We start from the raw sequence: 72,089 nt of genomic DNA on the forward strand, positions 1-72,089 counted from the left end.
TCTCATCTGACCACTTAAACTTTTTCTTTCTTTCAGATGTTAAGGATTGCAAGCACCAACAACTCATCAATACCAATACCGATCCAGGATCCTCTTCCTCTTCCTGTCTCTTGGACCCCATCCCCCCACCCCCAACCACAACAGTTGCCCCTATTTACCAAAACCCTGACCATCCCTTCTCTGTGGCGCTGAATGTGCTGTACTCCATAAAAGCTTCATACGCTTATGTCCTCACCTCAATGAATTTTGGGTTCAACATATTGCTAAACTCTTCTTTGCCACCTTTGTCTCTGTGCTCGTCTTTAGGCAGGAATCCTGCACCCCTCCCTTTCACCCTAATTTCAACAGATCCTTTCACCTGCCTCCAATATTCTCCCTTCACCATGTCACATCCCTCTAGCCTCCTTCCTGCTCTTGATCTTTTTATCAAAAACTGTTGACATGTCATTGGCTGTCTCAATTTCTCTGCTCCTCTCACCCTGTCACCTTCTGAACTTGCTGTACTTTGCTCTCACAGGTCCAAACCTGACTTTCTCATCAAACTACAGCTTGGTGTGGCTTCTGCTCCGAGACTGTAGAAACTACAAAGGGTTGTGAATGTGGACCAGTCCATCATTGTTGGCAAGGATGGTGGTGTTGTTGTCTGGTATACTGACCTCTACCTCAGAAGCTAAGCGCCAACTCTCAGGTGCTTCCTCCTACCTTCTCCTGGACAATATTCCACCACCAAATATCAAGAGACTGTTCCCAGGACTGTCACTTGACTTCATCACCTCCCGAGATCCTCCCTCCACAGCTTCCAACCTACGGACTATCAACTCTGGATGGCCCACCTGTACTTTCTTCACAAAATCTCAAACAGCACTGCCCCGGTAGGCCCACTGTGTCAGCCTGGTCCTGCTCACTGAAATAATTTCTTCCTCTTGACTTAATCCTCTCTCCTCTTGTCCAGTCCAGTTCAGTTCAGTTTCTGGTCAACGTTAATGCCGAGGACCTCATCATCAGTCAACCAGTGGATAAGTGGAAAAATTCTTACAATGCTTGAAACATTCTTTAAAAGCTTCAAGAGAGCAAGATTCATTAGAACATAGAACACTACAGCACAAACAGGCCCTTCGGCCCACGAGTTGTGCCGATCACATTATTATGTCATGTGCATAACTTTTTGGCTTCTTTTAGAAACATGACTCATGCAACTCTCCAAAGAGAAAGTTGAGAATTACCTTCAGAATCTTCAGAGATAGTAGAACATCAACAACCTCAAATTGCTGTACGAAAAGTGAGGGCAAAACAATGCTCATTTCAACAAGGTGATCGAGTATTAGTGTTCAATTTGCCACAAATGAGAAACGGGTACCAGCCATAGTTTTAGCAAAAACAGTTCCAATTTCTTACACAGTTCAAATTAAAGCAAACTGCTTTGGCGATGCCATGCTGACCAATTGTTGTTTTCTCAAAACTATCTCCAGAAGTACCGACTTCATTAGTCGCTAGTGTTGTGAATATTAATATGGAAGACTTTGTTGAATATGAGGTGCCTGATGATTATGTCTTTGTTACTATACCATGTCAGAATGATGCAGAATTAGTTCCAAGAGAAGACGTGTCCATTGAAGTTCCAAATCATACTTCTAGGTTCAAGGATAACCAAATTCCAGAACATTGTATACAACCAGAGAGGAATCAACATTCATCAGATTGACTTTCCTATTGACTGTCTATAATGATTAATGGTGCATACTACTATGTCTAGAGTATTATTGATCCTATGAATAATATTGTAGTAATTTGTTGCTATGACCACAGAAGGTAAGGGGAGAGGGATGTTATATATTTAAGTGATTGCATTAAGAGTTCATTACATGATTTGATGATGTCATTCAGGTGTTTCACAGGCTGTTGCTTAATTTCTGTACAGCTCTTACCTTGTTATTGTTAACATGTGTACAAACCACATCTTTGTCTTTAAAACTCACAACCCTTAATACAGTTAGTACATTACAAAAGCACTGTTCTTTGCAGACAAAAAGAACATTATGCATGTTTCAGTTAAACAAAATAAGCGAAAGCCATTCACTGATTCATTTCCCAGGGCAAAGTCTTAACCAATCAGGATCAAGCTGCCTCATTTAATTTTCAAACAATGCTAGGCAGTTACCTGTCAGTCATCATCAATTGATGCATTCTCCATGTGGTAACACCACCATCAGATACCACTTGCCAACCAATCACCATTTTTTCTCATGCAATAATACATGTTGGTGTCCCTTTTTGTGAGTGCCCTGATGCGTGCAAGATGAAAATCAGCAATACTTATTGTGTTGCATACACCAAGACAGTTTCATCTGTCCTGTGCAAGGCAGTGAGGTTTTGATAAAAGGGTGTTTTTTAGATACATTCCACCCTAACTTCAGCCTTCTTTCAGACGCAGGTATGAATCTAGTTCTTCTTTTGTTCTCCCTTCTCCCTAACCTATCATGGTCTTCATGTGCAAGACAATTACATCAACAATGGAAAAAAGAAGTTGCTTAAAAAGGGAGGCAACTCCAAGCTGCAATTCTAATAAAGCAACATGCCTATTTCTCATAGCACCACAGCACTTTTCCAACAGCAGTTGTTAAATTCTTTGAAATGTTGCCTTTTCCTTTGAATTAGGTCTCTGATGAAGATCTTTTTTATGTTTCCTCCTTCTTAGACCATCTTCCCAGCTGGGTCAGTAAATTGCTCTCGGCTTTGGTCCCTCATTGTCAGTGATCCCTGGATTTGGTCTCTTGGTGTAAACTAATGCCTGATTCAAACTCTTGGTGTAAATTATTCCTGGATTTGGTCTCTCGATGCAAATTGTCCTGGGCTTCGTCTCTCATTGTAACTGATCTCTGAATTTGGTGTCTCATGAATTTGAGCAATTATCATTCTAAGGAACATGGAATATCTGGTGTCTGCACAATAAATGTTTTTAAAATGATGTAAATAGTCTCTGGACTTGGTCTCACGTTGTAAATGGTCTGTGCATTTGGGATCTTATGGAATTCATTGTTGAATTCCGTCTTCTGCTAAAATAAATCAGAAAATATTACAAAAACAGGAAATTATGGAAAATCTCAGCAGATTTGACAGCATCTGTGGAGAGAGAATAGAGTTGACGTTTCGAGTCTGGATGTCTCTTGGAGAGAAATTGTGACTCTGGGTTGCTCCAGAATCACATGAAAGTGTCCCTGAAAGAGAAACAAGAGGAAATTTGAAACATTATAAACAGAACAAGTCTATAAATTAAAGAGTACTGCCCGTGCATTCGGTGACAACGCAAATTGTTGGTAGCGATGTGTTCCGCTGTTTTCAATGATCACTCCGTTGTCTTTTTCTTCTCATATTCATTCAGACTTATCTTACTGCGGGTGCTACAATCGATATTCTTCATTCTGTCAAATACTAACAGGTTTTCCCTGAATTTAAATTTGTTTTTGAAACCGGCAGAGGGAACACACCCACTCTGGACCGGGGCCCGGGACGGACTAAAGAACGGGCAGCGGTTAAAGATTCAAACCTCAACGGTCACAGCGCGAGCGGCCGCGCGGGGCGGTCACAGCCCCGAGGAAGGGCAAGCACCATTGTGATTGGGGGATTGGCACGAGAAAGAGCACGTGGTACCGCGGAGGAGCAGCCAGTGAGAGGGAGCGCGAGGCTGATTGGGGATTGCGGCGCGTGCGCCTGATCGGGCAAGGGACAGAGTTTCGAACACCAGCTGCCGCAGCGCCGTGGCCGGGGGTGGGGACCCGGAGGGAGGGAGGTGTGTGAAGCGGGGACTGGAGAATCCCGAGCAGCAGCGCTGGGGATTTTGCACACATGAAATAAGATGGATCTTTTTCAAAAAGAGTAACTGATCTTTCTTTCATGAGCATCATATGGAAAATACAGTGCATAATTTGAAACTTTTAAAACTGTTTTTCCTAATATTAAACCACAGTTCCTCTACACCCACACTATAGTTAAGAAAACCCAACAACGCTTTTCCTTGCTCAGAAGGTTAAAGAAATTCAGCATGTCTGCCACGACCCTGGCCAATTTTTACAGATGTACCATAGAAAGCATCCTTTCCGGATGTATCCCAGCTTGGTATGGCTTCTGCTGTGCCCAAACCACAAAAACCTACAAAATGTGGCCCAATCAATCACGCCAACTAGCCTTCCATCCATTGACATTGTCTACGCTTCCTGCTGTCGTGGAAAAGCAGCCAGCATAATTTAAGACTCTACACCCCCTGGGCATACTGTCTTCCACCTTCCATCAGGAATTAGTAACACTATATTCTGCACCCTCTTCTCATGTACTCTACGAGTGGTATGTTTTGTCTATATAGTGCACAAGAAACAATACTTTTCACTATATAACTAACACGTGATAATAGTAAATCAAAATCAAAGTTAACTACTGTGTAATAGTCCCTTTAAGGGAAAATACATTGCATAATTTGCAACTTTTAAAACCCTCTTTCCCAATATTAAACCACAGTTCCTCCACGCCGACAGTATAGTTAAGAGAACTATAGAGTAAGGGTCACCTGGCTTGGGGGAAACCAGGTGGGCCTGAGAGTGGGATAATCACCCTGGAGGGTGGCAGGGGTGAAACCATGACCAGATAGGTGACAAGGCTAGCTCATTGTTCTTGAGGTGTGCTGATGCCTGCGATCGTGGTTTGCCCACGTTGGGGTGGAGTAAAGGATTAGGATAGCCAATGAGGTAAAACCGAGGCTTTACCTGATGCAATTTCTTCAAGCCATCTCGGCCTTTTGGCTAAGGTGAAGCATTATATCAGGCCTGTGAGGGGCAATGCCTCATCCTGTGAACTTGGATCTTGTTTGATCGAGCCCAAGATGGGATGCAGTATCTTGTGTTGTCCCTCATTTGGGGACAATGATTGGACTTAATTTGAATTGGCTTTTTTGATCACAAATAAAGTACTGAAAACAACAAATAAAAAAATTAAAACTTTTGAAATTCATCCTTGGTTCTTAGGCAGCAAACACGATCACCTGGTGTACAGGGAAGGGGCAGTGGGGTGGAGAAGGAGCAGGACCTCCTCATGAACCTGCTCCTAGGCCTGGCCAGACTCACCATCGATGTGGAGATGTCAATGTTAGACTGGGGTAAACATAGTAATAAGTCTTACAACACCAGGCTGAAGTCTAACAGGTTTATTTGGTAGCAAATAAACCTGTTGGACTTTAATCTGGTGTTGTAAAACTTCTTAGCAAACTCACCATCGACAGGTTCAGGCAGTGGGAAACCAAGAGGGTCATCCGACCTGACTCTGCCCCTCTATTGAGACTATATTAGAACGTCATAAGAACTAGTAGGCCATCTGGTCCCTCGCGCCTGCTCCATCATTCAATAAAATCATGGCTCATCTTTTTGTGGACCGAGCTCCACTTATCTGCCCGCTCACCATAACCCTTAACTCCTTGACTGTCCAAAAGTTTACCTATCCTTGCCTTAAAAACATTCAATGAGGTAGCCTCAACTCCTTCATTGGGCAGGGAATTCCACACATTCACAACCCTTTGTGTGAAGAAGTTCCCCTCAACTCAGTCCTAAATCTGCTTCCCCGTATTTTGAGGAAATGCCCCCTTGTTCTAGCTTCATCCACCGGTAGAAACAACTTCCCTGCTTTTATCTTATCTATTCCCTTCATAATCTTATATGTTTCTATAAGATCTCCCTCATTCATCTGAATTCCAATGAGTATAGCCCCAGTCTACTCAGTCTCTCCTCATAAGCCAACCCTCTCAACTCCGGAATCAGCCTAAAGAATCTCCTCTGCACCCCCTCCAGTGCCAGTATATCCTTTCTCAAGTAAGGGGACCAAAACTGTACGTAGTACTCTAGGTGTGGCTTCACCAGCACCTTATATGGCTGCACCATAATTTCGCTGTTTCTAAACTCCATCCCTCTAGCAATGAAGTGGCCAGGTATTCATTGAGAGGAAGCATGCAGTGTCAAAGACCAAAGAAAATTACAGCACAGGAACAGGCTGTTCGGCCTTCCAAGCCTGCACCAACCATGCTGCCTGACTTAACTAAAATCCCCTACCCTTCCGAGAACCATATTCCCATCCTATTCATGTACTTGTCAAGATGCCCCTTAAAAGTCACTACTGTATCCGCTTCCACTACCTCCCCCGGCAACGAGTTCCAGGCATCCACTACTCTCCGTGTAAAAAAATCTGCCTCCTACATCTCCTTTAAACCTTGCCCCTCACACCTTAAACCTATGCCCCTAGTAATTGACTCATCCACCCCGGGAAAAAGATTCTCACTATCCACTCTGTTCATGCCTCTCGTAATGTTGTAGACTTCTATCAGGTCTCCCCTCAACCTCCGTCGCTCCAATGAGAACAAACCAAGTTTCTTCAACCTCTCCTCATAGCCAGTGCCCTTCATACCAGGCAACATCCTGGTAAATCTTTTCTGTACCCTCTCCAAAGCCTTACATCTTTCTGGTAGTGTGACGACCAGAATTGAACACTATATTCCAAGTATGGCCTAACTAAGGTTCTATAAAACTGCAACATAACTTGCCAATTTTTAAACTCAATGCCACGGCCGATGAAAGCAAGCATGCCATATGCCTTCTTTACATTTTCTACCTGCATTGCCACTTTCAGTGAACTGTGTACCTGTACACCCAGATCCCTTTGCCTATCAAAACTCTTAAGGGTTCTGCCATTTACTGTATATTTTCTATCTGTATTAGACCTTCCAAAATGCATTACCTCACACTTGACCGGATTAAACTCCATCTGCCATCTCTCCGCCCAAGTCTCCAACTGATCTATATCCTGCTGTATCCTCTAATGTTCCTCATCACTATCCACAATACACCAACCTTTGTGTCATCCGCAAACTTACTAATCGATCAAGTTACATTTTCCTCCAAATAATTTATATATATTACAAACAGCAAAGGTCCCAGCACTGATCCCTGACGAACACCATTTGTCATCGACCTCCATTCAGAATCACATCCTTCCACTGCTACCCCCTGTCTTCTTTGACCGAGCCAGTTTTGTATCCACCTTGCTAGCTCACCTCTGATCCCATGCAACTTCACCTTCTGCACCAGTCTGCCATGAGGGACCTTGTCAAAGGCCGTACTGAAGTCCATGTAGACAACATGCACTGCCCTATCCTCATCAATCATCTTTGTCACTTCCTCTAAAAACTCGATCGAGTTCGTGAGACACAATCTCCCCTTCACAAAACCATGTTGCATGTGTCCATGGGCATCATTGAGGCCTTTCATGCTCATTGCACACATCAGGGACTTGAATGCTTTACCCCTTTAATAACATTTGATCTGATAACATAGAACACCTTCGGCCCACGAGTTGCACCGATCACATCAACACCTACCAATCCATAGACCTATCTATAACCCCCAATCCCATTAAATCCCATATATTCATCCAGAAGTCTTTTAAAAGACCCCAGCTGTTTTAAGTTTCGTTTATGCTTTGCTTCTGTGTCAGGTGATCACTCTTTAAGGTGTTGCACTTCTTGCTTTGTCCCTCAGTTTGTTTATTTTGGTATAATTTGCCAACATGAATGGCAGGAGGCATGATAGGAAGCCAGCAGCAGGAGTGTGGCTGCTGGTTTTAGTACAATTTTTCATATTAATAAATAAACTTTAATAGGGTGGCATGATGGCACAATGGTTAGCACTGCTGCCTCACAGCACTGGGGATCTGGGTTCAATTCCAGGCTAGGGTCACTTATGTGTGAAGTTTGCACATTCTCCCTGTGTCTGCATGGGTTTCCTCCGGGTGCTCTGGTTTCCTCCCATGTCTGACAGATGTGCTGGTTAGGTGCATTGGCCTGAACAGGCGCTGGAATGTAATGTCAAGGGGAATTTCATAGTAACTTCATTGCAGTGTTAATGTAAGCCTTACTTGTAACAAATGAATAAACTTTAACTTTATCTTTTGTGTTTACAAATGAAGTCTGTGAAAGTGCATCTGGCAACAAGGATAAAATTATCATGACACTGCCATTGACCCAACACTTGTGAGTATCTATTTTAACCAAAGTTCAAAGAGAGCCTCTTTTTGGACAAATGGAGCCATTTGTGATATTGCCAGACCCTGACTAACATAGAATCAGAAACAATGGACAGTTCCAAGCTGTGCAGGCAACAAAAACACAGAAAGACCTCTAGGTCAGAATCCACAGAAAGGGTGAATGAAATAAGAAATGTACTTCCACTCACATTGTACATACTAGAGGTGAGGTGGTCATGAGGTCAGGGACAGATTTTGTAGACCTCTTTTTAGATCTTGACGTGCTCTTGTGTTTGCTTTCAGGGTTGGTGTCCAACGCACCTTAGTTGTGTGGCCTTTCTTGCCACAGCTTCTACATTTATTCTCTATAACTCACATAGTCACATAGAGGGAGACCCACCTGAGCACATCTATGACATACTTTAATTTTGAGAGATTTCTTCCTGTCTGTTCCCATTTTGTGTATTTTGGTTCCAGCTCCAATTCTTCACACAGTGATAGAAACCCTACAGTGCAGAATGAGGCTCAGCCTATCATGTTTGCACCGACCACAATCCTACCCAGGCCCTATTCCCGTAATCCCACATAATTACTCTGCTGATCTCCTGATACTAAGGTCAATTTAGCATAGCCAATCACCAAAGCGGCACATCTTTGGACGTTTGGGAAGCTTCTTCCAAAGTCAATTCCACGTTTACTGCATCTCAATGGCAAGTTTTAGTATTAAAGAGCTATCAGAGAGCAATCATCTTTGAATTGCTTCATTCTGGAGTCGACAAACAAGCCTGTCTCACAGACTGTCTTCAAAAGTTGAGCCAAAGTTACAGTTCTTCGCTAGCCTTCTCAGCATTGCATTGAATATACTTTTGCCCTCTTGGTTCCGTTGATGAAATCACAGAATCTCTCAGCAGTTATTAGCGGTATTGGCGAGAAATTACTTTTAAGAACCTTGCTCAGTTCCTTGTAAGTTTTTTCACTAGGCTTCTTAGAATAGACAAGGCTCTGTAGCAATGTAAAGGTTTTACATCCAAATATGCTTAGGACAATGACTACGTTAAGTTCACCCGTATCTTGTTCGTAGCCAGATAACATTGAAATCTCTCTTTTTAAGCATTCTGTTGGGGAAAAAGATGCCAATAGGTGAGAGGAAATTTTTAACCATTAGGCATTTAAGACACTGACAGAACTACCAGCATTGAGTTAAACTAATAAGCTAATAAGGGAATAGTTTACATACAGGGGAATACGGTAAGAAATTTAAAATAAATGATTGCGATTTAAACATGTTTTGATATTAAATTTATTAACTGTATTTTATAAAAGTAATAGTGCACTTTAGACAAGAGCAGATTGCTGCAAGACTTGATGGTATGGGGATATTCAGACAGAACCACATTCTTAGGAAAAATAGAGGAGGAAGCATCTGGATTCCACAGATCAGTGAAATCCCATCATGTTAGAGGTAAAATGCAATTAGCTAAAAGATGTGATAGATGTTATTATTGATTTATGCGCATTGAAGATGATTGATTCAAAGTTAAAGAAAGGTGGGAGAATTTAATAAATGTATAAATCATCGATTTTAAACATTGTACGTCAGAGTTTATTGGAGATGTCAGGCTGCTCTATGTCTGGAGAGGCCTAGGACTCTTTGATAGTCTCTCCCTGTGACTCCCTGTTCAAATTAAAGATCTGTCTTTAAACTGGGACACTGGCTATCGTGAGTCTTTGTATTGGCTGAGATTTCGGTGACACACAGCAAACCCTGCTAACGCATTCCATGTTTCCACATTTTCCTCAAACACCTCTATGGTGCTGTCTTTGCCCACCATTGCAGTTACCATTTATTAAATCAAAACACTTCCTTCAACTTTTCTTCCCCTCTGTTTTTTACTTTATTAATTTGTATTATTTCTTTTCTTGTTTTGCTTTTTTTATTTGGATCTGCAGGTTAATTTTTTTTCTAACTTCTTCTTACCAGGCAATCAATCAATCTCCTTTTTACTAAACAAATAAAACTTTACTAGTAATTCTTCATTTTTTATTAAGTAGTATCTCCCTTTAATAGTGCAAAGACTCTTTCTCTCCTAGGCTTCTCCAGACACAGAGCAGCCTGACTTCTCCAATAAGCTGTGACGTACATTGCTTAAAATAGATCAATTATGCATTTCTCTTATCAAATTCTCCTGCCTTTCATTAGCCTTTGAGAATACCTGTTGCTGCAGCCTGCTACATATGAAGTCATAAGAACATAAGAACATAAGAACATAAGAAATAGGAGCAGGAGTAGGCCATCTGGCCTGTCGAGCCTGCCCCGCCATTCAATAAGATCATGGCTGATCTGACGTGGCTCAGTTCCACTTTCCCGCCCTCTCCCCATAACCCTTAATCCCCTCTCTTATCAAAAACCCATCAACCCGCTGCTTGAAAATATTTAGCGAGGCAGCCTCCACCACTTCAACGGGCAGAGAATTCCAGAGATTCACCACCCTTTGAGTGAAGAAGTTCCTCCTCAACTCCTTTCTAAACCGCCCCCCCTTTATCTTGAGGCTGTGTCCCCTAGTCCTACTGTCTTTTTTGAGCGGGAAGAGTCTCTCCACCTCTATCCTATCCATCCCATTCATCATCTTATACGTCTCAATGAGATCTCCCCTCATTCTTCTAAACTCTAACGAGTACAAGCCTAGTTTATTCAGCCTCTCCTCATAGCTCAACCTCCTCAAAGTCACCACATCTGGAAGTCTAGCCAGCTTCAAAATGATAAGTAAACATTTTCTTTCAGCCTACTCACTTTTATTTAATGCTGCTTTCTCACCTCATTGATGACTTAAGTCAATGTGTAGGATATTTTTGACGTCAGAGCTCAATTGAAAAATAAAAATCAAAAACCTATCCATTTGCCACTTTTAACTTGCATATCACTAGTTTTACCTTCTAAAACTGAGCTTTCGTTTAAGCTCTTTCTGAAAAGTCTCCATGGTCACCAGTTGTATTTAAAACTGGGCTTTTGTTGAAACTCCATCTGAAAATCCCCCCCGTCGCTAGCCTTTATCTTGTTATTATTAAATGTTATGACTGGTAGTATTAACAAGACAAATGATAATAAGGTGCCATATTGTGGATTTTGAACACATTTAAGAGAATTGTCAGATTGTCAACATGGAAGAGAGATAAAAACAGCACATCATGTGACTAATCATACAGGTGCTTTGCTTTGCAATACACAATACTTACACATTCAAGTTACAAATTCATAGAGAACAAATATATTGTAAAAGTTTTCTATTTTATACAGTAAAAAAGTATCTATGATTGATATGTACACACAATTTGCAATAAAAATATAAAAAATCAAATACAAGAAATGCAAAGGAAAATATGAAAGATTGAAAACATTTATTTTGGCACTAAATTGTAAATGGCAATCAGGGTTTAGAAGGATAATTGAAATTTTAAAAATATTTGGTGCAGTTGCAGTTCCCAGTAAATGTCAGAATATTAATGGAGCAACAAAGAAGATGCTTTTTCTAAACTACTGCCATGGAACATCACTGCTGAGTTAACTGAACTCAAAGTTGGCAGTGTGGGTTTGTGTTGGGTTAGTTGAGCTCAGGAGTAGGAGTCTAGAATTATCCCCTTCATTATTTAGTTTCTGATTTATGACTGCACAAGTGAGGTACTGAGGGCTGCTGCTGCTCTTGAATCCAAACAATATCTTAATGTCTCACTTTCGTTTTCTCCCTAAACAATATGTCCCTTCCCATCTCCTCTGCAGAGGCGCAGCCTTATCGATAATTACTTCCTGAATTATCTGTATATATTTAATAGATCATACAAAGTAGGAGCAGAATTAGACTATTCAATCCATTGATTTGGATCAACTATTCAGTGGGATTGTGACTGAACTGATATGATTATCCTCACCCCACCTTATTCCCATAACGCTTGATTCTCTTACTAATTAAATATCTGCCTATCTCAGCCTTGGACATAGTTAACCAACCCAGTCTCCACAGTCCTCTGCAGTAAAGAAATCCAAAGATTTCACCCTGAGAGAAGAAATTTCTCCTCATTACTGTCTTCGATCAGTGACCTCTTGCTCTGAGATTCTGCCCTCAGGTCCTAGACTCTCCCATGAGGAGAAACAACCTCTCAGCATCTACCTTATCAAGTCCCATGAGAAGGTCACTTCTCATTCTTCTGAACTTTTCATGTGCATTAATGAACTCTGGTGAGTACCTTGATTTACCAACTATATAAATCTAGTTGTAAACATTGTAGGGAGGACTTCCCCCCTAATTGCCACCTGAAAATGAACAACCCTGAGGTAGAGTGTTCAGGAAAGTAAATGCAAAATCTTCCATCAAATCCCCATTGAAACTGGTGACAGTTGACAGTTTCTATTGCAGGATTGTCCAAACTTTAGCCCATATTTTTAAAAAAGTTTTAAAAGTACATTAACACAGCAATGAAGTTACTGTGAAAATCCCCTAAGAGCCACACTCAGGCAGCTGTTTGGGAGAATCTAGCATGGCCAATGCACCTAACCAACACTTTCGACATGGAAGGAAACCCATGCAGACATGGGGAGAATGTGCAGGCCCCACCCAGTCATCCAAGCCAGAAATCAAACCTAGGTCCCTGGCGCTGTCAGGCGTCAGTGCTAACCACTGTGCCAACATACTGCCCCACTGCTGGTTGCAGCCCCCGAAACATTTGGTTCATTGGACTCAGCTGTTGAAATCTTCATGAATACTTTTGAAAAAGGCTGCCATCCTGATCTTCAAAAACAGGCTGGTTTCTCTGTGCCTTCGTTGATGATAGGCTCACCAGCAGCTATTGCAGGGAAGAACCAGCCTGTGATTTGATGAGCAACACACAGTCCATTAATAGTTATGTTTTAAATTTCGGTTTCAGTGTGGGGAGCAATGAGCTTCAGGTAAGTACAACATGGAGCAGCTACAGCAGACCAGGGCATGCAAATGAGCTGATGTAGTTGGACTGAATCTCATCAGGCCTTGAGGCTGACAGGAAGTCAGCAGATCGGGGTCACTCTTCAGGAAGTGAAGATGCAATGGACCCAGGAGGAGAGAATTTATGATGGGCCTAGGGAGGCATGGTGCCATGGTGACTATGTGGAAGTTAGTGTGTATATGTGGCAATGTGTGCGTGCGTGTGTATGTATGCGGCACTGAGAGTGATTATGCATGTGGGGCAGTGAGTGAGAAATCTGTGTGAGCCTTACTCTCGGTCTCAGGATTCCCACTCACTTTCACCACCCCACACTAACATATACAAATGCATCCCCTCACAGTGGGTGAGCAGCCCGAGTCTGAGTGAGCCAGACATGTAGACAATGCCCATCTAATGTCATTTTTATTAATTATTCACTCAGCAACTTCTTAATTTTCTTAATACGTCAATTTAAAGAAAAACAGTTTATCGCTGTGCGAAATGTTATCTTTCCAAAATCGGTTCATTAGCCTCTTGGGTGAGGAAAAAATGTAAATGTGGCCTCCCGAATGAGAAGCTCGGGCAAGCCTGCATGTGGCAGAACTCTCCATCTTTCCATCTGTCTCACTGCTACGTGTTTAACAATCCTGGCTCATCAAGTCAATGTAAAACATCTCATAGATTTCTTTCCCTTTTAAAATTGGCTGTACCTATTTGTTTTGCTGCAGTAACTGACCTATTATTCAACACTTCCCCTGCTGTTCAATCAGTGGTTTCTATGGGGTGAAAACTCCCCTCCTCAATGTGAATCTAAAAAAAATTTGGAATGTTTAATCTGTCACCAACTTTGATTTTACATGGAACGGAAACATGGAGTAGACTGCTGAAATTACGTTGTTTAAAGTTCATACAATCAGCGGGCATAACTGGGATGAACATAGAACAGCACAGCACAGTACAGGCCCTTCAGCTGTCAATGTTGTGCCGAGCTATGTCCGAACCCAAGATCAAACATCCCACTCCCTATGATTCCAACAAATTCCCACTACCACCCTTAATCATTTTAAATCTTATCTTAGAATGAAAGATTAACTTGAATATTTATGTATTTGACAGTTTTCTTTGACTGACTACTATACTGGGAAGTATTTTTTAGAAGCCTTGAGATCAGAGTCTTAAAGAGTCTTAATGTTGAACTGGACAGATTCTCAGCCATTTGTTACAATGCGTTGTATTTAAGAAAGGATAAAGTTTCTCTGTGAATTCACAACCAGTGAAAGTGTAGAGGTAGGACTGTGTGTTTGCATTATAAAATGAAACTATTCTGGAATCATAATTCAGATAAATACCAATTTTCTTCGGAATCTCATAGACACGGATGTCAGATTTAGTGGCAGAGTTTGACTGAAATTTATCCTTTTCCCTTCCAATGGTCCAGAATCCATTCACTGGTATCAGTTGGATTTCACTTTTCCTGTCCACTGACAATGCGGCCACTCCCAGAGTCCAGTTCCGATTTCCCGCAACCTCTATCTCCCAGTAGTGTGTGCCCGATGTGAATCCCTCTGATCCCAGCACAGATTCCCAGACTGTGAACCTCTCTTCGTTGTCATCGACACTTCTCTCCGTCTGGGTCAATCTCACGTTCTTCAGATCCTTAGATACCTCAAGCCTTGGATTTGCTGTTCCTGTATCCAGGTTTACAGCAGCTGGGATGAAAAGGGAGAATTAGTCAGAATTTAAATATAGGCCGTAAGGCTTGGTTAAACTAATTAACAATAATGTCTAAGACTAAATGAAGCAAGAGACATTGAAACAATAATTACAACTGGGAGAACAACCATTTACATCTTTATAGCATTCCTGACATAAAAATGCTTGAAGGCACCTTACAGAAAGACAGCGAAGAGGGAACAACAGGAAGCCATTTAGGACAGATTTTAAAGTATGGAGGAAAGCATCAGAGTGGATAGATTTGGGGAGAGAGTTCCAAAGAGAAGGGGTGTGGTGGATAAATGAGTGGCCATTACATTTTCATTCATGAAGAAAGGAAAAAGCAAGGCTCAGGTTGATGAGGGTTGTAATGATCATGGCAGGATGATAGAGGCTGTTGGAGATCAGTCATTACTGCAAGGTTCACCAAGGCAGGGATCTCAGACCAACCATCCCCAACTGCTTCACCTGATCCCAGACCAACCATCCCCAACTGCTTCACTGATCTCAGACCAACCATCACCAACTGCTTCACTGATCTCAGACCAACCATCCCCAACTGCTTCACCTGATCCCAGACCAACCATCTCCAACTGCTTCACTGATCTCAGCCCAACTACCTCAATTGCTTCACTGACCTCAGACCAATCATCTCCAATTACTTCAATGACCACCCTTCCATAATAAACTTCACAGATGACACTAAGATGAATTGTAGAGCAAAGTGCGCAGAGGGATTAGATAGTTTAAGTGACTGGGCAAGGGTCTGGTAGATGGCATACGATGTTGGTAAGTGTGAAGTCATCCACTTTGGTAGGAATAATAGCAAAATGGACTATTATTTAAGCAGTAAAAAATTGCAGCATGCTGCTGTGCAGAGGGACCTGGGTGTCCTTGTGCATGAATCACAAGAAGTTGATTTGCAGGTGCAGCAGGTTATTAAGAAGGTAAATGGAATTTTGTCCTTCATTGCTAGAAGGATGAAGTTTAAAAACAGTGAGGTTATGTTGCAGCTTATAAGGTGCTGGTGAGGCCACACCTGGAGTACTGTGTACAGTTCTGGTCTCCTTACTTGGGAAGGGATATACTGGCACTGGAGGGGGTGCAGAGGAGATTCACCAGGTTGATTCTGAAGTTGAGAGGGTTGGTTCTTGAGGAGGGACTGAGTAAACTGGGACCATACTCATTGGAATTTAGAAGAATGAGGGAGGATCTTATAGAAACGTAAAATTATGAAGGGAATAGATAAGGTAGAAGCAGGAAGGCTGTTTCCACTGAAACTAGAACTAGGGGGCATAGTCTCAAAATAAGGGGGAGCAGATTTAGGACTGTGTTGAAGAGGAACTTCTTCACCCAAAGGGTTATGAATCTGTGGAATTCTCTGCCCAATGAAGCAGTTGAGGCTACCTAATGGAATGTTTTTAAGGCAAGGATAGGTAAATTTTTGGATAGACAAGGAATTAAGGGTTATGGTGAGCGGCGGGTAAGTGGAGCTGAGTCCACAGAAAGAGCAGCCATAATCTTATTGAAGGCGGAGTAGGCTTGAGGGGCCAGATGGCCTACTCCTGTTCCTGGTTTTTTATGTTCTTATGTCAAACTAGGGATATTCACTAATTGTTGCAAATAGTTCATTTCCATTCCCAACCCCTCATATAATGAAGCAATTCATGCCCACATGCTTGGGCTGATAAGTGGCAGGTAATAAATATGCCAGACAAATGACAATCTCCAACAAGAAAGAGATGCAGACCTCCTCTTGATATTCAACTGTAATACCATTGCTGAATCTCCCACGATCAATGCTCTGGACATCATGAGAAAGTTAACTGGACAAATCATATAAACACTTTGTCACAAGGGCAGCTCAGACACTGGGAATTCTGTAACTCTTGACTCCCCATCATCAAAGCACAAGTCAGGAGTGTGGTGAAATACTTTCCATTTGGCTAGATAAGTGCAGCTCCAACAAAGCTCAAGAACCTTGAAACTGTCCAGGACAAAATAACTCATTTGATTGGGACCCCATTGGCCAACTTAAACTGTTGTAACAGTGTGTACTATCTATCTGCAAGATACACTGCAGCAGTTCATTAAGGGTCTTTCCCAAACTTTCCAAATCTGCAACTTATACTGACTCAACGTATAAGATCAGCAGGCACACGAGATCACCACAAACTATACGTTTTCTCCAAGTCACAGACCTTCCTGACTTGGAAATATATCACAGTTCATTCATGAAAGGAGGCAATGGTGTAGTGATATTGTCACTGGAGTAGCAATCCACTGACCCAGGGTAATACTCTGGGGACATGGTTCCACAGCAGATGGTGGAATTTGAATTCAAATTAAAAAACAAATCTGGAATTAAAATTTTTAATGGTGACCGTGAAACCATCGGTCAATTGTCGGGAAAAAGAACTAATGTCCTTTAGGGAAGGAAATCTGCCATCCTTACCCGGTCTGGCCTACATGTGACTCCAGATCTACAACAATGTAGTTGACTCTTAAATGCTCCCTGAAATAGCCTAACAATTCCGTTCAAGGGAATTTTAGGATGGGCAATAAATGCTGACCCAGTCAGTGGTACCCACATCTCCTGGAACAATTTTTTTTAAACTAATATGAATCATAAATAGGGAGTGATAAGGAAGATGGAATGGTATTTTTGAGGTACAATGGATTTTAGTTTCTCAAAGGAATATCTGGAGGTTGGTTAAGGGACGGTCGTGGAAGGGAATGGTAATTTGGATGGAGATTAATAAGTCATAGTACCCAGGTCCGGCAGGTAACTCACCACTGACAGCTCTAAAATACCTCATGAAAAACCAAAAGATTCAAAACATTAGAAAAAGCTCACCCCAGTTTAGGGAGTGTTGAGGCAACTTAATCTGAATAGCCTCCATATTCACCTCAGTGCAAATTTAGCGTACGCATCAGGAATCGCACTATAACTGCACACTCAGCAGATTTAGTTTACATCACTTTTCTCACCATCTCTACCCCAAAATCTGCTCCCTCGTTCTTATAACCAGCCCTCTCATCACCGGATGTGTCCCCAGGCTACACTCCCACCACCTCTTCCTACCTGCTGACATGACCCCCTCTCACTTGGCTCCCTTCTTGATCACCCCTGCTCACCATTGAATGCTCGAAAGCTGTACATTTACATTAAGGTATCGAATCATTCAGAGGTGCTATTTTTCTGGTGCTCTACCTTTCCAGGAAAATGACTATTCTGCATAATTTTTCTCATTCTGGAACATATTGTTGCTGAATTGCATTTTCAGAATATGATTATTCAGTAACAAATTAATTTGAAAATACCACTTGTATCCTTTAAAATCATCACTGTCACCATTGAAAGCAGATCTACTAAGAACGTTGAAAAGCAAAGTACACAAAGTATAGAACCTCTACAGTGCAGAAGGATGCCATTTGGCCCATTGAGTCTGCATTGACTCTTACTCAGGCTTATTTACCCTGCTCATGTCCCCTACATCTCTTGAGATACTAAGGAGCAATGTAGCATGGCCAATCAAACTAATCTGCACATCTTTTGGACTGAGAGGGGAAAGCGGAACATCTGAAGGAAACCCACACAGACACGGGCAGTTGTCAGGGAGAGGAAAGGATGAAAGAGGCAGAGGCTGATGTGGTTGACCTTGGTTTTAAGAAAGAAAACTATGCTTTCTGCATATTAGAGAAATGGATTTGTTTGCAACCCACCTAAGCACACTGAATGTTTGCAAGCACACAGCCCTCAATTTGCCATCCATTCCAATTGACAGATGGAAAATTGTGGGTTGTTTAAATGCTGGTGTTTGAGACTCAGCCAGCAAGATGAACCCAACAAATTACCTTGAATATCCAAACTGAAGCTGGAGTGTTAGGAGAGGAGGTTAGCGGGGGTGGGGGTTACTGCAAACACAATTACGCTGTTATGGTGAGTATGACCAAGGGAGAAGATGAGTTGTAGTCAAAGTGACTTAAATGTTGATTGTCATAAATAGAAAATCTTACCTTTACTCTCAGAAATCTTCTTCCAATCTGAAGCCAGAAATAATAAACCAATTAAACTGAAGAAATCAGCACCCAAATAATTCCACAGAAAAAAATACCACAGATTCCACAGAAAATAGTTTTTAAACTGATGACTGTTAATTGGAAGGTATAAACCACTCAGGCTGGGCAACTCACTTTTCAGCCTGACAAATGGGCCAAGTGGCTTTTTTCTGTGCTGCAAAATTTCGGTGATAGTATGATTCAAAATGACTGGGACCCCGGTGGAGCAACCCTGCCGGTAACTGAGCAGACAAAGGAGGAATTTGGAGCATAATTCTGCCATACTGGGTCATGAGCTAATTTTGAGGTCGCTGCAAAATTTCATGACAATTGGGTCAGATGCGTTGTATGTCCTGCTGCTGTGTGGGGACAAGAAAGGGGATGAGACAAGTAGACTGACATCACACCTGGTGCCTGGCAACATGATGAGTGCATGGGGCGTCTTCACAGGATGTGAAGGATAGGCTGCACCGTTGTAATATCCTAACTGTGTTAGGGGTTGTCCGTTTTACACAGAAAGAAAAAGATGTGGTTTGCACACGTAGATTCAAATTTACAACAGTTTTATTCCAAGACCTCTTGCCTGTACAGAGTACAAACTGAAAACCAAAGTAGGAATCTCTGAAACATCCCAATTACATCACCATCAAAATCATGTGACCTGCTCTTAGAGAAATCATGTAACTACTTAAATATATAACAACTGCCCAATTCCACATTGACTTGCTCCAGGTCAATGTGCAGTTCCCACATTACAGTTGGCACAGGACTGAGGCCTCAAAAGGGTCCTCAATGAAATCAATTTGCCAATAATTGGCTAGTTGTTTATTGATGGTGGGCAGCCAATCTGGCCTCTGAGAATGGCTCGGGACCAGGGCCATGGCAGAGAACTGCCATGCTGGCTGGCAGTGCCAAATTCTGGGCCTGCCCGCCTCTGATCCAAACCGCAACCCCAGTAAAAATTTGTCCCTCTATTTCTCATCAGATTATATGTGTTTTTATTGCAGCAGATGCATTGGTGAATACAGCTAATGCTGGAACCTGCTCAGTGTATTAATAAACAGCAGCTGTTTATGTAAAAGATCATGTTACCTGATTCAATAAGAGTTTTCCACTCATCTAAAAAAATAAAAAGAGAAAAACAATAAATATGTTTTCCTAATCCGATTGTCACAAACATTAAAGTATTGACAGGCTCTCTGTATTTGAAGCAGCTTGAGCGTTGAAATTTCACACGTAGGTAAACACCTTGGTTCAGTTGCATCTCTCCCATCTCCAAATCAGAGGCTGTGGGTCCTATTCCAAAGCATTGAGCAAGAATCCAAGCTGATACTCCCAGTGCAGTGCAATGCAGTGCTGAGGGAGTGCCACATTTTCAGAGACACCATCTTTTGGGTGAGATATTAAACCGAGGCCTGTCAGGTGGACATTAAAGGACCCATGGCTATATTCTGAGAAAAGCAGTGGGGAAGGTGACTAGTGTGTTGGTGATCATTTATCCCTTGACATAACACTGGCATATTTTTGCTCATGAATCTCACTGCTGTTTGTAAAGCATTGCTGTACACAAATTATTACATTTCTCACATTACAGCAGTGCGTGCACTTTAGAAAATAATACCCTGGGTTATTCTGAAGTTGTGAAAGACATTATGAATTCACGTAACCCTCATATACAAAGTTAAAATAAACCACTGATATACTTTCAAGTAATTATAAAACCTATTTACAAGATGGTTTTCTCTTTCAAGTGTATCCGTGCTTTTCTCCTTGTATATTCTGAGATGCTGTATATTACTGGGTTTTGCTCAACTGGTTATTCTCAATGTTTCAACTTAGACAATAAGTATCAGGTCATTCAATCTCCGAGGACATCAGGTTTCAATGAATAAAATTCATGGTATGAACCCTGATTGATTCATTCCTCTCCCTTTTCCTCCCACAATTTCAGCTGATGAGGTACAGATTAAGAATCTAACCAAGCCCTCGGGCTCCGAACGGCTCAATACTATATTGGGCAATAGCTGGGATTTTTCAGAAACAGCAGGGGATTGCTCTCAGGGTTGAAAGCAGGGGATAAAGCCCCACTTCAGTCAGCAACAAAGTCAGAGGCTGCATTTTACAGACAGCAGTCCAATGAAGTACAGCAACCAGTCCTAAGAGCTGCCAGCTCAATCTGAACATCAGCAGCACCATCAGAAGCAGTGGATAAGCAGGACTGCACTTGGAGGAAGAGGATGCTTCATAGACATGCATCCCCGCAACCAGATAAATGGGATCGATGGGCCAGTCAGGCAGGTCCTAGTGAGGACAGGCAGTGCTGCTACCAACAAGTTCCTTGTGAGCCAAGGCCTCCCAGAATTGTGATAGGTGTATAAACCATCTTACTTTACCTGCCACTGGTAAAATGGCATGGCAGCGGGAAGACATCAGGCAACACTGCCCAATGCCTTCCCACCACCCAACCCATCTTCTAAAGGCTCCATGAAACTTAGGGAAAAGACTTTACACGCAGAACTAATCGAGGGAAATTATTGCCACTAATTTGATATTCCCAGTGGAAATTTACAAGAAAAGTAGTTGTGAGAAATGACCCAAAATGTTTCAGATGGTGTGGGTTTCCAATGTGTTCATTGGAGAACACATCCCCGCTGAATCTACCTGCCCCACAGGCATTTCATATTCTGACAAATATTAATTGGCTGGAGGCAGGACTTCTGTCCCTCACTGAGAATTAATAAATCTGGAATATAAAGCTAGTTTTAGAAATGGTGACTCTGAAACCATCGGTTATTATAGAAACTGGCTCATTAATGTGCCTTTAGGGAAGGAAATCTGCCGTTCATACCTAATCTGGCCTATATGTGACTCCAGGCTCACAGCATTATGGTTGTCGCTTAACTGTCCTCTGAAATGCTCTAACGAGTCACTCAGGTCAAGGCCAATTAGGGATGGACAACAAATGCCAACTTTGTGAGTAAGGTCCACAACCAATGAAAGCACAGGAAGCTGCAGCTAATATGGTTGTTCTCTAATCCCTGCAGCAGTTGAAGCTGCCATCACAGCACTGGGACTAATACAAGGACAAGTCAGCCTGCCCAGGTATTGCTGGTTCAAGACAGAGTTCAGCACAGGAAGGACCAAATGGCAAGGCTATCCAAGAGGTTTTACAGTCACTCCCTGCCTATAAAGTCTCCAGTGAGGGAAGGTAAATAGATTATTTCACTAGTTCAATCTGTTTTGAGATTGATAGTGATTGCATGTGGTTAGAGAAGTGTACGAAAAGCTTTCATTTTCACATCTAATCCTTCTGATCTCCGCATCCTACAATCAGACAATGATCGGCTCGTCCCAGTTTTTGTCACTTTAATTTTAATTACAATCTATTAAATAAATTTATAAAAAGTCAATATTTTACTTCTTTAATATTGATTGGGGTGGCACAGTGGTTAGCACTGCTGCCGCACAGTGCCAGGGACCCAGGTTCAATCCCTGGCTTGGGTCACTGTCTGTGGAGAGTTTGCACATTCTCCCTGTGTCTGTGTGGGTTTCCTCTGGGTGCTCCAGTTTTCCCTCTTAGCATCAGAGGGATTAGCAGGGTTAATAAGTGGAATTACAGGGTTAAGGCCTGGATGGGATTGTGGTCAGTGCAGACTTGATGGGCTGAATGACCTCCTTCTGCACTGTAGGGATTTTATAAAAGGTGGAAAGAGTAAATAATGTGCCTTAATCAGTTTATATTTTTGGAAAGTCATATGAGTTCAGGGTTCTGAATGCTGAATTTAAATATGACTTGCTGCACTTCTCTGGAATATTACTTTTAAGTTTTTCACATACTTACAGCAAGAACTCTGTTCACCCTACACATTTTATTCTAACAATTGGATATTGTTGCTTTAGATATTTTTACTTCATTGATTCTCATCCCTGTTAGAATGATAAAATCCTTGCTCTAACTCCCTTCAGCTATCGGTTGCATTTGACACTTTCAGTCGCTCACAGTTACTTAGAAAATAGCACATTTCCTCAGGGTTTCCAGCAGGATTGAGCTGGGGAACAAGAGACTGACATACCCAGTGAGATCATGCACTGTGCCTGCAAATGAGTAAGTAGATCCCACATAGGAATAAAGGTAATAGGAATAGCATAAGAAATGGGCAGTGTTTAAAATTTATATTCTCTTATTGGTTCATGGGATATAGGTGTCATTAGTAAGATGAGCATTTATCTCCCATCCCCAATTTCCTTTGAGGTGGTGGTGGTGGGCTGCCTTCTTAACCCATTACAGTCCACATGGTGTAGGTACATCCACAGTGCTGATAAGAGAGTTCCAGGATTTTGACCAAACAACAGTGAAGGAATGGTAATATATTTCCTGGTCAGGATGAGTGAATCAGATAGTGATGTTCTCCTTTTGCTGCCTTGACTTTCCAAGTGAGGGAAGTCACGTGTTTGGAAGAGGCTGTTGAAGGAGTCCTTGTGAGTTGCTGCAGTACATTTTTTATAAATGGTACACACTGCTACATTGGTGGAAGAGGGAATGAAAGTTTAAGGTGGTGAATAGAGTGATAATCAAGCAGGTCGTTTGAGCTTCTTGAATGTTGTTGGAGCTACACTCGGGCAGGCAAGTGGAGAGTATTCAATCACACTTGTCTTGTCCATGTTGGACAGACTTTGGGGAAGCTGGAAGTGAGTTATCTATTGCAGAATACCCAGACTCGTACCTGCTCTTGTAGTTTCAGTATTGATATGCCTTGTCTAGTTCAGTTTGTAATCTACGATGCCGATACTGGGGAATTCAGCAACGGTAAAGCTATTGAACGTCAAGTGGAGATGGTAAGATTGTCTCTGGTTGGAGATGGTGATTGCCTGGCACTGACATGGCAACAATGTTACTTGCCACTTGTCAGCCTAAAGCTGAATGTGGTCCAGGTGTCGCTGCACAGGGACACGGACTGCTTCTACATCTGAGGAGTTATGAATGGTATTGAACATTGTGCAATCATCCCCATGACTTTCTAATGGAGGGAAGCTGCTGAAGATGGTTGGGCTGAACAGGGCTTCTTGTTGGAAAGTCCTGAGACTGAGATGATTGACCTCCAACAGCTCAAACCATTCTCTTTGGTGTTAGGTATGATTCCAACTCTCCAATGGAGAATTTTCCCACTTGAATCTGATCGGCTCCAATTTTGCTCAAGTTACATGAAGTCATACTTAGTCAAACACTGCCCTGATGTCATCTCTTGAATTGGTATCTTGATTAAAGGGACCAAGCAGTTGGAGTCTTGTTCAGGGGGAGGAGAAGGTGGCAGTAGGGACATAGGAAATATTGAGGAATTTCTCAAAAGTTACAAGTAGTAAACCAAATGGCTGAAGCTGGATCTGTGATGCCGATGGTTTCAGGGAAATACTGAGTGAAATTGTCCACTCGAATGATTGACTGATATAAGGTTGAATCAGATGAAAATCACTCACTTGTTGGCTCCACCATGGTTTTGGATGGTTTTTTCCTTAGTTATTGTGTGAATGCTCTGCACCACCATTTTTGGCTAGATTTTGTAGGGCTACACAGCATTCCTCTGATCCGTTGATTTCAGGTAGATTGTTCTGTCTGCAACGTGCTGCTTTACCGCTTATAATGGATGCATGCATCCCTGTGTTGTTGGTGCCATACACCTGCTCCTGCACTTGGTTTATCTCTACAATGAATATTTGTCAGCCAGTTTAATAGCGATGAAGGAGTGAGGTATGTACCAAACTTAGAGTATTGGGTTATGTCAGACAACTGTTAAGCTACCACCCACTTCATCTAAGCCCAGATGGATCTGCTAAACCTTTCTTATCCTGCTCTACATGCCATGATGGTGCTACTGTACATTAAGGCACTTCAAATTTTTTTTTAAAATTATGTTCTCACAGCCTCAGCTTACATCATCATTGCCGAGTTGGCTGGAGAAGTCCCTTTATTGCTAATTCAGTGGTTTAAACGGGATTTCTTTGGGATCTTTTGTGACGCTGCTTTGTTAGGAGGAAGGTCATGTGTTTTGAACAGTTTTTCTTTCCTTTGTAGTGAGTTTAAGGTTTCATTTTCTGTTTGGCTGCATCAAACTGAAAAGAAGCGTTTCTCTTGCTCCCTGGTTTTGGAAATTTTGTTGGTTAGCTGAAAGCAAGGTCTCCTGGAGTAGTTGGTGGCTTGACCAGAGTCCTTCCCTGGTATTCTGGGAAACTGCTCTGACTCCAAGCTTTTGTGTGTGTGCCTCAAAAGAACTCAGTATTCATCCAAAGAACTCAGTTCCAGTGTCACATAAGCATTAGTCCTTGCTGTGTTAAACCTGTGGAAAGGGGTTTTTTGTTTGATTGGAACATTTTAAATATATTTGTTAAGAGTTGTACATTATCGTGATTGTTTTACTTTTCTTTGTCATTGATAAAAGTTATTGCTAACTTTCTTTCCATACATGTTAACTAAATTCTTAAATAAACTTTGTTTGATAAAAGCTCCCAGTGGGTCATTTGAATCATACCCAAGGTGAAACATATCATGCTTATCTTAACCAAATCCAAAATGTAAAACTTACGATCCAGGTGGGCTCCATAAAACACTTTGGAGTTTCTGACCTGAATTATAACAATGCCGTACTACAAGGTAAAGGGTATGTAAATGAGACTTTGCTTTCATAAGAACACTGAAATAGTTATGCTTACTAATTTTATCACAGATGTGTCACAACACATTGGTTGGTGAAAACAATATTGAGTTGGTTGCTTCTTCACATATGTTCCCTCACCAGCCGATACAAGGCAGTCTGGTGGATTTGCCCTTTAGGATTCAGCTAGCTTAGTCAGTGTTATAATTAGCAATCCACCCTTAATGCTTCTCCGAGTGCTTGTTAGTACTGTTACATAATGGATGGGCACTGATTCATAAGTTGAGGAAGTGGTAGGTAGTGATCAGCGGGAAGTATTTTCGTCCTTGTTTGTCCCAAAGTCATGAAACCTCATGGAATCCAGAGTCTATATTCAGAACTCTAGAAGACTCCCTCAACAGTATTCTACTCTATCATATTTCAGTGAGCCTACACTTTACCATTGGAAGGAGACTGGTCCTGATATGGAGATGGAGAGGACTAAGTTGTTCACTAGCAAATGTAATACTTTTTCTTGATTAGCTTATTAGAAAAATCTACCAATTTAGGGACCACATTCAAATGTAATCTTTAGCTTATCTAGTAGCTAATTACCAAAAATTATTTTGGAGAAAACTAGTGAACAGTTCTTATAGCTTTAAGGTAAATGTAATTGATAAAGTTTTATCAAAAAACTTGGGTGACACTGTGGAGAAGCCTTATCCTTAATTTGACTTGATATATAAAATTCTCTTCTCCCTGCAGCCTTTACATGAACTGCTAATCAATATAATTTCTAGCGGATGTGATTGGTAATATATCACAATACTGGACAAATTATATCCAAGTAAATTAAAGTCATAGAGGTTTACAGCATGGAAACAGTCCTTCGGCCCAAGTTGTCCATGTTGCCCTTTTTTTTAAACCCCAAAGCTAGTCCCAATTGCCCACATTTGGCCCACATCCCTCTATATCCATCATACCCATGTAACTATCTAAATACTTTTTAAAAGACAAAATTGTACCCACCTCTATTACTACCTCTGGCAGTTTGTTCCAGGCACTCACCACCCTCTGTGAAAAAAATTGCCCCTCTGGATACTTTTCTATCTCTCCTCTCTCACCTTAAACCTATGCCCTCTAGTTTTAGACTCCCCTACCTTTGAGAAAAGATATTGACTATCCAGCTGATCTATACTCCTCATTATTTTATAGACCTCTATAAGATCACCCCCCAGCCTCCTACACTCCAGAGAAAAAAGTCCCAGTCTATCCAGCCTCTCCTTATAACTCAAACCATCAAGTCCCGGTAGCATCCTGGTGAATCTTTTCTGCACTCTTTCCAGTTTAATAATATCCTTTCTATAATAGGGTGACCAGAACAGTACACAGTATTCCAAGTGTGGCCTTACCAATGTCTTGTACAACTTCAACAAGACATCCCAACTCCTGTATTCAATGTTCTGACCAATGAAACCAAGCATGCTAAATGCCTTCTTCACCACTCTGTCCACTTGTGACTCCACTTTCAAGGAGCTATGAACATGTACCCCTAGATCTCTTTGTTCTGTAACTCTCCCCAGTGCTCTACCATTAACTGAGTAAGCTCTGCTCTGGTTCAAATCAATGAAAATGCATCACCTCGCATTTATCTAAATTAAACTCCATCTGCCATTTGTCAGCCCACTGGCCCAATTGATCAAGATCCCGTTGCAATCCGAGATAATTTTCTTCACTGTCCACTATGCCACCAATCTTGAAGTCATCTACAAAATTACTAACTATGACTCCTATATTCTCATCCAAATCATTAATATAAATGACAAATAACAGTGGACCCAGCACTGATCCCTGAGGCACACTGCTGGTCACAGGCCTCCAGTTTGAAAAACAACCCTCCACAACCACCCTCTGGCTTCTGTTATCGAACCAATTTTGTATCCGTTTAGATACCTCATCCTGGATCCCATGAGATTTAACTTTATGCAACAACCTACCATGTGGTACTTTGTGAAAGGCCTTGCTGAAGTCCATGTAGACAACATCAACTGCACTGCCCTTATCTGCCTTCTTTCTTATCCCCTTCAAAAAGCTCAATCAAATTTGTGAGACATGATTTTCCACTCACAAAGCCATGCCGACTGTCCCTAATCAGTCCATGTGTCTCTAAATGCCTGTAGATCCTTTCTCTCAAAATACCTTCCAACAACTTACCCACCACAGATGCGAGGCTCACCAGCCTGTATTTCCCAGGCTTTTCCCTGCAGCCCTTTTTAAATAAAGGCACAACATTTTCCACTCTCCAATCTTCAGGCACCTCACCTGTGGCTATCGATGATTCAAATATCTCTGCTAGGGGACCCACAATTTCCTCCCTAGCCTCCCACAATGTCCTGGGATACACTTCATCAGGTCCTGGGAATTTATCTACCTTGATGCACTTTGAGACTTCCAGCACCTCCTCTTCTGTATATGTACACTCCTCAAGACATCATTATTTATTTCCCCAAGTTCCCTAACACCCATGCTTTTCTCAACAATAAATATTGTAAAATGGTTAAAAGTATTAGCTACATGGGAACTAGAACTGTGCCATTGGCACAGCAGTAGAAAGTGGAAACAAGGTACATAATTGTAACCACATATGCTACTTTTTAAATACGAGAGAGATTTTTTTGAAACATGTTAACTAATAGAAGTTATTATTCTATGTTTAAAACTTATTTCTAAGCTTTTTTGTAGCTATATATTTATATCAAACACTGGAAAGTTAAGCAAAAGGTACAGTTTGATGAATTACGTACAAACTAATATTTACAGAGTCAGTTTAATAGTCATCATTTAATAGTATAGCTGTATCCTCTTTACATCTAAATTCCCAAGCCCAACATCTTTTGCTGTATTGCAGATATTTTAATGTTAAAACCTTACCGAATTGTTTGATAGATTTGTCATGTTCAAGACCTGAAAGATACGATAAATATAAGTCGCTGTTAATATCAAACAATGGTTAGTTAATCAGATAAGCTTTTGCTTAGTAACACGAACAAATAATATTTATTTATTTGAGGAAAACCTATATTAGTATTTTCTCCAGAATACCATTTGTCCACTTCAATATCTTAAGTGTTTAAATAATAGACTGTGCTACAGCACATGTAGTGTTTAAGAAAAGCATTAAAATAGCGTGATCATTTGTGTATGTCACTGACTTAAGTAGAACAGCGGCCCCTTTCCCCTCCACCCAAGACCAAAGCTGTAACAGTTGAATTATTAAAAGATATGGAGGAACACAAACTGGTCTTTTGAATTTAAGACTAAAAACTGGTTCTGTTTACAAATGTTAAATTCCGATCTGTATCCAGCATTGTCACCGAGACTGAGATCGTACCTTTGATATATCTGTATTTTTTCGCAATCCAAACGATTCCAGCGGTAAAACTTATTATTAGAAGACAGAGGATCACAGATAAAAACACCAGCCAGCCTGAGACAGTTGGGAAGAAAACATCTGCAAAGCAAATATCAATGAATTAGACATTACATTCAACATATTTCAAAACAATCATTGTTATAGAATGCCTAATTTTACCAAAGTTAAATGTTTAAAGCCCAAGTTATGCTACAGTTTCTATCAGTCGAGTGGACATTCCACTGATCTGGCTTTTGCACAGTCTTCTCAATGCACAGGTAATCCACACTCCCAAAATTGACTTATTTAAATAAGTGAATTGTGTTATTGGGCCCACACTGTAATTTTAACTCAGAAAGCCAAACTGAATTGAGTCAGAATATCAAGGACTAGGATGTGAAAAGATTCTGAAAGGTAACATATTTACTTATTTTTCTGAGGCCAGGAGAAGCCATGATGTGGAGATATCAGCTTTGGATTGGGATAAACACAGTAAGAAGTCTCACAACACCAGGATAAAGTTGAAAACCAGGATAAAGTGGCGAAAAACTGCAGCAGGCGACGGTGCAGAGGGACCTCGGGGTCCTTGTGCATGAGTCGCAAAAACCCAGCCTGCAGGTGCAGCAGGTGGTCAGGAAGGCGAATGGGATGCTGGCCTTCATAGCGAGGGGGATTGAATATAAAAGTAGGGAGGTCTTGCTGCAGCTGTATAGGGCATTGGTGAGGCCGCAGCTGGAGTACTGTGTGCAGTTTTGGGCGCCGCACCTGCGCAAGGATATTTTGGCCTTGGAGGGAGTGCAGAGGAGGTTTACTAGGCTGATACCGGAGTTGAGGGGGTTGAGCTATGAGGAGAGGCTGAATAAACTAGGCTTGTACTCGTTAGAGTTTAGAAGAATGAGGGGAGATCTCATTGAGACGTATAAGATGATGAATGGGATGGATAGGATAGAGGTGGAGAGACTCTTCCCGCTCAGAAAGGACAGTGGGACTAGGGGGCACAGACTCAAGATAAAGGGGGGGCGGTTTAGAACGGAGTTGAGGAGGAACTTCTTCACTCAAAGGGTGGTGAATCTCTGGAATTCTCTGCCCATTGAAGTGGTGGAGGCTGCCTCGCTAAATATTTTTAAGAAGCGGGTTGATGGGTTCTTGATAAGAGAGGGGATTAAGGGTTATGGGGAGAGGGCGGGAAAGTGGAACTGAGCAGCGGCAGATCAGCCATGATCTTGTTGAATGGCGGGGCAGGCTCGAAGGGCCAGATGGCCTACTCCTGCTCCTATTTCTTATGTTCTTATGTTCTTAAGTTCAACAGGTTTATTTGGTAGCACAAGCTTTCGAAGTGTTGCTCCTTCAGGTGAGTGAGGAATTGTGTTCACAAACAGGGTATATATAGACACAAACTCAATTTACAAGATAATGGTTGGAATGCAAATTTAGACAGGTAAAGAAGTCTTAAAGGTTTGGACAATGTGACTGGAGAGAGGGTTAAGCACAGGTTAAAGAAATGTGTATTGTCTCCAGCCAGGACAGTTAGTGAGATTCTGCAAGTCCAGGCAGGTCGTGAAGTTTACATATAGTGTGACATGAACCCAAGGTTGTGGTTGAGGCCGTCCTCATGTATCCGGAGCTTGGCTATTAGTTTCTGCTCAGCGATTCTGCATTGTCGTGTGTCATGAAGGCCGCCTTAGAGAACGCTTAGCTGAAGATCAGAGGCTGAATGCCCATGACCGCTGAAATGTTCTCCGACAGGAAGAGAACACTCCTGCCTGGTAATTGTCGAGCTGTATTCATTTCATCCATTGCTGTAGCGTCTGCATGTTGGAATTTAACCTGGTCCAGGAGAAGCTGCAGTGCTCTTCACGTCCCATAAGGAAAGTTTTGGCCTGAATACCCCACCTGCCACCCAAATCCCCATATGTACCTACAAGTTGGTAGGCAGCAACTGACTGGCCATTTTCCACAGGCCAGCAGCTGGTTCCTGCTCATTCCTAGAAGGAATGGTAGAATGTTACTGAGATCTGGAGATTAAACTGTTAACCTTATTAACTTCCAAATTCCGAACAGTTCATTGCATTGATAATCTTAGACAAACCCTAAGGTTTCCCTCTCTCTCTTTTAGTTAACTTAAACCTTTGAGCACTGTGTTATGCTAGGAGAACTCAGAATATCAGTGCAGCTTCCACCAGAGTTTTTGAATTCATTCTAATGTGCTAAATATCTGAAAGCTTTCCTCTTACACCACGTGTTGTGCAATATGTTGATGTGTCTAACCTGCTTCTCCTCAACTGTCTGAGCAACTAGCACCTAGAGTAGTTTTTGTTTTAAACTGGACAATTCTTCAATCTCCCTTTGCGTTATCTCCATACTGTTCTTCCCTAAGTGCACCTAAATATCTCCTTTGAGGAGAATAAAGGAACATGATGAATATTTAATCTGTTGCTGGACTGAAGAACTAAAACCAGGTGACCTTATTGAGATGTATAGGATTCTCAGGGGCCTTGACAGGGTAGATGCAGAGAAGTTGTTTCCCTTGTGGGAGAGTCTAGGACCAAAGGACATAATCTCAGAGTAATGGGTCACCCATTTAAGATAGAGATTCGGAGGAATTTCTTCTCTCAGAGGGTAGTGAATCTGTGGATTCTTTCCCACGGAAGGCTGCAGAAGCTGGGTCTTTCAGTATGTTCAAGGCTGAGATGGACAAATTTTTAATCAGTAAGAAAATCGAGGATTATGGGGATAACGTGACAAAGCGGAGTTGAGGATTATCACATCAGATCAGTCATGATTTCCTTGAATGTTAGAGCAGACTCGATGGGCCAAATGGCCTACTTCTGCTGCTATGACTTATGGTCTCATAATACCCAAATGTAACAGCTGATTAAAATTATAATCGCCAGAAGATCGAGTTACTCAAGAAAAATTCACAAGAAAGCAAACAACATTACTTCAATTGTGGAAAAGTAATTTCTATCTTTGGCCCTAACAATCCCCCAACTTGCATAGTACTGGCTTCAGTGGGCTAGACATCTAGGCACCACTGGAAATAGTTTTGTTAACAACTGGGATAGAATGAAATAAAACAAAAAGGGGGAAATGATAAGGGCCACTGTCTGAAGGGACTTTGAGATGTGAATTAGAATACCAGAAAGACAAATGTTTAACTAAGTGACCAGGAGAAACACTGGGGTACAGAAGAGGCAACTTCCAAGTGGAGAGATAAGGGAATTTTCATTCCAGGTCCTCTGGATGGGCACCAAAGAAAAAGTACAATATGTCCATAGCACAATAACTGGAGAAAGAAACAGTAGAAGCAACTACCATCACAACCAGAGCCAGCTGCAGAAAACAACCCCCCACAAAAAGTTATTGCTGGTTAAAATCTCAAAACTCAAGCAGAAGAGACTAAGAGATTTTGCTGAGACTGAAGATAGTTTTCACAAACATGGACAAATAACTTGTGGGTGGTAATTATCTTTTGGATTAATCTCACAGTGTTATATCATATTGGATGTTTGGGGAAAAAAAGCAGTGTCTCAGGGTTCAGAAAGTGTAAATAGTTGGGAGCAAAGGGGTAACTTCACATAATACTGTACATATGTAGCCAACAGTATACTTGAGTGTACTGTTGTTGTGCATTATATTCCTTGTGTGTTTTTCTTTTAAGTTAATAAATTTAACTTTTAATTGATCACACAAATTAGACTATTCTTCCCCGGCTTTCTCACATGATACCAAATTGAAAATATATTAATCATCAAGGTTAACGCTCTCAAATTAACTTTAACAGAATATCTTAATCCCAGTTTGATTTAAGGAATTTTTGAAATTGTATATCAATCACTATACCCTTTAATTGACTGTATTTTATCATTTACAGACCTGATATCTGGATAGTTGCTTCTTGTTCTTTTTTCAACAGTTTGTTCTGTATGAGGCACCTGAATCTGGTTGATGAATCTTTTGTTACAGCAACATTGCTCTGGACAGTTACAAGGCCTTCTGAGTCGTCTTGGTACTTTATTTGAGGTTGTGCTGTGAGTTTCTGTCCATCTCCACCAGTCCACATTAGCTCTGGCTTAGGGAACCATCCATTAGATTCACACACGAGCCGAATTCCATTTTTATGATACCCCTCTATCTGAATCCACTGCTCACGTCCCAGACCTACAATGATTAATTCATATTTGTTAACAATCTCTAACCAATGGAAAATATTATTCTATCATTATTGAGTGATGTAATGAGACTGCTGTAATAGCTACGAAGGATCATTGATAGATTTCTTCGTGGGCTTTGTGGCGTATGAGCTTTCTTATTGAATTAGCGGACATTCCCCAATGAGACACAGGCAGCAAAGGCTTACAAACCTGCTGCTCAGCTCAAACCGACATTGTAGATCCCGATGTATAGACAGTGTGGCCCTTCTCTTTGGTACACAATAAAGGGTCTGTGTTGACGGGAAACTGGCATCTGGCTGAATTACTACAGAGACCATTTTTGTGACAACAGTGTACACCCAGAAAGTAGAATGCATGAGAAAAAGCACTCAAAATGTAAAAACAACTGATTCTAAACTCATTGCTCCAACTTGTTGAGCCTCCAGTTACATAAAAGAGCATGAATCAAGATGGTGATTGATCCCCCAATGTGATCATCTTAAACAGGTCCCACAATCTTTCCAATAATGATATATGTTCATCAAGACCAGGATTTGTGCAGTTAAGACCATTAGATCCACATGAGCCATTTTAATTTTTATGATATAAAGGAGCACACATTTTCTACCATCAATGATAGTGAAATGGGTGAGCACCTAGTAAAGAAGTACACTGCCTCGATGCTAACATTCAGGGCATGCAGGTTCAATGGGTGAACCATCATTTCACTGGGAAATCAAAATAACACGTGACTTTTCAATAGCTTCTGAAAGGCCGATATCTCTAAAAATGGAGTAAAGCAGTAAGAAACCACACAAAAGTGTGTGATCAGGTGAGTACAGTACGCTAATTGCAGGATCCAGCTGATTTTATCTCTTTGAGCTGTGTGGGAAACATTAAACACTTCCTTCAGGACTGTGGGGATCCAAAAGGTGCAGTGGCATTGCCTGATGCTGTGGATATTTAGCCCAGTGATAATCACTCTCATGTCAAACCACCACTCATTCAGTTGCCAGATGAGGTGCCTTTCCAACCAAGCTCCTGATTAAATTATAGGTTTGGAGTAGGCAGACTGTAAACAGTATGACCTTTCTCTTCTCCATCCTCCATTTTGTTTGCCTGAAAAAAAGATATTGTAGACACTCAACATATTGAGCCCAATCCTCAGAATTAGGGTCAAACAGCTCTAATTTGACAAAAGGACACTTTGATGACTCAGTCTGTAGACTGATTTGACTTGAATTAGTTAAACACAAGGTCTGTTTCCTCATTTCCCCAGGCGATCTGAAAATGCTTCATTACAACATGTCTTACCTGTGTCCTTTTGAATTAATCTGGACTGAACATATTTTCTTAATGAAATGTACAGTACACAAATATTAGAAGAGGAAGTGATGTTGAAACAAAAATCTTCCCTTCCTCTTCTAATATTTGTGCACTGGTAAATTTCATTAAGAAAATACGTTCAGCCCAGACTGATTCAACAAGAGTATTTTTTGTTTCGAAACAAAGCACTTGAATTTTGACCCAAAACAGTGAAATAAGCCATGTTATTTTCTCAATAGTATTAGTTTGTAAGTAGTTGTGTTCACTGACCTCCAACTTTCAGCTCAACTGTAGTTTCTTCAAAATCTGTTTCACCATCAACTGAACATATGTATTTCCCTTCATCGTGCACCCTTGTGTTCTTTATTCGTAGAGAAATGTTTCCTTTGGTCAATTCATCTTTAAACAGTTCAGTCCTTCCTCTGTAACCATGATCCTGAGCAGAAGTGTCATCTTCTCCATTTCTGTACACGTGTACTGCTGAACCAATGCCTGATTTAAACCATCGCACCACCATGTTGCCGATGACAGGTATTTCTGGCTTAAGCAAACATTCCAGCAGAACATCTTTGCCCACAACAGCTATAATAGGATGACTTGGCCCATTAACTGTGAATTTACCTGTGGAATTATGGTCCAATTAAATTAATTCAACTCCCAATAGCTTAAATATTAAACTTTTAAAAATTGCCATTCCCATCATTCTCAAACAACTATAAACAAAGCTGCTTAATATGAACAGAAAATTAAAATTAAATCAATCTTCTATCTAGCAACTGGAAGAAAATGTCAATGCACCACGAATGGGAGTTAGGTAATGACCTTGTTAAGAGAATTGCCAGTACAACCTGTGACACTGATTGTATTATCTTGGAAATAAAGAAACACTGATTGTGTTATAAATAGAGACAGCTTCAACATTGAAGCTGACCGGTTGAATTAGATGGATAGAGTGTGGTGTTAATAATGCCAAAGTTGGGGGTTCAATCCTGTACTAGCTGCTTTGTAGTTGAGCTCCTTGCAGGCCAGCAACTCTGAGAAAGGGGTTTACAATAAAATAGCTTAAACCCGCTGACTAGTCTGGAATGATTCTTACACCACAACCAATTATTGTGAGTTACAATGGTCACAGAGGATGAGCCTTAAGCTTAGTGGCTGCTGTACGTGAAGCCTTTTGTCTCCATCCTCTGACAAAAGCATGTGTACTATTGCTGACAATTTAAGTTACAGAATGGCAGAAGAATGGTGCAAAATTGCAAGTTTTGACTATCCATCATTTTTTTCCTGACTCTGAACCATATCAGTGATGGGAAGCTGAAGTTGAAATGTGACCCTGGGTTATTTCCAAACCCCAAAAGAAGCAATGTTGGCAATAGCATAATCATTCCCACCCAAAAAAACTGACCAAAGCTTACCCAGGCTTCATACTCTTCCAATAATTTGCCCTTTTTGTAAATCTTATCCAAACATTGTAACAGAAGATCCAATCCCTCTTCTTGATCCAGATCATCCTCTGAAAATACCCCCTATCTTGATCTTCTGTTACAATGTTTGGATAAGATTTACAAAAAGGGCAAATTATTGGAAGCGTATGAAGCCTGGGTAATCTTTGGTCGGTTTTGAAAATGAAAGCAGCAGTCCATGGAAGAATTACAAAATGGAATTTGCAAAAACTATAGAGATTTGCAGTTGAAATTCTGCAATCTGTACAGGCATTTAAATGACTGGACTATGTCTACGTCGATAGTCTTTTGATACTAATGGGCTCAATTCTAGAGGCGAAAGATGGGTGTCGTCTATAGGCCCCCGAATAATGATCTGGAGGTGGGGCGGGCTGTTAACGCGCAAATAAGTGCGGCGTGCAGGAATGGGACAGCCGTAGTTATGGGGGATTTCAATCTGCATATTGATTGGTCGACCCATGTTGGACGCGGGGGGCTCGAGGAAGAGTTCTTGGAATGCTGCCGGGATAGTTTCCTTGAACAGTGTGTGTTGGAGCCGACGAGGGAGCGAGCTATCTTGGATCTGGTGCTATGTAATGAGGCGGGTAGAATTAGGGACCTTGTGGTGAAGGATCCTCTTGGGGAGAGTGATCATTGTATGGTGGAGTTTCTGGTGCAGATGGAGGAGGAGAAAGTGGGTTCCCGGACACACGTCCTTTGTTTGAGTAGAGGGGAGTATGGTAGGATGAGAGAAGAATTGGCGAATGTGGACTGGGGAGCGCGTTGGAGGGAGGGTCTGTTGAGGAGCAGTGGAGGATCTTTAAGGAGATCTTTCTTGGTGCTCAGCAGAAATTTATTCCGATGGTCAAAAAGGATAGTAGGAGGAGAGGTAATAAGCCGTGGATAACGAAGGAGGTGAAGGAAAGTGTTAAACTAAAAGCGGAGGAATTTAGAGTAGCTAAGAGTAGTGGGCGAGAAGAGGATTGGGAGAGGTTTAAATGTCAACAAAGATTGACAAGGAAGTTGATAAAGAAGGGTAGGAGAAACTATGAAGCTGGGCTAGCGCTTAATATAAAAAAGGATAGCAAGAGTTTTTATAAATATATAAAAAGGAAGAGGCTGGCTAGGGTGAATGTTGGTCCTTTAGAGGATGAGAAAGGGGACCTAGTGGTAGGGGATGGGGATATGGCTAAGGTATTGAATAACTTTTTTGTTTCTGTCTTCACGGAGGAGGACGTGAATAATTTGCCGGGTGTTAGCGATGGAAAGGTGGTAGGACTGGAGGGTCTTAATGACATTACTGTTACTAGAGAGGCGGTGCTCGACAGACTGGAGGGGCTGATTGTGGACAAGTCCCCAGGACCGGATGGAATGCATCCAAGGGTTCTGAAAGAAATGGCGGAGGTGATAGTGGATGCCTTGGTGGTTATTTTCCAGACGTCGCTGGATTCCGGGGAAGTGCCGGATGATTGGAAAACGGCTAATGTTACGCCGTTGTTTAAGAAGGGTGCCAGGCAAAAGGTGGGGAATTATAGGCCGGTTAGTTTAACGTCTGTGGTAGGTAAAATGTTAGAATCTGTCATTAAGGAGGAAATTGCGAGGCATCTTGAAGGGAATTGCTTGATAGAGCAGGCGCAGCACGGTTTCATTAAAGGGAAGTCGTGTCTGACAAATTTACTGGAGTTCTATGAGGATGTGTCTAGGGCAGTGGATAGAGGAGAGCCGGTGGATGTGGTCTTTCTAGATTTTCAGAAGGCGTTTGACAAAGTACCTCACAAGAGGTTATTGCAGAAGGTCGAGGGACATGGAGTTGGGGGTAGGGTGTTAGCGTGGTTAGAGGATTGGTTGTCAAATAGGAGGCAGAGAGTGGGGGTCAACGGGTGCTATTCGGATTGGCGGATGGTGACTAGTGGAGTGCCCCAGGGGTCGGTGCTGGGGCCTCAGCTTTTTACCATTTATATAGATGATCTGGAGGAGGGAACCGAGTGTAAGGTGTCGAAATTTGCTGATGACACCAAGATTGGGGGAACGGCAAATTGTGCGGAGGGTGTGGAGAGTCTACAGAAGGATCTAGATAGGCTGGGCGAATGGGCCAGGAAATGGCAAATGGAATTGAATGTTGGCAAGTGTGAGGTGGTCCACTTTGGTAGGAAGAATGGTAGGAAGGACTATTACTTATGGGGCGAAAAACTGCAGCAGGCAACGGTGCAGAGGGACCTCAGGGTCCTTGTGCATGAGTCGCAAAAATCCAGCTTGCAGGTGCAGCAGGTGGTCAGGAAGGCGAATGGGATGCTGGCCTTCATAGCGAGGGGGATTGAATATAAAAGTAGGGAGGTCTTGCTGCAGCTGTATAGGGCATTGGTGAGGCTGCAGCTGGAGTACTGTGTGCAGTTTTGGGCGCCGCACCTGCGCAAAGATATTTTGGCCTTGGAGGGAGTGCAGAGAAGGTTTACTAGGCTGATACCGGAGTTGAGGGGGTTGAGCTATGAGGAAAGGCTAAATAAACTGGGCTTGTACTTGTTAGAGTTTAGAAGAATGAGGGGAGATCTCATTGAGACGTATAAGATGATGAATGGGATGGATAGGATAGAGGTGGAAAGACTCTTCCCGCTCAAAAAAGACAGTAGGACTAGGGGGCACAGCCTCAAGATAAAAGGGGGGTGGTTTAGAACGGAGTTGAGGAGGAACTTCTTCACTCAAAGGGTAATGAATCTCTGGAATTCTCTGCCCATTGAAGTGGTGGAGGCTGCCTCGCTAAATATTTTTAAGACGCGGGTTGATGGGTTTTTGATAAGAGAGGGGATTAAGGGTTATGGGGAGAGAGCGGGAAAGTGGAACTAAGCAGCGACAGATCAGCCATGATCTTATTGAATGGCGGGGCAGGCTCGAAGGGCTAGATGGCCTACTGCTGCTCCTATTTCTTATGTTCTTATGTACTCTTAGATCAAATAGCTGTAGCCCTTAAAAGATTTCTGAGAGAACAGTTGTTCCCAATCACACTTGTCAAATGCATACAAAAATGCTGTGAAATTGTCTTTCAAATTACGATATTTCATTTAAAGCAAGAGGGAAGGTGTTAAGATTTGGGGGAAGTTAAAATTTTAAAAATGAAATGGGATAAAATAAAAAGGGAAATTGTATAGGGCAGCTGTCTGATGGGATTTTAATATGTGAAATAGCATACCAGTGAGAGAAGTAAGTGTTTACCTATGTGACTCAAGGAAAATAATGGAGTATAGAAGAGAGAACTTCAAAGTGGAAAGATAAGGAAATTGACATGTATCTGCTGAAAACTAGGGTGGGTAACATCAAATCGAAAATATACAACAATAAGAACTGGCGTTCCAAGTTACTTTCTGGGTTTTGGGAGACCCTTGCTTTTAATATCAGCAGCGTTCTTACCCACTCCCATCACCCCCAGAGTCAGTCCCCGTGTGAGTGTACGAATGAAGCAGTGGCATGATGGGAAAAATGGTCAAGTGTTTAGTATGAAGTAAGGACAGCAGACCAAGCCATTTTTGCTGGAGCTCAGATGAATGAGGGGGGGGGGAATCTCAGAGAGACTTAGAAAATTCTAACAGGACAAGGCAGGATAGATGCAGGAAGGATGTTCCGGACAGTGGGGGAGTCCAAAACCAGGGGTCACAATCTGAGGATTTGGAGTAGACCATTTAGGACAGAGATGAGGAGACATTTCTTCACCCAAAGAGTGGTGAACTGGTGAAATTCATCACCACAGGAAGTAGTTGGTACCAAAACATTGAATGTATTCAAGAGGCAGCTGGATACAGCACTTAGGGCGAATGGGATCAAAGGTTATTGGAAGAAAGCAGGATTAGGCAATTGAATTGGACAATCAGGCATGATCGTGGCAGCGAAGGCTCAAAGGGTCAATTAGCCTTCTCACGCTCCTATCTTCTATGTTTCTATGCTGAAGGATATGTGTGTGTGAGCATGTAAGGCAAATTCCTATTCATTTTCAATGACATTGCAAATCCATGCACTAGGGACTACATCTCTGTGACATCAAACCAAGCCAACACGAGTTGAGTGATTTTATCTGCTTTTATCTCAAGAGGAAGGCAAACCTATAAAATAGTAATAATTTAAGTTGCTTTGATGCAACTTATCTCTGCATGATAACTGAATAAATAAATTACTGCATTGAGTTAACATAAATCAGAAACATCCCTTGTAGTGCAGGCCTTGCTGTCCATGTGTCTTTTTCTTCTGACTCTCTTTTTGAAAGTCTGATTCCAACATTAGCTTTCAGTCAAAGCACCCCTCTTCTCAGTCTGCCAGAAAATGATAGCCACCAAATTGAAATGAGGATTATCGAAGCAACAACAAAGTTTCATTGTTTGACAAATGGTGGTTTAGATTCTGTACAGGAACAAGTGCAGAGGCAGGCAGGAGGTCAGGCAATGTGACTGAAGTAAAATAGGTGGTGTTAGTGAGGGATGATTATAACACATTTAAAGCACAAGAATTTTAAGCTGCAGCTTGTTGCTGAACTGCCTTTTCAATGTGCAGTCTGAGACTGTTATCTGCTTTTCCAAAGTAAGCCTACTGATCAAACAACAAAATTCTATAACAGCAGAAAAATTTAATAATTAGACATTAGAGTGAAGGTGGAACTGTATCATTACTTGAATAAATGTTAATATTTCTTACCACTTATGGATAGTGGCACTCCAAACAGTAAAAGCACAATGAGGTCAATTCCTTTCATCTTTGAGAGATCTTAGCAGAATAACCACCTCTGAAATGTAGAAACAGAGAAAATCAACATAGCTCTAGCTTTAGATGAATGCTTGAAATGCACACAAGATTATGGAACAAGTGCTGGAAAACACTGAGATTGGAATAGACAGGTGCTTGATGGTTGGCACAGACATAATGAACCGAAGGGCCTCTTTTAGTGCCGTAAAATTCAATCACTTCTTGGCCTTTTGGCTAAGATCAAGTGTAGTTTTTGGCATCCTGCATTTGGTTGAAGCCATGAGGTTCCACTGAGGCTTTATTTGAAGCAATTTTTAAAGCAACATCTAGGCCTTTTGGCCAAGATGTAAATAAGATCAAGCCCTGGAGAAGATACACTGCCTGCTGCTATCAGCTTGGATCATGTGGATCAAGCCCAAGAAAGGAAATGGCCAACCTGTCTTGTCAACTTGGATCTGTAATGTCTCACTTATTGAGACTTTGAATTGGATATAAACAAAACAAAATTAAAAATCTTATCTTTGATGTGTAATTTATCATTGTTAAACAGGCTGTGTGTCACTTGGTGAAATGTAAAACAAAGTTATCGATTCCATGGCCAAATATGAACATATTCAATAATTCTGAAAACATTCAATTTTGCAGGGTGATTGAATTCTCACATTCCTGACTTTACAGATTGTTGGGTTCATTTTGTCACAAAAGGGAAATACGTTTTTTTAAAAAAAGGTAATCAGCACAGGTGTGTCTAAGAGAAGCTGAGATGAAAAGTCGCCTCAAGACATGCCAGAGACAACGGAGCGAAAGCTGAGTCAGAGTGAGGGGTTTTCAGAATCATATGGAAGGGGAAGAGAGAATTGGAGAGCTTCAGGGAGGGAACTCCAGAGTTTAGGATGCAGCCAGCTGAAGTCCCGCTGTCAATGCTGAAGGAATGGGGCAGGGTGGAATCGTGGCTGCTTTCAGCACAAGAGAAACTCTGGGATTAAAGGTTTATTTCCAGAAAGGAGGCGCCGCAGTTATCTACAGGGTGAAATTATTTCACTTTAAATATAAATTTGTAATGTTTCGTGTAATGGCCGCCACAGGACTCTTCCTTCATTTCATTTCCGTCTTTCTTTCTGCTCGCTGTGTTTAACTCTGATGGTTTGTTTTAAATCTCCTCTCTCTCTCCCATCCCCCTGACACTGACAGGAGCCGCTTCCAGACTCTCTGAAGGGGATTAGAAACATTTTATACACTTTACAACTTCTCACTGGACAATCTCCAGCGGCTCCCAGTTCAATTCCTTGTGTTTGATCAGGATCTTTCAGTCTGAATAAAAACCACCCAATCCCACAGCAAATAAACCCTCCCCAAAATATCAAAAAACACCTGGGACTCACCTCTTACTTTCCCGGGATTTGATCGGAGATTTTCCGCCGTTTTCCAACAGATCTGTGAAGAGTAAAAATGTTCACAACAGCTCGCCCCACCCTGAAAACTTTTACTTTCATTTTCACTCAGTTACTGAATTGAATCATGGATCCTGGTTTGGAACCAGTCTGGAATCACCCAGAAATCTCTATTTAATAATAATCCCCAGAAAATTCATCATGTTTCACCTCATAACATGGATTTATTAATAATGTGAAGATTGTTGAATATATTTCATGGCGGCGTCACCCTCATTCTCTTCTGCGCTATTTGAATTCCACACTTTGGTCTGGATTGGGAATCATTTATCATTCCAGAAGATTCTCCTCAATCACTGACCCTGCCGCAGAATTTCACACTTGTGTGAAGAATTGGTTTATCTTGTTAGGTTCTAAATCTCTTGTCTTTAATCTTGTATCTATAGCCTCTTCTGAATCCCCAGCCATTGAATTTGATTTGACTTATTATTGTCACATGTATTAGTATACTGTGAAAAATATTGTTTGTTGCGCACTTTTCAGACAAAGCATACCGTTCATAGAGAAGGAAACAAGAGTGCAGAATGTACTGTTACAGTCATAGCTAGGGAGTAGAGAAAGACCGACTTAATTCAAGGTAAGTCTATTCAAAAGTGTGACATCAGCAGGGAAGAAGCTGTTCTTGCGTCGGTTGGTACATGACCTCAGACTTTTGTACCTTTTTCCCAAAGGAAGAAGGTGGAAGAGAGTATGTCCGGTATACATGGGTTCCTTCATTATACTGGCTGCTTTGCCAAGGCAGTAGGAAGTCTGGACAGTGTCAATGCATGGGAAGCTGGTTTATTTGATTTATTATTGTCACATGTATTAACACACAGTGAAAAGTATTGCTTCTTGTGTGTGTTCAGACAAAATATACCATTCATAGGGAAGGAAACAAAGAACAACACAGCACGGGAAACAGGCCCTTCGGCCCAACGAGCCCGCGCCGCCGTCCCATTGTCTCAGTGAAACAAAAGAGTGCCGAATATAGTTTTACAGTCATAGCTGGGGTGCAGCAAAAGATCAACTTAATGCACAGTAAGTCCATTCAAAAGTCTGACAGCAGCAGGGAAGAAGCTGTTCTTGAGTCGGTTGGTTCGTGACCTCAGAGTTCCGTATCTTTTTCCCAAAGAAGGTGGAAAAGGGAATATCTGGACTGCATGGGGTCCTTAATTATGTTGGCTGCTTTGCCGAGGCAGCAGGAAGTGTAGACAGAGTCAATGGATGGGAGACTGTTTTGCGTGATGGATTGGGCTACATTCATGGTTAGTTTAAATGATGGACTGGGCTTCATTCACAACCTTTTGTAGTTTCTTGCAGACTTGGGCAGAGCACGAACCATACCAAACTGTGATACAACTAGAAAGAACACTTTCTATGGTCCATCTGTCGACGTTGGTGGGAGTTGTAGCGGACATGCCAAATTTCCTTAGTTTCCTAGAAAGTAGTGTTGCTGGGGTTTCTTAACTATAACATCTGCATGCAAGGACCAGGACAAGTTGTTGATGATCTAGACACCTAAAAACCTGAAGCTGTCGACCATTTCTACTTTGTTCCCATTGATGTAGACAAGGGAATGCCCTCCACTATGCTTCCTAAAGTCGATGACTATCTCCTTCATTCTTCGACACAGAACAAAGAAAACCACAGCACAGGAACAGGTCCTTGAGCCCTCCAAGCTTGCACCAAACATGCTGCCCGCCTTAACTAAAACCCCCTACTTTCTGGGGACATGTCCCTCTATTCCCATCCTATTCGTGTATTTGTCAAGACAGCCTTTAAAAACCACTACCGAATCCACTTCCACTACCTCCCCCAGCAGTGAGTTCCAGGCACCCACCGCCCTCTGTGTAAAAAATTTGCCTCATACATCTCCTTTAAAATTTGCCTCTCACACCTTAAACCTGTGCCCCCTAGTAATTGACTCTTCCACCCTGGGAAATACTTCTGATGATCCACTCTCTCCATGCCTCTCATGATCTTGTAGACTTCTATCACGTCTCCGTCAACCTCCATCATTCCAGTGAGAACAAACCAAGTTTCTTCAACCTCTTCTCATAGCTAATGCCCTCCATACCAGGCAACATCCTGGTAAATCTTTTCTGCACCCTCTCCAAAGCTTTCACATCCTTCTGGTATTGTGGCAACCAGAATTGAACACTCTATTCCAAGTGCGGCCTAACTGAGGTTCCATAAAGCGGCAGCATGACTTGCCAATTTTTAAACTCAGTGCTTCAGCCGATGAAGACAAGCATGCCGTATGCCTTCTTGACTACCTTCTCCACCTGCGTTGCCACTTTCAGTGACCTGTGTACCTGTACCCCTTTGCCTAGCAATACTTTTAAGGGTTCTGCCATTTACTGTATATTTCCTATCTGTATTAGACCTTCCAAAATGTATGACTTCACATTTGTCCGGATGTTGAGGGAGAGATTATTGCCGTCATACCAGTTCACCAGATTGTCTGTCTCTTTCCTGTACTGTATTTCATCATTGTTTGAGATGTGATCCACAATGGTGGTGCCAATTGAGTTGAGACGAATTTGTCCACACAGTCGTAGGTGTATAAGGAGTATAGTAGTGTCTGAGGACACAGCCTTGTGGGGCATCAGTGTTGAGGATGATTTTGAAGGAGGTGTTCTTGCCTATCCTTACTGACTGCAGTCTGCAGATTTGGAAGTCTAGTGTCCAGCTGCAGAGGGAGTAGCCGAGCCCCAGGCCATGAAGTTTGGAGATGAGTCTCACAGGAATGTTAAAGGCTAAGCTGTTATCTTTGAATAGGAGCTTGACACAGGTGTCTTTGTTGTCTAGGTGTTCCAGGGTTGAGTGTAGGGCCAGGGAGATGGTGTCTGCTGTGGACAGAATAGCGAACTATGGTGGATCCAGGCAGTTTGATAGGCAGGAATTGATTTGTGCCATGACCAACCTTTCAAAGCACTTCATAATGATGGATGTGAGAGCCACCAAATGATAGTCATTAAGGCACACTGCCTGGGTTTTCTTTGGTACCAGGCTGATAGTCATCTTCTTGAAGCTGGTAGGGACGTCAGATTGGTGTAAAGAGAGATTGAAGGTGTCTGCAAATATTCTCGCCAGCTAGTCCACACAGGACCCAAATGCTTGTCTGGGTATCTCATCTGGTGGGGAGATGCCGGCGTTGGACTGGGGTAAACACAATAAGAAGTCTGGCAACATCAGGTTTAAGTCCAACCGATTTATTTGATTGTAAACTCACAAGCTTTCGGGGTTTCTCCCTTTGTCAGGTGAATGGAGAGTTCTGGCCTCAGACAGAGCATATAACAGCACAGACAGTTTACAGATTACTGATTAGAATGCGAATCTTTACAACGAACCTGCTATTCATGTCTTAAAGATGCCGACAATGTGAGTGGAACGAGCATTAAGATGTGTATTGTCTGGAGACAATACACATCTGTTTAACCTGTGCTTAATGCTCTTTCCACTGGCATTGTCAGCATCTTTAAGACTTGAATAGCAGGTTCGTTGTAAAGATTCGTAAAGATTTCCTTGTCCACATTTGAAATGGTCCCATGAGACTTCATGGGATCGAGTCAATGCTGAGGACTCACAGGTCAACATCCTCCTGATTGTATAACACTGTGTCACCACCTCTGCTGGGTCTGTCCTGCCAATGGAACAGGACATATTTATGCTCCTCATAATTTTGCCTACCTATATCAAATACCTTTACAAAGGGTTATGAACGAAGCCCAGTCCATCATGCAAACTAGCCTCTCATCCACTGACTCTGTCTACACTTCCTGCTGCCTCAGAAAAGGAGCGACCATAATCTAGGACTCCACTCCCGGACGTACTCTCTTCCACCTTATCCCATTGGGAGAAAGATACAAAAGTCTGAGTCATGGACCTACTTTCGTAGAGTACGTAAGAGAGATAGAAAGGAGAGCGTGCACAATGTAGTGTTACAGTCATAGCTAGGGTGTAGAGAACGGTCAGCTTAATAAAAGGTAGGTCCATTCAAAAGTCTGATGGCAGCAGGGAAGAAACTGTTCTTGAGTTGGTTGTGTGTTCCCAGCCTCCTGGTCTTGACAAATGCTTCCTTTTTCACTTTGACTAGGTTCACAATATCTCTCATCCAAGTTTCCCGAAACTAGCCATAGTTATCCTTTATCCTTACAGGAATGTGCTAGTTCTGAATTCCTATCAGCTTACACTTGAAAGCCTCCCACATACCAGGTGTTGACCTATCCTCAAACATCTGCCTCAAATCTACATTCTTCAATTTCTGCCTAATATTCTTGTAATAGCCTTCCCCCAATTTAGCACCTTCACTTGAGGGCTACACTTGTCTTTATCCATCAGTACTTTAAAACTTATTGAGTTACGATCACAGTTCCTAAACTGCTCTCCTACTGAAACATCAACCACCTGACTGGGCTCATTCCCCAATACCAGGTCCAATATGGCCCCTACCCTAGTTGGACTATCTACATACTGCTTCAAGAAGCCTCCCTAGATGCTCCTTATAAACTCTGCTCCATTCATACCCCAGTCAATATTGGGGAAGTTAAAATCTCCCACCACAACAATCCTGTTACTTTTGCCAAAATCTGCCTACATGTCTGTTCCCCCCTCTCTCTCTCTCTCTCCCTTTGGCTGTTGGACAGCCTATAGTGAACCCCCAACATTGTGACTCCACCCTTCCTATTCCTGAGCTCTACCCATATTGCCTCGCTGTATGAACCCTCGAGGGTGTCCGCCCACAGTACAGCTGTGATATTCTTAGCCAGTAGTACAAATCCTCCATCCCATTTACATCCCCCTCTACCCTGCCTGAAACATCTCTATCCTGGAACATTAAGCTGCCAATCCTGTCCTTTCCTTAACCAAGTATCTGTAATAGCAGCGACAACATCATAGTTCCAAATGCTAATCCAAGCTCTAAGTTCATCTGCCTATCTGTTACACTTCATTCATCGAAACAAATGCACTTCACTCCACCAGACCCTCTTTAATTAGCAACCACACCCTGCCTGCTCTTTCTCTGAGCCTTACTGGTCCTATTCTCTAGTTTCCCTTCAGTTAATTCACTTCTCACTTTTGCTTTGGTTCCACCCCCCTGCCAAACTAGTTTAAATCCTCCTATGTGACACTAGCAAACATCCCAGCCAGAATATTTATGCCTTTCCAGTTTAGATGCAACCCCTCCTTCTTGTATCGGCCCCACCTGCCCCACAAGATGAGTTGTGAATGTGGCCCAGTCTATATTGCAAACCAGTCTCTCATCCATTGACTGCTTTGGGAAAACGGCTAGCATAATCCAGGACCACGCACTCCGGACATACTCTCTCCCACCTTCTTCCATTGGGAAAAAACATATAAAAGTCTGAGATCACTGGCTCAAGAACACCTTCCTCCCTGCTACCATTAGACTTTTGAATGGTCCTATCACACATTAAATTGATCTTTCTCCTCACCTTATCAGTAACTGCAATACTATATTCTGTACCCGATCCTTTCCATCTCTACTCTATGAATGGTATGTTGTGTCTGTATAGCTTGCAAGAAACAATACTTTTCACTCTATCCTAACACGTGATTAAAAGTAAATCAATAAATCACCCCTACCCCTGTCTGACTTGAGGACATAGCACCTCGCCGGTACTCTAGCTTGAATGCATCCATTTCAAAATGTGGTCAGTATGAGCGGGTTGGCCACCCGCCACCCGTACATCTGAACTCCACAGCAGTATGGATTCTCTTCTGTTTGGAATAAAATGCATTCATTCGTCCAACCACCTACTCACATTTCTCTGCAACTTGCTGACTTACACTTGTTTTATTCATTCGTGGGATGTGGGCATCGCTGGCTGGCCAGCATCTATTGTCCATTCCTAGTTACCCTTGGAGGGCAGTTGAGAGTTAACCACATTGTTGTGGCTCTGGAGTCACATGTAGGCCAGACCAGATAAGGATGGCAGATTTCCTCCCCTAAAGTACATTAGTGAACCAGATGAGTTTTTCCGACAATTGACAATGGTTTCATGGTCATCATTAGATTCTTAATTACAGATATTTTTTATTGGATTCAAATTCCACCATCTGCCTTGGCAGAATTCGAACACAGGTCCCCAGAACATTAACTGAGTTTCGGGATTAATAGTCAAGCGATAATACCACTTGGCCAATCACTTAATGTGATAAACGTGAATTGCTGCTGCCAGATTTCCTCTCCCCCACTCCTAGAAATGTTTACACTTTCTTTGGACGCAATGTGCAAAAATGGTAGGAAGATTGGTCCTTCATGATAATTATATTTTTACAGGTATTTTCAAACGACTGCCTTCGATTAAGATGCATATTTTGTGGTTAAAAGACAAAACGTCTGTTCTGTGAAGAAAGGAATTAGGAACCCTGGACAAGGTGTCTCTCTACAGCTTCCAACTTGGAGCTGGCCTCCAAGGATCGTGGTTATCCCAGCTGCTGTCTCTGTTCCAGAGACTTGTCCATACTTGGGGTGACTCTGGAGATGAAGCTAACAGTGTCCTGTGATTCAGCAGAGACTGATGGGCAGTGCAGGAACTGGAGGGCATGGTGGACAATGAAAATAATATTATTTAGCTTCATCTATTTCCTTTCTTTTTAATATAAAAGTCAAAAATGCTGGATAAATTCAGCAGGTCTGACTGCATCAGTGAACATTTCAACAGGTGGCACATGGTTATCACAACTGCCTCACAGCATCAGGGGCTCGGGTTCACGATTAAAAAGTCCAAAATCAGCTTTTTAATCCAATGTTTCTCACCTAATCCCCAGTGAGGAGAAATATTCCTGAAGCCGCTGACCTGTTCAATACTTTGAACAGCCACTTCCCATCTCCCCAGGAGCCTCCTTATCCAAAACTTTCGAATGGGAACTTGTCACGGCTCATCCTGGGTAAGTTAGTTACTGGGCAGTCATGAGAAACAAGTGAGGAAATCTGAGTAACTGAACCTCATTGGGAATCTGCACCTTCAAATTGTCTCAATGAAACTATAAGAAAACACATTAAAAAACTGAACAATAGTATTTTTTTGTAGAGAGGCACTAATAAAAAAATGTAAAGTAAGAAAGAAATAATAAAGCAAGATACTGTGGATGCTGGAAATTGGAACTGAAAAACAGAAAATGCTGAATGAACTCTGGTAGTGAAGGAGGAAAACGGAGCACTCAGAGGAATCCCACGCAGACACAAGGAGAATGTGCAAACTCCATACAGACAGAAAACTGAAGCCTGAGTCTGCATGGGGCTTCCTCCCACAGTCTGAACATTGGCGCATTGGCCATTCTAAATTCTCTCTATGTATCTGAACAAGCGCGTGAGTACGGCGACGAAGGGATTTTCACAGTAACTTCATTATAGTGTTAATTCAAGCCTACTTGTGACAGTAATAAATAAACTTAAACTGAGATGTGGATATTTCCAATGTGGTGGCATCCAAAACTAAAGTCTAGATGCATTCGGTCTGTTGAAATGTTAAAAATCTCTGATACTTTTGACCAGTTTGCTTACTCCAAGGTTTTACCCTGGTGCCCTTATTTGCAAGATGGACAAAGGACAAACACAAGTAAAGGTTCAACAAATTTATTAACAATAACACTTCTAACCCTTGAATTACACACATAAAACAAGAGGATACCCCAAAATCAGATATACTATCCGCAAAGGTGGTTTAGTTAAAACTGCAGGCTCGATTCTCTGAGTCCCTCTGGTCAGTTGTCACGAAGGTGAGTCTCGATGGCAGCTTCTTCCTTCCTTCCTTCTTTGGTCAGTCTTCTGAATGGTCAAGGGTCACCTCCTTCATCGAGTCTTCGCCAGTCTTCACTGCTGGTGTCTGCAAGTGTGTTCCTTTATCCCCTGCCTGCTTGCCTTTCCAGAAACTTCTCTGGCTTCCGGCCAATGAGGTCCCAGGAGGGGGTTCCAATACCCAGTGGTTTTCTTGATGTCTGTCTGATAGTAAAAAGTCTGACGACACCAGGTTTCAGTCCAACCGATTTATTTGATAGTAAACCCACAAGCTCTCGAGGTTTCCCTCTTCTTCAGGTGAATGGAGAGTTCTGGCCTCGGACAGAGCATATAAAGCACAGACAGTTTACAGATTACTGATTAGAATGCGAATCTTTACACCTAACCTGCTGTTCAAGTCCTAAAGTGGCCGACAATGTGAGTGGAAGGAGCACTGATCACAGTTTACAGAGATGTGTATTGTCTCCAGACAGCACAGTGAGTGAGGTTTTGCAAACCCAGGCAAGTCACAGGGGTTACAGATCGTGCGACATGAACCCAAGATCCCTGTTGAGACCGTCCTCATGTGTGTGGAACTTGGCTATCAATCTCTGATGTGTCTTCCACACACATTGTCAGCCACTTTAGGACTTGAACAGCAGGTTAGGTGTAAGGATTCACATTCTAATCAGTAATCTCTAAACTGTCTGTGCTTTATATGCTCTGTCCGAGGCCAGAACTCTCCATTCACCTGACGAAGAGGGAGTCCCCTCGAAAGCTTGTGGGTTTACTATCAAATAAATTGGTTGGACTAAAACCTGGTGTTGTCAGACTTTTTACTGTGTTTACCCCAGTCCAACGCCAGCACATCCACATCATGTCTGACAGGACACCAGGGTCCGCCCTTAGGTGTCCATCTCCATGCTGCTGCTTACATGTAACCTATTATCAGATTAAGCCAACTGCAGGAACTCTTGGTGACAGAAAGTCTGGCCTGACCTGGGCTCCTAACAATAGGCTGGTGCATTTTAATGGGGTGCAATGATCTCCTGCTAAGTATCAGTAGGGTGCAATGACCTTTGATAGGAGGTTAAATGAGTCAGGCCCAGACAGGTTTGTGTATTGTACAACTGGCCTGCCTGAGGTTTGACTGTGTTTGATTTTTAATATGCCCAATTCTTTAATTTAGGATATCCAATTTTATCAGCCATAAAACTAGGCCCTGTTTATGTTACAGGTCATTGCCATTTTGTAAGGAATTGGGGAGAAACTCATTTTTCAATACAGTGGTTATGTTAAGTATCGTATAAAGTTGTTGAGGTAAATTGCTAGATACTAATTGCCCTTGAACTGAATGGCTTGCTAGATCATTTCATAGGGCAGTTAAGGTTTGGAATCATCTAAGCTGAGTAAGAATGACAGATTTCCTTCCCTAAAGGGATGAGACATATAAGATGATGAATGGGATGGATAGGATAGAGGTGGAGAGACTCTTCCCGCTCAGAAAGGGCAGTAGGACTAGAGGGCACAGCCTCAAGATAAAGGTGGGGCGGTTTAGAACGGAGTTGAGGAGGAACTTCTTCACTCAAAGGGTGGTGAATCTCTGGAATTCTCTGCCCGTTGAAGTGGTGGAGGCTGCCTCGCTAAATATTTTTAAGATACGGGTTGATAGGTTTTTGATAGGCAAGGGGATTAAGGGTTATGGGGAGAGGGCGGGAATGTGGAACTGAGCCACGACAGATCAGCCATGATCTTATTGAATGATGGGGCAGGCTCGAGGGGCTAGATGGCCTACTCCTGCTCCTATTTCTTATGTTCTTATGTATTAATGAACCAGGTGGGGTTTACAGCAACTCATGATAGTTTCAGAGAGATTAGCTTTCAATTCCAGATTTTATTAATTCAGTTTAAATTCCCCCTAGCTGCCGCAGTGGGATTAGAATCTGTGTCTCCCTCTGGATTAGTAGTCCAGTGACATGACCACAAAGCTACTATTTATCCTATTTATTGCCCATACCTCATTGTTCTTAAGGTTTTGGTTAGAGAGCTGAGTGTATGTGCGTTTCAGTAACTGAAATTTGGCAGGACAGGTTGAGAACAAGGTTAATAAATCTCACAGCATCTTCGTATTTATTAATAAGGTACAGATTACAAAAACAAGGAGTTCATCCTAAACTTTTATACAACACTGGTCTGGTCTCACCTGGATTATTGCGTCCAATTCTAGACACCACATTTAGGAAAGATGTGAATGCTTCAGGATGTTGTAGAAAAGATTCATAAAAATGGTTCCAGGGATGATGGAATCCTTTGTGAGGTTGAAGAGGCTATGGCTGTTTTCCTTCGAGAAGAGAAAGTTGAGAGGAGATTTGACAGAAGTATTCAAAATCATGAATTCCAAAATTGGATTCCTGCCATTACCTTGTATGTAAAGGGTACATGTGTACCCAGTGCATCTGAGAATGGACACCTAGGGGGTTCTGACATTACCTCATTGGATGCTGTGATCCCACCCTGTGACCTCATTGGCTGGAAATTTACAAGTAAGTATAGATAAGTTTGGCATGTGGGCCAAAATATGGCAGGTGGAATCTAAAGTGGAAGCCAGAGAACCTTATAGAGGGGCATGAATAGGGGTGGGGGGACAAGAATAGACATCCGGATACCACCCCTCAGTGAAGACTCAACCCTGCAGTCCTGTGATGATAGAAGAGGATGTGCAAGATCAACTGTCATGAAGAAGACCCTGAGTTCGAGAGACAAAAAGTGCTCAGCAAATCGGACCCAGCAGCTCGAGCAAGTTAATTGACAAAGGTAATATTAGAAATAGAATATAGAACACTACAGCACAAACAGGCCCTTCGGCCCACCAGTTGTGCCGATCACATCTATACCTATCAGGCCATAGAACTATCTGTAACTACCAATCCCATTAAATCCCATGCACTCATCCAGAAGTCTTTTAAAAGACCCCAGCGAGTTCGCCTCTACCACCACCGACGGCAGCCGATTCCAATCACTCACCACCCTCTGAGTGAAAAGCTTACCCCAACATCTCCTCTGTACTTGCTTCCCAGCACCTTAAACCTGTGTCCTCTCGTAGCGGTCATTTCAGCCCTGGGAAATAGCCTCTGAGAATCCACCCTATCTATTCCTCTCAACATTTTCGAATCCTCTATCAGGTTGCCTCTCAACCTTCGTCTCTCCAGGGAGAAGAGACCTAACTCCCTCAACCTATCTTCATAAGGCATGCCTCCCAATCCAGGCAACACCCTTGTAAATCTCTTCTGCACCCTCTCAATAGCTTCCACATCCTTCCTGTAGTGAGGCGACCAGAACTGTGCACGGTACTCCAAGTGGGGTCTGCCAAGGGTATTATAAAGTTGCAGCATTACCTCCCGACTCCTAAACTCAATCCCTCGATTAATGAAGGCTGACACACCATACACTTTATTGACCACATCCTCCACCTGCGAGGATGATTTAAGAGTCCTATGGACCCGGACCCCAAGATCCTTTGGCTCCTCAACACTGCTAAGACTCCTACCCTTGATATTGTACTCCTTCAACTATTGGTCCTGCCAAAATGGAGCACTACACATTTATCCGCATTGAAATCCATCTGCCACTTCTCCGCCCAGTCTTGCATCCTATCTATGTCACGCTGCAACTTCTGACGTCCCTCCAGACTATCCACAACACCACCAACCTTCGTATCATTGGTGAATTTACTAACCCATCCCTCCACTTCCTCATCCAGGTCATTTATGAAAATGACAAACATCAAGGGTCCTAGAACAGATCCCTGGGGCACTCCACTGGCAACCGACCTCCATGCAGAAAAAGACCCATCCACAACCACTCTCTGTCTTCTGCAGGCAAGTCAGTTTTGGATCCACAAGGCCAAAGCCCCTTGGATCCCATGCCCTCTCACCTTCTCAAGAAGTCTTGCATAGGGGACCTTATCAAATGCCTTGCTGAAGTCCATGTAAACCACTCTTCCTTTGTCAATGTGTTCAGTCACATTTTCAAAGAACTCAACTGGGCTCGTAAAGCACGACCTGCCCTTGACAAAGCCATACTGACTATTCCTGATCATACTAACTTCTCTAAATGCTCATAAATCTTGTCCCTCAGAATCCTCTCCATCAATTTACCAACCACTGAGGTTAGACTCACCAGTCGGTAATTTCCCGGGCTATCCCTGTTCCCTTTCTTGAAAATAGGAACCACATCTGCAATCCTCTGGAACCTCTCTCGTCTCCATCGATGATGCAAAGATCATCGCCAGGGGCTCTGCAATCACCTCCCTCACTTCCCACAGTAACCTGGGATACATCCCATCCGGTCCCGGCGACTTATCTATCTTGATAGAATTTAGAAGTTCCAACACATCCTCTTCCTTAATATCCACATACTCAATCTTTTCAGTCCACCGCAAACCTGGAGTACAACCTCCCAGATCACTTTCCATCGTGAATACCGAGGCAAAGTACTCATTAAGCACCTCTGTCATTCCAGTTCCACACAGACCTTTCCCCCTTCACCTTTTATAGGTCCTATCCCTTCTTTTCTCATCCTTTTACTCTTCACATATTTGTAGAACACCTTGGGATTCTCCTTAATTTTACCCGCCAAGGCCTTCTCATGACCCCTTCTGGCTCTCCTAATTTCCTTTTTAAGCTCCTTTCTACAAGCCTTATGCTCCTCTAGATCTTTAACATCTCCGAGCTCTCTGAACCATTTGTACGCCTCTCTTTTCTTCCTGACCAGGTTCATCACAACCTTCGTGCACCACAGCTCCCGCGACCTACCAAAACCTCCTTGTCTCATCGGAACGTTGTCGTGCAGAGCTCCAGACAAACATTCCTTGAAAATCTGCCACCTTCCTTCAGTACTTTTCCCCAAGAACACCTCCTTCCAGTTTACTCATCCAATTTTCTGCCTGATGTCATCATATTTCCCCTTACTCCAGACAAACACCTTCCTAACCTGCCTGATCCAATCTCTTTCCAATGCTATCGTGAAGGAGATAGAATTATGATCGCCATCCCTGAGATGTTCTCCCACGGAGAGATCAGTCACCTGTCCTGGTTCATTAGCTGGCACCAGGTCAAGTACAGCCTCTCCTCTCGTAGGCTTATCCACGTGTTGTGTCAGGAAACCCTCCTGAACACACCTAACAAACTCCTTCCCATCCAAACCCCTTACCCTAGGGATATTCCAGTCGATGTTTGGGAAATTAAAGTCTCCCATCACGACAACTCTGTTATTATTAGACCTGTCTAGGATCTGTTTCCCTGTCTGCACTTCAACTTCCCTGTCACTATTGGGTGGCCTATAGAAAACACCCAGTAAAGTTATCGACCCTTTGCTGTTCCTAACTTCCACCCACAGAGACTCCGTAGACAGTCCCTCCACGGCACCCACCTTCTCTACAGCCGTGACACTGTCCCTGATCAACAGTACCACTCTGCCACCTCTTTTGCCTCCCTCCCTGTCCTTCCTGAAACATCTGAATCCCGGCACCTGAAGTACCCAGTCCTGTCCCTGAGACATCCAAGTCTCCGTAATGGCCACCACATCACATTCCCAAGCAGCAATCCACGCCCTAAGCTCATTCACTTTATTCACTACACTCCTGGCGTTAAAATAGACACACCTCAGACCCTCGGTCTGGGCACTTCCCTTCTCCATCACCCATCTAACCTCCCTCTCATACCGTCTACAGTCCTTCTCTACTTGGGAGCTAACCTCCTCGCTCTCAGTCATGTCTCAAAACAGGTTCCGTAAGATATTGAGTATTTTGAATTTAAGAGTTGTTTTCATACAGAGTTTTTGTATGATAAATATTTGTCAATAAAATTGGGTTAATCACGAATCAAACCATGTCCTTTGTTCGTCTCATGGTAAATGGGTTTTAGTACATACTGGTCAAAGTGTCCAACATTTTCCAGACTTCTGTGACTGATGCACAAGAACACCCAAATCCCTCTGCATCAAAGCACAGTCTCTCCAGTCAGGTAATAAGTTGCCTTTCCATTTTTCTAACCAAAAGGGGTGACTGTATGTAAAAAGAAAAAGATTAGTGAAGACAAATGTAGTTGGAAATGGGAGAATTTATTTAGAAGTGGTCGGCATTCGATTAAGCTGGAGAATCAAAATGATAGGCAGCTGGAAATCTGGATCATACTTGCATGTTCAACAGATATGTTATGTAAAGAGACCATGAAATCTGTGTCTGGCATGCCCAATGCAGAGCAGTCCACATTGTGAGCAGTAAATACAATACACAGGAAAGTAAAGATAGTTTTAAGGGATTTATGTTTGTATTGAGGAGTATAAGGACTGTAGGAGGGAACTTAAAAGGGAAATTAGGAGAGCCAGAAGGGGTCATGAGAAGACCTTGGCGAGTAAGATTAAGGAGAATCCCAAGGCCTTCTATAAATATGTGAAAGGTAAAAGGATAAGAAGAGAAGGGATAGGACCTATAAAAGGTGAGGGGGGAAAGGTTTGTGTGGAACCAGAAGAAATGGCGGAGGTGCTTAACAAGTACTTCGCCTCAGTATTCACAGTGGAAGCCGATCTGGGAGATTTTGTTATGGATTTGCAGCAGATGGAAAGGATTGAGTACGTGAATATTAAGGAGGAGGATGTGTTGGAACTTTTGAATTCTATCAAGGTAGATAAGTCGCCGGGACCAGATGGGATGTACCCCAGGATACTGTGGGAGGCAAGGGAAGAGATTGCAGAGCCCCTGGCGATGATCTTTGCATCGTCAATGGAGACGGGAGAGGTTCCAGAGGATTGGAGGATTGCGGATGTAGTTCCTATTTTTAAGAAAGGGAACAGAGATAGCCCGGGAAATTACCGACCGGTGAGTCTGACCTCAGTGGTTGGTAAGCTGATGGAGAGGCTTCTGAGGGACAAGATTTACGAACATTTGGAGAGGTTTGACATGATCAGGAATAGTCAGCATGGATTTGTCAAGGGCAGGTCGTGCCTTACAAGCCTAGTTGAGTTCTTCGATAATGTGACTGAACACATTGACGAAGGAAGTGCCGTGGACGTAGTGTACATGGACTTCAGCAAGGCGTTTGATAAGGTCCCCCATGCAAGACTTCTTGAGAAGGTGAGAGGGCATGGGATCCAAGGGCCTTTGGCCTTGTGGATCCAGAACTGGCTTGCCTGCAGAAGGCAGAGAGTGGTTGTGGATGGGACTTTTTCTGAATGGAGGTCAGTCACCAGCGGAGTGCCTCAAGGATCTGTTCTGGGACCCTTGTTGTTTGTCATTTTCATAAATGACCTGGATGAGGAAGTGGAGGGATGGGTAAGTAAGTTCGCTGATGACACGAAGGTCGGTGGTGTTGTGGATGATCTGGAAGGATGGCAAAAGTTGCAGCAGGACATAGATAGGATGCAGGACTGGGCGGAGAAGTGGCAGATGGACTTCAACGCGGATAAATGTGTAGTTGTCCATTTTGGCAGAACCAACGGGATGAACGAGTACACTATCAAGGGCAGAAGTCTGAGTAGTGTTGAGGAGCAGAAGGATCTTGGGGTCCGGGTCCACAGGACTCTTAAATCGGCCTCGCAGGTGGAGGAGGTGGTCAAGAAGGCGTATGGTGTACTGGCCTTCATTAATCGAGGGATTGAGTTTAGGAGTCGGGAGGTAATGCTGGAACTTTATAAGACCCTTGTCAGGCCTCATTTGGAGTATTGTGCGCAGTTCTGGTCGCCTCACTATAGGAAAGATGTAGAAGCTATTGAAAGGGTGCAGAGGAGATTTACAAGGATGTTGCCTGGACTGGGAGGCATGCCTTATGAAGTTAGGTTGAGGGAGCTGGGACTCTTTTCCCTAGAGAGACGAAGGTTGAGAGGCGACCTGATAGAAGTTTACAAAATGTTGAGAGGAATAGATAGGGTGGACTCTCAGAGGCTATTTCCCCGGGTTGAAATGGTCGCTACGAGAGGACACAGATTTAAGGTGCGGGGAGGGAGGTTCAGAAGTGATGTTAGGGGTAAGTTTTTCACTCAGAGGGTGGTGAGTGAATGGAATCGGCTGCCGTCAGTGGTGGTGGAGGCGAACTCGCTGGGGTCTTTTAAAAGACTTCTGGATGAGTATATGGGGTTTAATGAGATTGAGGGTTATAGATAGGTCTGTAGGTTGGTAGGTGATGTGATCGACGCAACTTGTGGGCCGAAGGGCCTGTTTGTGCTGTAGTGTTCTATGTTCTATGTTCTATGTTCTATTGATAAATATTAGATAATTAAATTTTAATTGGGTTTAATTTAATGTTTCTCTGCCTGGAAAGGTAAAATCTATAGTTAGATTCAGGCTGGACAAAGGTCTTTGTATGTGTGGGATTGGTTACATTCCAACTGTAATTTTATTGTCCTTAGAGAGGGTAATAGCATGAAAAATAAATAAACCAGCAGTGATTATATAGCAACAGGAGGCTGCTTTCCTTTGTTCCTAGTTTTGGAAGCCAGATCAGTTGGAGACATGTCACTGAAGAGTGAACAGCTTTGCCAGGAGAAATTGGACAGGAGTTGCAAAGATGCAAACTTCTTAAGGAACAAGATACAGTCCAGATAACCAGGACATGGGTCAGTGTAGATGAGGATAGTAGAGTTGTTATAATTTATATGGATTTCAGCAAAGCCTTTGACGAGGTCCTACATGGGAGATTTATAAGAATCATAGAATTACTGCAATGCAGAAGGAGACTATTTGGCCCATTGAGTCTGCACCAACACAATCCCACCCAAGCAAAAGAAAGCAAATTCGCATGGGATACGGGATAATTTGAGAAGGTGGATTTAAAATTGGCTTAGTTGTAGGAGACAAGGGGTGATGACAGAAGGCTGCTTTCATGACTGGAGGTCAGTGCCACTGATGTACCACAGGAGTCTGTGCTGGGTCTCCTATTATTTGTCATCTATATAAATAACATGGATGATTATGTGGGGGACAGGATTAGTAAGTTTGGAGATGACACAAAGATTGATAAGGTGGTTAATAGGGAGGCTGAGTCCCTTGGGCTACAAGAAGATATAGACAGGATGGTCAAATGGCAATTGGAATTTAACTCTGAAAAGTGTGGGGTTATATACTTTGGAAGGAGTAATTTGACAAAGAAGTATTCAATGAAGAACTTGATACTAGGAAGTTCTGTGGAATAAGGGGACCTTGGCATATTTGTCCATAGATCTCTGAAGGCAGAAGGGCATGTTAGTGGGGTGGTGAGAAAGGCATATGGGACGCTTGGTTTCATCAATCAATAGATTACAAAAGCAGGGAAATCATGTTGGAGTTATATAGAATTTTAGTGAGGCCACAACTAGAATACTGTTTTCAATTCTGGTCACCATATTATCAGAAGGATGTGATTTCACTGAAGGGGGTGCAAAGAAGGTTCACCAGAATGACGCCTGGGATGGGATATTGGATAGGCTTGGGCTGTTTTCGTTGGAGCAGAGAAGACTGAGGGGTGACCTACTGAGGTCACCTTAGTTGAAGTTCAAGATGAGGTTTGCACGATTATGAGGTTCACGGACAGGGTGGATAGGGAGCAGCTGTTCCCCTTAGTTGAAGTTCAAGATGAGGGGCAGGAGGTTTGTCGGGGGGGGGAACGGATGTGAGGAAAGACTTTGTTATAAGAACATAAGAACATAAGAAATAGGAGCAGGAGTAGGCCATCTAGCCCTTCGAGCCTGCCCCGCCATTCAATAAGATCATGGCTGATCTGTCGTGGCTCAGTTCCACATTCCCGCCCTCTCCCCATAACCCTTAATCCCCTCTCTTATCAAAAACCCATCAACCCGCTTCTTAAAAATATTTAGCGAGGTAGCCTCCACCACTTCAACGGGCAGAGAATTCCAGAGATTCACCACCCTTTGAGTGAAGAAATTCTTCCTCAACTCCGTTCTATCCAGAGGGTGCCTGGGAGGGTCTTAATATTCAAGGCTATGGGTCATGTGCTGATAAATGAGATTAGATGGGAAGTCAGGTGTTTCATAAGAACATAAGAAATAGGAGCAGGAGTAGGCCATCTAGCCCTTCGAGCCTGCCCCGCCATTCAATAAGATCATGGCTGATCTGAAGTGGATCAGTTCCACTTTCCCGCTTTCTCCCCATAACCCTTAATTCCCTTGTCTGCCAAAAACCTATGTACCCGTGACTTAAGTATATTCAGCGGGGTAGCCTCCACCACTTCAACGGGCAGAGAATTCCAGAGATTCACCACCCTTTGAGTGAAGAAGTTCTTTCTCAACTCCGATCTAAACTGCCCCCCCCCCCCCCCCTTATCTTGAGGCTGTGCCCTCTAGTCCTGCTATACTTTCTGAGCGGGAAGAATCTCTCTACCTCTACCCTACCTATCCCCTTCATTATCTTATATGTCTCTATAAGATCCCCCCTCAGCCTTCTAAACTCCATCAAGTACAGACCCAGTCTATTCAATCTCTCTTCATAGTCCAATCCCTTCATCTCTGGTATCAACCTAGTGAACCTTCTCTGCACTCCCTCCAAGGCCAATATATCCTTCTGCAAGTGTGACGACCAAAACTGCACAAAGTACTCCAGCTGCGGCTTCACCAGTGCCCTGTACAGTTGCAGCAAGACCTCCCTGCTTTTATATTCAATCCCCCTCGCTATGAAGGCCAGCATCCCATTCGCCTTCTTGATCACCTGCTGCACCCGCAGACTGAGTTTTTGCGATTCGTGCACAAGGACCCCCAGGTCCCTCTGCACCGTAGCATGCTGCAGCTTTTCACCTTTTAAATAATAATCCCTCCTACTATTATTTCTACCAAAGTGGATAACCTCACACTTGCTAACATTATACTCCATCTGCCAGGTCCTCGCCCACTCGCTTAGCCTATCCAGATCTCTCTGCAGACTTTCCACACCCTCCATGCAATTTGTTTTTCCACTCATCTTTGTGTCATCAGCAAATTTCGTTACCCTATCCTTAGCCCCCTCTTCCAGATCATCTCTATAAATGCTAAACCGTTGAGGCCCCAGTTTCTCATGTGTTGGTACAGATTTGATGGGCTGAAGGGCCTCTTTGCACTGTGTGACTCTGTGATAATTCATGTTTGAGAAGGCCACAGAGGCTGGTGGGGTGGAAGGGATGCAGATGAGGACAACCTTTGAGATAAAGAAATTGAAAGAATGGAATGGTGCATTTACAGGAAGCTGGGTGTGAGGAAGTGTACTTGAGGTAGTGTGGGATATCCGTCACATCTATTCCGATGATGCAATCTTCCATAGCAGTACAACCCATATGGTTTCCTTTGCCCCTTTCAGTCACTCTGCAACAGCCTGATTCACTCCTTAATCAACCCTAACATTCCTCCTCCTGACAATATCATCTTTCCCAGCAAGCACAAGAGATGCAACACCTGCCTTTTTACCTAATCTCTCTTCATTGCTGAAGGTCTTAGACACTCCTTCCAGAGTACAAAAATGAGATAGAGAATCCACTGAACTGGTACAGCAACAATAATCCCTCCTCAGTGTCAACGAAACAAAGGAGATTGTCATTGTCTCTCTCCCCCCTCTCCCCCTCTTTCTCCCCTCTCCCATCGCCTTGCCCCTCACTGCCACTTTCATCCACTTCCCTCCTCCCTACCTCTTCCCCCGCTACAACCGTGCCCTACCTCCCTGCCCCCCTTGTCTCAAACTCTTCCTCTGTCCTTCTCTCCATCCCCCTCTGTGCTTCCCTTTCCTTCTGTCTTGCTACCTCTTCCTGCCTGCACTCTCCCCCTCCCTCACTGTCGCTCACCTACTATCCCTAACCCTCCCTGCCCCCCACGTCTGCCTCCCTAACCACTCCTCCTCTTACTCCCTCCCCTTCTCTTCCCCTCCCTCTCTCTTGCTCCCACACCCTCCCTCGCTCTCTCTTCTCCTCCACTCCCTATCACCCGCTCTTCCATTCCATCCCCTACACTCCGTCGCTCCATAACTTTCTCCTCCTGCCTCCTTCTTTCCTCTCCCCCTCCCTCCCTCCCTCTTTCCCTCGCTCCCTCTCTACCCCCTGCTCCCTCCTACTCCCCTCCTTGCCTCCACTCCACTCCCCTCCTTTCTTTCCCTCCTTCCCTCTCTCATCCTCTATCCCCATCCATCCCTCACACCATCTCTCCCACCTTCTCCCTCATTTTCACCTCCCTCTTGCCCCCCTCCCCCCTGACCTCCCGCACCATGTGTCACCCTTTCTCCCTCTCAGCGTTTTCCTCCCCCTCTCTCCCTCTGCCTCCTTCCAGTGCCGGATTTAGACTTGGTCAGGCCCTAAGCTACATAAAGCTTGGAGGCCCCCTGTTAAAAAGTTACACCAAAAGGTCTCACAAAGGTGTGTACTAAAACAGGACCTTGGGTCATCACAAAAAATTTGAAAACATAAATATGCTTTTTAATTATTTAATCGCAGGTTATTTAAAGTGAAAAATGCAAATTATTTTCTAATGAATGCATTTACTGATTACATATTTATCATTTGGCTGGCTTGATCTCTCTCACAGACTATAATATCGTATACCCTGGAAACAATACTTAAATGTAATTTTTAAAATAACTTTAAGATACATTAATATATATACACAAAATGCTGACAAAGTAAGTAATCAGAATCACTTTTATTAATGTAAGTGATAATGAAATCTCTGGCAAAATCAGAAAACTGATATCAGATACAACTTAAAACATTTTCTTTCTTGATTTCTCAAAAGCAAAATCATGAATTATGTCCTCAAATGATATGCTACGCAGCTTATCGCTTTCTGTGCACATGATGCTAAGTTTGTCTTGAGACATGGTTGCTCTCAGTTCATTTTTGATTCTCCTTAGCTGTGAAAATGACCTTTCTCCTGAACAATTTGTTACCATCAGACATAAGAATAGATGTAATATTGCTTCTACATTCGGGAAAACTAAATGAATCCTGTTTTGGAAGATGACTTGATACAGGTCTCTGTGGCAAATTTGTTCTTTTCCTGGATAATTCTGCTTGACATAAGCATGGAAGTGCTTCAGTTCCCCCATAAAGTTAATGTCAACATCGTTTGGATACTCTTTCAATAAAAGTTTCTACTGCTTCACACAGCTGTGCCTCTGAAACTTCTAAATCAACTAAAAATGAAAATTAGTTTGCAGCGTAATTTTAGACTGTTGTCTTCTTCTCAAGTTTGCTTCAAGGACATCAATTATAGGAATGAAGGATTTCACTTGAAATTTGTCTCTTGGAGAAAGCTCTTCATCAGCATCAGGTGCAGCTCCATCGCGCACTTGTTTTTTTTCTCACCCTCCTCTTCTCTGCATACTTGTAATCTACATCAGGCAGTTTGGACTTGGCTTCTTGTTCAATATCATCAAAGTTATCTTGAATATTTTTCACAAGGTGTGAAAGTGATGTGTATACATTGTACAAGTGGTTAAGTGGAACCTGTGGATCCTGGAGAGCCTTACTGGTTTTGTGAACCTCGTCTACCAAACAAGTCCATAAGTGTAGCACAAAAACAAACTCCAGTTGCTCCAGTTTTTCCAGAAGAGTACCATCTTGTCTTCTTGTATCACCATTTTCATTCTCATTAATATGGAGATGACTTAGAGCATCGGGATTGACCTGTAACTCTCATTTATGGCAGACACAGCTTTGGCATGTACTTCCCACCTAGTGTTGGACAGATACTTAACATACTTTGGTACTCTGGAGTCTGCATTCAAGAATGATAACAACACAGCTCACCTCTTTGTAGAAGATGAAAAGAAAGTGTGTATTTCTTGCACAACAGCAAAAAGGTTTATTGCATCTAAACAGCAATCTACTGCAGCACGACCAACAAAATTTAGTGAATGTCCGGCACAGGGAATATACATAGCATGCTTGTCTCTCTCTAGAATTTTCTGCTGCATTCTTTTGTATTTACCAGCCATATTTGCTGCATTATCATATGACTGCCTTCAGCACTTACTGAAATCAACTTTGCAGTCTCTACTTAGATAGTCCACCGCCATATCCGCCATACTTACACCACTGTGATTTTCTAACTCTAGGAAAGTTAGAAAGCGATCAACAGGTAAACCATCACCAGGTGATACATATCTTACTATAATATTTAGTTGATCCACATGGGAAAGATTTGGTGTAGAGTTCACAGACAGACTGAAGTAGCCTGCTTTTCTCAAATCATCCAAAACTGATTCTCTTACTCTATTACCCATAGGCTGAATAAGCTCATCACATATTGTCGTTGACAAATATGAAGGAGATCCAGATCCTCTGTTTCCATATTGTTTTATGTGGTTGGAAAGAAATGGATCAAATTTAGCAACTAATTCGAACAGGCCAAGGTAGTTGCCATTATTTGGTGATCCAAAAGTTTCATTGTCTCCCCTAAAAGCTCGCCCACGTTCTGCTAATGCACCTATCACCACAACAACACATTCAAGCACATGTCTCCAGTACTATTGTTCTGTTTTTATTTGTTCTGCTAGTCTTGAGTCAAAGGTTGAACCATGCTTTCTTATCAAGTATGTCAGCAAAGCTGTTTTATGCTCTTCAGAGTGTTCATGACTTTTAATTGCGATGAGATTTCGCCAGTCAGAAAACCCACCAGAAGCTAGAGCTGCAGTTGATGTTGAAAAGAGCTTGCAGACAAAGCAGTAAACACAGCCAGCTGTTGGAGCATACACTAGCCACTCCTGATTGTATATTTCACCATTAACTTTTCTGGACTGAAAAAGACCATTTGAACAATATCTATCTTGATTTTTGAATGAGCGCCTTGGGTTTTCAAATGGGCCGTTCCAGTGTTGACACTCTGAAGGATCCAGCATGAGAGTTCATCCTCGGTTAAGACACCCCATTAAACTGTAAACACTTCTTCAATCCCTCTGCCTCCTTTCTCCACCCTCCCCTGCTCCAACCTGCCCCTCACTCCCTCCTCCATCCTGCTTACAACCTCTCTCCCTCTTGCCTCCGGCCCTCCATACAGCTGTCACCCTCCTTCCTCTGCCTTTCCCCCTCCCTTTCCCATCTCTTCCCCTCTCCTATCCCTTCCCCTTCCCTCTCCTCCTCTCTCTCGCTCTCCCCCTCCCTCCCCCACTTCCCCACCCCCGCCGATCTTCTTCCGCCATCTCCTGCTCCCTCTCCCCAAATTTTTCCCCAACTCCCTCTCCCCCCCGTCTACCTACCCCTATCTCCCTCCCCATCTCCCCCTCCCTTCCCCCATTTGCCCCTCCCTTCCATTTTTGTCCCTCCCTCCCTCTTCCCCCTCTCCCTCCCCCTGTCCCTCTCCCCCCAACCCCCCTCCATCCTCCCTTCAATCTCCTTCCCCCTCCTCTTCCCTCGCTCCTGGCCCTCTTTCCACCCCTGGCCCTCTCCACTCCCCTCCCCTCTTCTCCAGCCCCCGCCCCAACCCCCTTTTCTCCCCCCCTCGTTTCTCTCCACTTCCTGGCCCTCTTCCCCGTCCCCCCTCCACCGCCCTGTCCTTCCCTCCCTCCCCCCCCCAGCCCTCTCAAACCCTCTCCTCCTGGCCCTCTCCTCTTCCCCCTCCCACCCCTTCACTGCCTCCCAGTGAATCTCTCTAATTCTCTCAGTCTCTGGGACCTTGATATGGAAACAGCAACTCCCTGGCTCAAGGTGTTAGAGGATCTGAAGAGTTTGACATGGGCCATGACTAAGAGAGGTTTCCCTGACACCTGGAAGAGCTTTACACATTGGCCCTGTGTGCTGGGATCAGAGGGATTCACATCGGGGAGACACTACTGGGAGGTGGAGGTGACAGTGAATTGATGGTGGATACTGGGAGTAGCCACATTGTCTGTGGAAAGGAAGGACTGAGTCAGTCTGAGCCCAGAGACTGGATTCTGAGCCATTGGGCAGATTAGAGATCAGTTTCATATTAACTTCCCTCCTCCATCCTCTCTCCCTGTCGGTCAGATCCCTGGGAAGGTGGGAGTTTATCTCAGTTATGAGTCTGGTTAGTTTCATTTTACAGTGTGGATACCAAGTCCCATCTCCACACCTTCACTGGGAATAAATTCACCCAGAAACTTTATCCTCTCTTCTGGACTTGGAATGTAAACCAGTGGCTGAAAATCTGCTCCGGTTCTGATCCGAATTCGGATAAGAGGTGGGGCTGGCGGTGGTCACATCATCATTAATATCACAATGACCTGACCCATGAATAGTGTCAGGGGCAGAGGTCAAGGGTTTTTGATTTGATCTATTATTGTCACATGTATTAGCATACAGGGAAAAGTGTTGTTTCTTTCACACTATACAGACAAAACATACCATTCATAGAGAAGGAAAGGAGAGAGTGCAGAATGTAGTCTTACAGTCATAGCTAGGGTGTAGAGAAAGTTCAGTTTAACGCAAGTTAATTCCATTCAAAAGTCTGACAGCAGCAGCGAAGATGACGTTCTTGAGTCAGTTGGTGCGTGAGCTCAGATGTTTGTATCTTTTTCCTGAAGGAAGAAAGTGGAAGGGAGAATGTCTGGGGTGTGTAGAGTCCTTAGTTATGCTGGCTGCTTTGCTGAAGCAGTGGAAAGTGTAGACAAAGTCAATGGATTGGAGCTTGTTTGTGTGATGGATTGGGCTACATTCACGACCTTTTGTAGTTCCTTGTGGTCTTGGGCAGAGCAGGAGCCATACCAAGCTGTGATACAACTGGAAAGAATGCTTTCCATGGTGCATCTGTAAGAGTGGGCGAAAGTTGTAGCTGACATGCCAAATTTCCTTAGTCTTCTGAGAAAGTAGAGGTGTTGGTAGGTTTTCTTAACAATAGTGTCGGCATGGAAAAACCAGGACAGATTGTTAGTGATCTGGACACTTAAAAACTTGAAGCTCTTGACCCTTTCTACTTCATCCCCATTGATGTAGACGATGACAAAATCTCCTTTGTTTTGTTGACATTAAGGGAGAGATTATTGTTGCTGGCCTTGTCCACCAGATTCTCTATCTCATTCCTGTACTCTGTCTCATCATTATTTGAGATCCGACCCACTACGGTGGTGTCGTCAGCAAACTTGAAAATACAATTGAAGAGAAATTTGGCTGCAGTCATAGGTGTACAAGGAATATAGTACGGGGCTGAGAACACAGCCTTGTGGAGCACTGGTGTTGAGGATTATTGTGGAAGAGGTGTTGTTGCCTATCCTAATTGATTGTGGTCTGTGAATTAGGAAGTTCAGGATCCAGGCGCAGAGTGAGGTACCGAGGCCCGGGGCACGGAGTTTGGAGATCAGTTTTGTGGGAATAATAGTTTTGAAGGCTGAGATGTAGCCAATAAATCGGAGTCTGACATAGGAGTCCTTGTTATCTAAGTGTTCCAGGGTTGCGTGCAGGCCAGGGAGATGGCATCTGCTGTGGACCTGTTGTAGCGAAAGGCAAACTGCAGTGGATCCAAATAGTCCAGGAGGCTAGAATTGACTCGTGCCATGACTTAGCCTTTCGAAGCACTTTGTAATGATGAATGTCAGAGCCACTGGCCGATAGTCATTAAGGCACACTGCTTGGTTTTTCTTAGGTACCGGGGTGATGGTCATGTTCTTGAAACAGATAGGGACCTCAGATTGATGTAAAGAGTATTATAAAGTTGGTGATCAGAAACCACCATTAGCAAGAGGTTGTTACTAAATGTGTATTTAATTTCCAAACTGTAAAATCCCAATCAGATTGTAAATAAAAACAAGACAAATAGAAATGTCAGAGGATTCAAACAAAAAGTAAATTAAATACTTTGTGTCTCCTTCCTTCATTTACTGCTTCAGTCAATCAAACCACTCAGTCCTTTCCTCTGTCTCTTCCCGTTTCCCAGTCTGTAGCTGGGATTTCTTCTCCGTTTCCATTTCTCACTCTGCTCCCACACTTGACTCCAGCGCCTGTTTTGTGAGCGGTGATCACAGTGACCATTCAGCCCAGAGTGTTGAACTTTCCCTTGCAGTTCATTGTAGTGCCGATTTCAGCCAGAATAAAAAACATAGAACCCTACAGTGCAGAAAGAGGCCCTTCGGCCCATCAAGTCTGCACCGAACACAATCCCACCCAGCCCTACCCCCATATCCTACATATTATACCCGCTAATCCCTCGAACCTACACTTCCCTGGACACTAAGGGGCAATTTCTTAGCACGGCCAATCAATCTAACCCACACATCTTTGGACTGTGGGAGGAAACCCACGCAGACACAAGGAGAATTTGCAAACTCCACACAGACGGTGACCCAAGCCGGGAATCGAACCCAGGACCCTGGAGCTGTGAAGCAGTAGTGCTAACCACTGTGCTACCATGCCGCCAAAGATGGTGATATCAAACCGTACAAAGATCAGTAAAGTTTTATAGTGCAATCTTGCCTTCTGCTGCTGGATACCTGGAACTGGCAGCAATCCCAAAACAAAATGCTGAAAATGGAGAACAAACAAAGAACATTTCAGTAAAGGAACTGGCCCTTCGGCCCTCCAAGCCTGCGCCGATCATGTTGTCCTAGCTAGACCAATTGCCTGTCTCCCTCTATTTCCCATCCGTTCACATGGCTACCCAGATAAGTCTCAAATATCATTAACCTGTCTGCCTCAACCACCTTTATTGGCAGTGCATTCCAAGCCCTCACCTACACTCTGTGGAAAACTTATCCCGCGCATCTCCACTGAACCTTTCCCCTTTACCGTGAACTTGTTCCCTCTTGTAATTGTCATTTCTGCCCTGGGAAAAAGCTTCCAACTGTTTACCCTATCTATGCCCCTTAGAATTTCATAAATTTCTGTCAGGTCACCCCTCAGTCACCGTCTCTCCAGGGAGAACAATCCCATTTATTCAATCTCTTCTCACAACTAATACCCTCCATATCAGGCAATATCCTGGTAAACCTTTTCTGTACTCTCTCCAAAGTCTCCTTGACCTTCTGGTGGTGACCAGAATTGGACACAGTATTCCAAATGTGGCCTAGCCAATGTTTTATACAACTGCAACATAATTTGCCAACTCTTATACTTGATGCCCCATCCAACGAATGCAAGAATGCCACATGCTTTCTTCACCATCTGTTCCATCTGTGCTGCCACTTTTAAGGATCTGTGGACCTGCATGTCGAAATCTCTCCGTGTCTATGCTCCTGATGGTTCTGCTTATTATACCTTTGTTTTATACCTCCCACTTGATTTGGACCTTCCAAAATGCATCACCTTGCATTTATCCAGATTAAATTCCACCCGTAATTTCTCTGCCCAATTTTCCAGTGTATCTATATCCTGCTGCATTCTCTGATAATCTTCATCACTATCTGCAAGCTTGCTAATCAAGTTTTCTTCTCAGTCATTTATATATATTACAAACAGCAGAGATCCCAGCACTGATCCCTGTGGAACACCACTAGAAAAAAGTCTGACAACACCAGGTTTTAGTCCAACCGATTTATTTGATAATAGACTCACAAGCTTTTGGGGTTAGTCCCTTCGTCAGGTGAATGGAGAGTTCTGGCCTCAGACAGAGCATATAAAGCACAGACAGCTTAGAGATTACTGATTAGAATGCGAATCCTTACACCTGACCTGCTGTTCAAGACCTGAAGTGGCTGACAATGTGAGTGGAAGGAGCACTGATCACATAAGAACATAAGAAATAGGAGCAGGAGTAGGCCATCTGGCCCTTCGAGCCTGCGCCGCCATTCAATAAGATCATGGCTGATCTGTCGTGGCTCAGTTCCACATTCCCGCCCTCTCCCCATAACCTTTAATCTCCTCGCTTATCAAAAACCCATCAACCCGCGTCTTAAAAATATTTAGCAAGGCAGCCTCCACCACCTCAACGGGCAGAGAATTCCAGAGATTCACCACCCTTTGAGTGAAGAAGTTCCTCCTCAACTCCGTTCTAAACTGCCCCCCCCTTTATCTTGAGGCTGTGCCCCCTAGTCCTACTATCCTTTCTGAGCGGGAAGAGTCTCTCCACCTCTATCCTATCCATCCCATTCATCATCTTATACATCTCAATGAGATCTCCCCTCATTCTTCTAAACTCTAACGAGTCAAGCCTAGTTTATTCAGCCTCTCCTCATAGCTCAACCCCCTCAACTCCGATATCAGCCTAGTAAACCTCCTCTGCACTCCCTCCAAGGCCAAAATATCTTTGCGCAGGTGCGGCGCCCAAAACTGCACACAGTACTCCAGCTGCGGCCTCACCAATGCCCTATACAGCCGCAGCAAGACCTCCCTACTTTTATATTCAATCCCCCTCGCTATGAAGGCCAGCATCCCATTCGCCTTCCTGACCACCTGCTGCACCTGCAGGCTGGGTTTTTGCGACTCATGCACAAGGACCCCGAGATCCCTCTGCACCGTCGCCTGCTGCAGTTTTTCGCCTCGTAAGTAATAGTCCTTCCGACCATTATTCCTACCAAAGTGGACCACCTCGCACTTGCCAACATGAAATTCCATTTGCCAGTTCCTGGCCCATTCGCCCAGCCTACCTAGATCCTTCCGCAGACTCTCCACACCCTCTGCGCAATTTGCCGTTCCACCAATCTTGGTGTCATCAGCAAATTTCGACACCCTACACTCGGTTCCCTCCTCCAGATCATCTATATAAATGGTAAATAGCTGAGGCCCCAGCACCGACCCCTGGGGCACTCCACTAGTCACCAACCGCCAATCCGAAAAGCACCCATTAACCCCCACTCTCTGCCTCCTATTTGACAACCAATCCTCTATCCACGCTAACGCCCTACCCCCAACTCCATGCCCCCTTACCTTCTGCAATTTGCCATCTTTACCCAGTTTAGTTTACATGTGACTCCAGATCCACAGTTATGTAGTTAACCATTGCCCAGTGAAATGGTTGAGCAAGCCCCTCAGTTCAAGGGCAGTTCAAGGGCAATTAGGGAAGGGCAATAAATGTCGGCGCAGTCAGTGAGGTCTAGCACATCAGTGCAAAAGATAAGATTGGAAACATCTTCAGCCAAAAATGCTGAGTGGATGATCCATGTTGGCCTCCTCTGAAGGTCCCTAGCATCACAGATGCCAGTCTTCAGTCAAATTGATATCAAGAGATAGCTGAAGGCACTGGGTACTACAAAGGCCATTGGCCCTGAGAACATACCTAAGACATATTCCAGAACTAAGCATAGCCATCTTTAGCGCCTTTATCAATGACCTTCCCTCAATTATAAGGTCAGAAGTGGGGATGTTCATTGGTGATTGCACAATGCTCAGCACCAGTTGTGATTCCTCAGATACTGAAGCAGTTATATTATTATTATATCATATTAAATGTACCAATCCTGGTCCAAATGCAGCAAGACATGGACAATATCTAATACCACACAAATGCCAGGCAATAACCATCTCCAACAGGGAGAGAATCTGACCACCATCCCTTGACATTCAATGGAATTACTATCACTGAATTTCCCACTATCAACATCCTGGGGGTTACCATTAACCAGAAACTGAACTGGATTAGCCATATAGCTACTGTGCTACAAGAGCAGATCAGAGACTAAAAATTCTGCAGTGAGTAACTCACCTCCTGACTCCCCAAAGCTTGTTCACCATCTACAAGGCACAAGTCAGGAGCATGATGGAATACCCTTCACTTTCCTGAATTAGTGCAGCTCCAATAACACTCAAGAATCTCAGTACCGTCTAAGAAAAAACAGTCTGCATGATTGGCATCCCGTCCCATGACTGAGGCATTCACTGCACCACTGATGCATAACAGCAGCTCTGTGTACCATATACAAGAAGCACTGCAGCAACTCATCAAGTTTCCTTCAACAGTGCCACCAAAATCTGTGAATTCTACCACCTCAGTGGACAAGGGAAGCAGACACATGGGAACACCACCACCTGCAAGCTACTCACTACCTTGACTTGTAACTATTTTGCTATTCCTTCACTGACACTGTGTCAACATCATAAAACTCCCTTCCGAACAGATGTGCGGTGTACCTAGACCACAGGGACTGCAGTGATTCAAAAAGGCAGCTCACCACCATTTTCTCAAAGGCAATTAGCAATGGACAATTAATGCCAACTTAGCCAGCAAGGCCCATACTGCATGAAAGAATAAACTAAAAATAGGTGTCCAATCTTATACAACTGCAACAGATGATGTGTCCTGCCATCTTTATTATGTTAGGCTTAATTAGTTAGATTTCAAGTTTTATAATATTGCTCAATGATTGTGTTTTTTTATTCATTCGTGGGACATCGGTGTTGCTGGCTTGTGAGCATTCATTGCCCATCCCTGGTTGACCTTGAGAAGGTGATGGTGAACTATCTTCTTGAAACTCTGCAGTTCATGTGTTGTGGGTTGACTCTCAATGCCATTAGGGAGAGAATTCCAGGATTTTACCTTGCAACAATGAAGGAGCAGTGATATATTTCCAAGTCAGGATGGGGAGTAGCTTGGAGGGAGAACTTGCTGGTGGTGGTGTTCCCATGTA

General features: G+C 43.1%; 1 protein-coding gene and 1 non-coding gene across 2 annotated transcripts; one reads left to right on the top strand and one right to left on the bottom strand.

Moving 5' to 3' along the window:
- Nucleotides 1–11,190: 11,190 nt before the first annotated feature.
- Nucleotides 11,191–42,026, bottom strand: LOC145337572 (butyrophilin subfamily 1 member A1-like). The gene is made up of 9 exons (XM_080182365.1): nucleotides 41,845–42,026; nucleotides 40,415–40,502; nucleotides 34,569–34,919; nucleotides 32,695–32,979; nucleotides 28,798–28,917; nucleotides 28,338–28,370; nucleotides 19,873–19,899; nucleotides 18,739–18,765; nucleotides 11,191–14,714 (listed from the first exon to the last, which is right to left on the bottom strand). The coding sequence occupies exons 2-9, from the start codon at nucleotides 40,470–40,472 to the stop codon at nucleotides 14,191–14,193; spliced, it is 1,425 nt and encodes a 474-aa protein (XP_080038491.1). The 5' UTR covers nucleotides 40,473–40,502; nucleotides 41,845–42,026; the 3' UTR covers nucleotides 11,191–14,190.
- On the top strand, nucleotides 40,677–40,868 carry LOC145337576 (U2 spliceosomal RNA). The gene has a single exon (XR_013885372.1). It is a non-coding gene; the product is annotated as a U2 spliceosomal RNA (small nuclear RNA).
- Nucleotides 42,027–72,089: the final 30,063 nt, after the last annotated feature.

Source organism: Carcharhinus amblyrhynchos, unplaced genomic scaffold (genome assembly GCF_965287045.1).
Source record: "Carcharhinus amblyrhynchos unplaced genomic scaffold, sCarAmb.v2.hapA scaffold_52, whole genome shotgun sequence".
NCBI lineage: Eukaryota > Metazoa > Chordata > Chondrichthyes > Carcharhiniformes > Carcharhinidae > Carcharhinus > Carcharhinus amblyrhynchos.

Coding starts and splice junctions, on each gene's coding strand:
- LOC145337572 (XM_080182365.1), bottom strand. CDS start 40,472: ATGAAAGGAATTGACCTCATTGTGCTTTTACTGTTTGGAGTGCCACTA. Junction 28,371..28,797: donor AAAATACAGATATATCAAAG/GTACGATCTCAG, acceptor CGTATCTTTCAG/GTCTTGAACATGACAAATCT. Junction 14,715..18,738: donor GAAGATTTCTGAGAGTAAAG/GTAAGATTTTCT, acceptor TTTTCATCCCAG/CTGCTGTAAACCTGGATACA.